Source organism: Elaeis guineensis, chromosome 10, assembly GCF_000442705.2.
Source record: "Elaeis guineensis isolate ETL-2024a chromosome 10, EG11, whole genome shotgun sequence".
Taxonomy (NCBI): domain Eukaryota; kingdom Viridiplantae; phylum Streptophyta; class Magnoliopsida; order Arecales; family Arecaceae; genus Elaeis; species Elaeis guineensis.
In genome coordinates this window covers 323,627-395,715 of record NC_026002.2, presented here as the reverse complement: position 1 = coordinate 395,715, position 72,089 = coordinate 323,627, and the positions used below count along the sequence as shown (strand labels likewise).

The 72,089-nt window shown below is 36.2% G+C and overlaps 4 protein-coding genes and 2 non-coding genes across 11 annotated transcripts; all 6 read right to left on the bottom strand.

The window, feature by feature from the left end:
• Positions 1–3,727: 3,727 nt before the first annotated feature.
• On the bottom strand, positions 3,728–5,537 carry LOC105036752 (GATA transcription factor 7). The gene is made up of 2 exons (XM_010912486.3): positions 5,301–5,537; positions 3,728–4,542 (listed from the first exon to the last, which is right to left on the bottom strand). Exons 1-2 carry the CDS (start codon positions 5,487–5,489, stop codon positions 3,880–3,882), a joined length of 852 nt encoding a protein of 283 aa, XP_010910788.1. The 5' UTR covers positions 5,490–5,537; the 3' UTR covers positions 3,728–3,879.
• Positions 5,538–19,228: 13,691 nt separating this feature from the next.
• On the bottom strand, positions 19,229–30,771 carry LOC140851946 (TATA-box-binding protein-like). Its single transcript, XM_073244325.1, has 9 exons — positions 30,053–30,771; positions 28,446–28,533; positions 27,903–27,974; positions 20,584–20,634; positions 20,392–20,436; positions 20,221–20,313; positions 19,732–19,833; positions 19,580–19,653; positions 19,229–19,464 (listed from the first exon to the last, which is right to left on the bottom strand). Coding segments are annotated over exons 1-9 (603 nt in total). The 5' UTR covers positions 30,130–30,771; the 3' UTR covers positions 19,229–19,463.
• An 8,717-nt stretch (positions 30,772–39,488) lies between these two features.
• Positions 39,489–39,572, bottom strand: TRNAL-CAA (transfer RNA leucine (anticodon CAA)). The gene has a single exon. It is a non-coding gene; the product is annotated as a tRNA-Leu (tRNA).
• A 7,106-nt stretch (positions 39,573–46,678) lies between these two features.
• Positions 46,679–48,361, bottom strand: LOC140852121 (uncharacterized). Of its 3 annotated transcripts, none has more exons than XM_073245031.1 (5): positions 48,162–48,361; positions 47,650–47,960; positions 47,367–47,525; positions 47,010–47,228; positions 46,679–46,848 (listed from the first exon to the last, which is right to left on the bottom strand). In XM_073245031.1, exons 1-4 carry the CDS (start codon positions 48,175–48,177, stop codon positions 47,055–47,057), a joined length of 660 nt encoding a protein of 219 aa, XP_073101132.1. In that variant the 5' UTR covers positions 48,178–48,361; the 3' UTR covers positions 46,679–46,848; positions 47,010–47,054. The 3 variants fall into 3 exon arrangements, with proteins under 3 accessions (XP_073101132.1, XP_073101133.1, XP_073101134.1); XM_073245032.1 differs by having other exon boundaries at positions 47,010–47,207; XM_073245033.1 differs by lacking the exon at positions 46,679–46,848 and having other exon boundaries at positions 47,077–47,214.
• Positions 48,362–63,294: 14,933 nt separating this feature from the next.
• TRNAL-CAA (transfer RNA leucine (anticodon CAA)) lies at positions 63,295–63,378 on the bottom strand. Its single transcript has one exon. It is a non-coding gene; the product is annotated as a tRNA-Leu (tRNA).
• Positions 63,379–70,308: 6,930 nt separating this feature from the next.
• On the bottom strand, positions 70,309–72,040 carry LOC105037653 (uncharacterized). 4 transcript variants are annotated; one of them, XR_012135028.1, is made up of 5 exons: positions 71,832–72,040; positions 71,316–71,626; positions 71,032–71,190; positions 70,644–70,792; positions 70,309–70,482 (listed from the first exon to the last, which is right to left on the bottom strand). XR_012135028.1 is itself a non-coding variant. In XM_010913294.3 (5 exons), exons 1-4 carry the CDS (start codon positions 71,845–71,847, stop codon positions 70,689–70,691), a joined length of 660 nt encoding a protein of 219 aa, XP_010911596.2. In that variant the 5' UTR covers positions 71,848–72,040; the 3' UTR covers positions 70,309–70,482; positions 70,644–70,688. The 4 variants fall into 4 exon arrangements, 3 of the variants coding, with proteins under 3 accessions (XP_010911596.2, XP_010911597.2, XP_073101051.1); XM_010913294.3 differs by having other exon boundaries at positions 70,644–70,862; XM_010913295.4 differs by having other exon boundaries at positions 70,644–70,841.
• Positions 72,041–72,089: the final 49 nt, after the last annotated feature.

Genomic DNA, 72,089 nt, shown 5'->3' with positions numbered 1-72,089 from the left:
CTCCCTTCTTTTCCGTACATGTGGGCACGACTGCCGGCAATAGGAGTCGTCGGATTTCATCGGAGAAGAAAGCTCTGTTCGGCCTCTCCCTTTTTTCTGATTTTTATGGCACCGACGGTCACCGCCGACCGCCGGCTTTGGCCTCTCCGAGCTCGGGAGGGTCGCCCCTTGCCGCCGGCCACCGTCGGGTGAGGTACGGTCGTGATCGGCCGGTCAAAGGCAAGGGGACCTCTAGGTCCCCTGTTTCGGCCAAAGAAGGCCACGGGAAAAAGAAAAGAAAAAGAAAAAAAAAAAAGAAAAGAAAAGAAAAAGAAAGAAAGAAAAAAAATTTATGAAAGAAAGTTTCTCTCATCTCTCTTTCTCTCTCAAGTCTAAATCATTTTTTCTCTCTCTAAAATTGAACTTTCTCTCTCTAAAAAATTTCTCTCTCTAAGAAGCCCTATGGATCTCCTATTAGGCCATCTTCTCCACTCCTAGGGACCTATGATCTTAAATCGATTTAGAGCCGAAGGGGGGGATTTATTAGACTGATCATCAAGTCGGTCATCTTCTTATATTATGTAATTTTATTAAATATATGAAATAAAATTTAATGATGATTTAATATTTTAAATAGGACTATCTGATTCATTTAAGGAAGATTAAAAAGTCTAGGACGATCGAAGTATGTAGATCTTACGCTCCTTATTTATTTTTAAATCTTCATGATTTTCATGCATCAGATCTCTTATTGATGAAGTCATATTTTTCGTAAAATAAGCATCAGCATATGTGATATGAAAAAGCATGTTTTATTATGAGCATTGATTGCATGAATGTATTTTATAAAAAATTGCATGATTATGAACCATGAGATTTTATTATTTTTTATTTATGTATATGTATGTTTTAAGAAAAAAAATACAAAGATTTCAAAGACTCTCAGATAGCTATGAATGAATCTCTTCGGGAAGGTCAATATCCGGAGCTAGCATCCACACGAAACATGGCCCTGCCAGTGGGTATAAAGTGGGCACATGAATTAAGAACTCTGTCGATTAAGAAACATGGTCCTATCACGGATATAATAGTGATCTTAGCACGAACATTTGTGAGCAATTTTTTTTTTGAAACATGACACGAATACATGACAAAAATGATTTATGATTCATGATTATGAAATATACATGATTTATACATGCATGATGAGCTTATAACTTGTTTTATTACATGCTCTATGAAATGTTTATTTTCACAATAATTGTTATTTGCGAAATGATGCATTATCATAAGAAATTTTATGCTTGATCCAGTAAGGAAGCGGAAGTCTACTTACTGAGCTAGTGAAGCTCATATTCTTTTTGTTTTCTTTTTCATGTACAGAGAAATAAGGCTAGGACTGGTAAAAAAAAAATCCAGGCTTGGGGATCGGCAAAGCAAGCTTGAAAATTTTATACTAAAAATTCAGTTTATGTTTATATTGTAACTATTATGAATTTTGAGACTTGTATTATTTTATCTTTGGATTTAGATGCTCTGAACCAGTTTTGGTTTAATTAAATATTTGAATTGAACTTTATTATTACATTTATTTATGATGCACCTCTTATTATATTTAAAAAGATGAATTTTGACTTCGTATTATCGTGGACCATCTCTCGGTAGCATGACCGTGTTATGGGGCGTGACAAATTGAATGGGCACTCGAATTCCATTACAGTCAAAAAAAAAAAAGAAAAAAAGACAGGACAATGGCCCATGTTTCTTAAATACTAGCTTGGCCCGACATTATATCAACCTCTTATGAACAAAATGATTGGCTTATGCATGAAATTTGTTTGCGAATACTCTGAACTTCTCGCATAACATCAGGATTCGCCCAATGTCCCGTGCAAATGATGCAAGACTTTCTCATGCAAACCAATGGTTCCTGACTTTGCATTACCATCTCGTTTTGGAGCTTTGGAAGGCAGAAAATTGGATGATAGTTTGCTTTTATTGCAGAGAAATGCTCCATAGACTTAGAACAGCTCTCCGAGCAAGGACCACAAATCCACAATCAAACAGAAGGTGACTCGAAAGATTGTGGTTTGCTTTCTATGCCCCTTAACAGTGTATAAGTTATGCAGTTAGATTAGGAGAATTTAACAGAAGAATCCACGCAAAGATACAGACCCAATATTTAAAAAGTTCACTCAGGAAGTTGTATAGAACTAAACTGTCCTAAAACGCTAGCAGCTATGACATGAGTGAAAAATTTCATCAGCAAGAGTCTTCTAGTGAAGTAACATAACTAAGAACTAGGTCGATCCTTCAAAAGGATCATAAATCCCTTTTTGATGGAATCAAAAGGATCATAATCTCACGATGGCAAAACATAGGCATAGTTAAATCCTAATACCATGTCTTCCGTTGTGACTAATTCTTGAGCATGTCAATCTTAATACCATGTCGCAAGCTTAAGTAGTTTTAGCACTCTTAAAGAAAGTTTCATCACATATATGATTAACATGTACAATGTTATTTTTTATTCAAGCAAAACAGCTGCCATCCCATTGGAAACATAAAAATTATTGCATTTTACATGGATCAATATTAATATGACAAGACAAGATGTGGGGACGTATTGTTTGTTCCACCAAAAGAATGGCCAGAGAGGATTGTCCAAATTGGTTGAGTGATCCCCACAAACAGACTGCAAGTGAATATTTACAGAGGTTAAAACAGGCAAGGAAAACCCAGTGGATAACATTTTGCAGCTTGCCCAAATGTACAGAGTTAAGAAGAACAAGATGATTTCCAAGGGAAGAAAAGTCATCACCACACCTCATGCATGTACAAATTTGAGGTAGAGATGAATACTTCATTTTGGAGGCATATTCAGACATGCTCATAAATGCACCACCTGGTCCCAGAGAGACCAGCTGTTTGAGATGATGGATTAGTAGTACCCTGTAAATGTGGTTTCTCTAGAAGGAATTACAAGATGAAGGAACATCAACAACATATTCACCCTTTTAACACTGGATCAAAGTAGATATAGCACCATGTACATGTACAGAGAGGAAATTTATGGAACAATGGCATTCATTCTCCACCATATATATATTTTTTGTGATTGGGATAAGCGGAAGATATTCAATCATAACATGAACATCTTCTAATTCATAACATGAACTTGGATCCATAAATTTTTCATGTTTTGACCCTGAATTTGTACTTTAAGATTTTGCATACATTGCATGAACAAACTCACAAAGAGGACAATATAGAAGAAAACGAGAAGCTAATCACTTTTTTTGCCTCTCTAGCATGAAATTAAGTAATCCAGGTGACAGATATCACTAAAATCTGAAAAGAAGAATAGCTCTTTACCTGAATAAATCTCACCGATAAACCCATATTTTCATCTCTTTAAGACAGAAAAACCTCAAGAAAATCCATTAGACATGAAAAGAACTTCCTTCCATGTTAGAATGTTTAATGTTTGGAAATTATTACGAATCCTCTTAGATTGTACTCCCAAAGAAGGGTAATGATATTGTCCTTATTTAGCCATGAAATCAAAAGCCTATGATTCTCCAAGGAAAAAGGTTTTTCTCATCCAGCCAAACCATTTCCATACCCAAGTTCTTGCCCTTCATGAAAAAATGATCATAAGTAACATGATCATATAAAGCCAGATTTTTGAGGGAACAATCAAAGAATTCTTCAAAAAAAAAAGAAAAAAAAAAAAAAGAAATGCAGATGGTAAATGAAAATTATATATCATCAATCAACCATAACAAAGAGTGAAAGGAAATACGACAAGATAACTCGAAGCTGCTCTCTAACTAAATTTTCTGCTGTCCATTCAAAAAAAAAAAACTAAACTTTCTACACAAGTCTAGCTAAGTCTACTCAGCTGGAATGGGAAGAAAGGATGGCCATCCTCATCTCCATGACCTTCTTGTGTGAATTGGAGTGCTTGTAGCTCACAAAAGTAGGGCTTTTTGCTGGCCTATATTCAGGGAGCAGCCTCCCTGACTTGAACCTCACCCCACATGCATTGCAGAGTGTTTTGGGGCCCAGAGGCCCTGCCCTCCATTGTGGGGTCTTCTGGGACAGGCAGTGGGTGCACCTCCTGGGCTGCACCATGGCCCCATCCTTGCCCATCTTCTCCTCCTCTCCCTCCACTCCTCCTACCAAGGCTGGTTCTGATGGCTTGTCCTCTTGCTCCTTTTTGGGAAAGATGAGCTCACTATCTGCAAGCCAGTGGGTCTGGTGAAGGAGGGGTGGGTCTGAGGGGATCACATGGAGGGTGTAGTTCTGGTCATGTGGGCGGGACCTTGGGGTGGTCTTTCTTCTCTTGCTTCTATACCTGGATGGGCCCTCAAGGACATGGAAGGAGGGTTTTGGAGTTTGGGGTGGTGGGGGTTTCGAGTAGGCTGTTGGGGTTTGGAGTTGAGGGCTATTAGTGATGGTGGTGGGAGGTGGGAGGTGTTGAGAGTTGTAGTTTGTGGTGCTAGAGAGGCAGTCCTCTACAAAGATGGATAGCCATTCTAGGCTGACATCCTCACCTTCCTGCATGCAAAACATTCAACAAGTCGCCCAAAACAAAGGAAAAAGGGAAAAAAAAAAAAGGAAATTGAAGTTAGAGGAGTTAAAAAAAAAAAAAAAAGATCTAAAATGAAAATGTGCAACAAAAGAACAACTAGAACCTTTACAAAGATTTTCATATGCAAAGGTCATAATTTCAATGAAATTTCAATAAAAAAAAAAAAAGGAAATCACCGGATGGGAGAAAGAAAACCACTGAAAAGAGGGTAGAGAGAAGAGGTGATGATTGATGAAAAATGGTAGCCCAAAGAACTAGAACTAGAAGTATTAAGAATTCTCATTTCTATAAGTAGAAAGCAATCTATCTAGTGATTCCAATAAAAGTTCAGACAAAAAGAGAGAGAAAGAAAGAAAAAAAAAATAGAGCAAGAGGGATATGGAAGATTATATATTGACAAAATGTGAAAAATAACTCTTAGGATGCTACATAACTTTTTCCTTTTTGAGACAATGATTGCTCAATAACTTCCTTTTTTTTTTTTGTGATATAAAGTTACTAAATACCTTCATGTCTCCATAAAGAACAATCTAATTACTCTGAAAAATTCAGTAAAAAAAAGATTATGGAAAAAATCAGATAGAAGAAACACCTTTTAGGAAAAAAAAGATCAAACAAAACCAAAATTGACCCAATATTCAACCCAAAAAAAAAAGAAGAGAAGAACAGAAGACTTTTAAGTGTGTGGGGTGGGGGGGCGAGGACACTTATGTCTGTGGCTAACCGTTAACCCCCCGGGAAGGAAGTCTTCGAACGTGGAACTCGCCGCAGAAGAGCCCTTCGCCGGAAGCCCGCCGGAGGCTGGCAGATTCTGGTAGAGATCCATGTCCTGCTGATCCATGGTAGAGAGAGAGAGAGGGGTTTTCTTCTCGTGGGGTTCAGTGAGTTGGAGAGAGAGAGAGAGAACTGCCATCCTTGAGTGCTTTTTTATTTCCGCGTTCTTCTGTCGGCAGAGAGCCCACGCTCCCCACCCCCCCCCCCCCCCCCTTCTCTCTCTCTAATTACTTGTGGAGTACGTAGATACGTATATTATGGGGACAAATGCTTCTTCTGAAAGAATCGGAATATTACATGTACATATACGTCCATCTTCTTAAGTGCACTGTGCACTATCCTTTTTATTATTCTAGTAAAGTGAGAGGTGAGAGAAAAAAATAAAATTAAATTTAAAATAAAAAATGATAGTGAATATAAAAGAATTTGGGGATTTCAAGTGGAATCTTTTCTCTAATACAGATTTCCACCTTTGGAGTATAAATAGGCATGATCATGGTGTCTTTCTCTCACCTTTGCATTTGCACGAATATTTTTAATTAATTATCCTCTTCCTTCTTCTTCCTCTCTTCTTTTAATTAATACATTATATTTTTTATTTACTTATTAATCTAAAATCTAAATATATTATATTTTTATTAAAAATCATATATTTCAAATATTTATTATTAAAAATTTAAAATATGTATGAGCCTATTATAATAATTATGCAAAAGTGTTTTTGTGTCTCTCGGCTTCTCTACTCATTCCTTACTATCTCTCATTTATATATAATTAAAAAATTAGTTAGACATTACTTAATCAATAATTTTTTTAAAAAAAATATTATAAAAATTTCATCATTGGACTTGAATCTAACTTCTAAGCATGAAATTTTTACTTAAAATATTTAAATATACATTCAAATCTAATTTTTTTACTGAATTAAGCTTGTTTACTAGACAGCATGTAATCTATTATTAGACTGTTGATATATTGATGAATATCTTTTTCATTGTCTCCTTTTAATCTTATAATTCATTATCTTAATGAAGTATATAAACTTTCATATTCTTTTTAAAAATTAGAAAAAAATTTAGTTTTCTTTTTTTTCCCTGCTGGAAGTAGAAATTTTAGTCTTAATAAGAGATTCATTATTCACAATTTCATATTCCATAAATAATACACATCTATTGGACCAAAAAATTATATATAACATGATAACACAACTATTATCGCTAGCTAAATAGCATCCAATGTATTATGCATGAATATTGATTTGCATATGAGCTAGTTGTAGCTCTAATATTCTCTTAATTATGGTAGATGTATGACATGGCATAGACAATTTTGATCCTGATGATGCTGAAATACTATATTATATTATATTTTATTTTATCCATTATATTATATATATAGTCTTGTTTTTCATATCTCGGAGAGGGAGATAAAGGGTGCTAGTTTTCTAAAGTGGGATAATGTTTGCATTATTTCTCAATAAATAAGCCCAGTCTTGCTCATTGAATCACTGAATTGCTGCCTTCCTTTCATTATAAAGAGCTATTTACTTTATTTAATGAAGGAAAGTTGTGGACCCTACCTGAATTTAATTTGGCATTCACTAGTCTCCCTTTCTTTTTGCCTTAAAATATGTCTCGGGGTGACCGTTTCCTTCTCCCAAAACCAGAGTTCAAAAACACTACAGTGGTACATACTCTACTTTTCAAATTTGCTTGCCGGTGACGACTCTTCGACATGATCGCATCATGAAGGCGGACAGACTTCATGTCAAGCCTGTAGCAAAAGGACTCCCCAAGGTTACGGAGTTACCAAGTGCAAAGGATTTTTGGTGAAAGGTTGTAATTAATCAACGTAAAATAAAAAAAAAATCAATAAAAATATTTAATAAAATTTAAATTTAAAAATAATTTTTTATTAAATTTTAAATATTTTTTAATTTAAAATATAATTTAAAAATAATTATTTAAATAGAATGAAATGATTCAATTATCTTTACGTTATAAAGCAATGCTACACTATCATAAAATAATACTATACTGTTACAAAATAATATTATATTATTATAAAATTATATTATATTATTATAAAATAATACTATATTATTATAAAATAATAATATTATAATAAAAGATACTGTACTATGATAATGTAATACTACTTTATTGTAAAGAAATATTATATTAATATAATATAATAAAGTAACACTATATTATTATAAAAGAATAGTACACTAATATAATGTAATACTACTTTATTGTAAAAAATATTATACTAATATAATAATATAAAGCAATACTGTATTATTATAAAAAAATAATATACTAATATAATGTAATACTACCTTATTATAAAAGAATACTGCAATATGGTAATGTAAAATACTGTAGTGTTTTAAAGGGTATAAAAGTAATTTCGGTCAAAAATGACTAGTTGCTTTTAACTCATGCTTGGAATGTGTAGCTACTTTTACATAAAATTCATTTGAAAAGTTGCTTTTAAATCGAATGTAAAGTTGAAGATTTATCTCTAGTTCTTTATAAAATAAATATATCTAATAAAACTATATATGTAATTTTTCTCTCCTGTGAGTATTGTTTGTATGGTAATCAACACAAATAAAATCTTCTCCGCAGCATTAGGATTGTTGTGATAAGGGAGGAAGGGCATCTTTAGTTCCAAACTGATTATGAATCAAAGGACAATTCTGATTTATATGAGATGAGATTTTTTTTTTATAAAATATTTTTTAAAAAATAAAATCATGAGGTTCTATCTTATAGTGGTCAAAAATTAAAATGAATAATATTTTATATATGTAGGAGCAGAGATCGATGTATTTAAATTCTGAGTTTTTAATTATAATATTAATATTTTTTATAGAATCGATGTATTTTCGGTGGATTACGATGCACCGTCTATAATCTCGTCCAACATCTCTCTAATTTGATTAGAAAGTTATATCATGGTGCAAGGAAGGGACACTTTTGATCCCATATTAATTGTGAGTCGAGGATGGTTCTGACGGTAAAATTATGAGGTTCCGTGCGACATAACATCTTAACAGGGTTAAGAAGCCCTTCAACAAAGTTTTCTGGTGATCTCTGGCAATTTAAATATAAATTATAAAATAGATATAAGTTGGATACAAGTGTACTTTTTAGTATCTTATTTCTCCCCCCGTCTCTCTCTCTCTCTCTGAAAAAGTATCCTCGGGTACCTTTGGCAGCAAGAAAAGGAGCCTTTGATCCGCGATCGTTTGAATGAAATGGTGGGCACAACATCGTTCATGTGATTGCATGCTGTTCGCTCACGCAGTCGGTAGTACCGTCACACCTCACCTATTTTGTCTCCCTATACCCAACCCAATCGGTGCCTCGGTAGAAGAGTGTACAGCACATTAGACCAACGCTTGCTTGCCCTAAACGTCAATTCTTTCACGTTAGGCTTCCGTAGAGTGATCATGAATGACAGCATTGTCGCACTCGTAGAACTGCCAGTTTGATGGATCCGGATGTTTTTTTGAGACGATAAAGGTTCGCAGTTTTGTCATTTGCTACTTCCATGCGGTTCTTTGGCTTATCCCTTCCTCCATCCTTTTCAATTCTTGTCGGATTTCGGCTATTGGATCCAAACTGAGACATTTATGACCGACTAATCAATACGATCCTATAAAGAATAGTCACCATCTACTGGCTTGAAGGAGGATGGAGTCCTATATTACTTCTATCACCGAAAATGATAGAGTTTGACTCTAACGCAGTTGCTAATCTCACCTCTATCAGTGAAGAGTTACATCTTGTCCTACCAAAATTTATTATTAAAAAAAAAAAAAGGGTTATACCCTGAGCATTGAGAATATCAAAGACCACAGGGAGCTAAGCCAAGTAAGCAGCCAACAGATTTTCCATCGCCCTTCTTCTTCTTCTTCGTCTTCTTCTTATTCTTTTTTTTCTTTTCTTTTTTTTTTTCTTTTCACGACAAACTCTGGATGTTACACCCAGAGGATTACAAATAGCCATGCAACCTCGAGACCCTTACATCCAAATTATTATTATCAGCGAGTCATCCTCCACAACTCACAACTGATCGATCCCAAGAATCATCCTCACATAGACAATACTTTCTTAAGTCGCTCTCAACTCTACAACGAGCACCACCGTAGTATCCACAAACCGAACACCCTTAGCCATAATGAATCGAGAGTCAGAGCCACATGCGTCACCTCTCATGTCAGCCACACAACCATCTAAATTGACCTTCAAAAATGTCGGGGATGGGGGCTCCAAGGAGAGGAAGATCCTCCTTCATGCTTTAGGAATAACAAGGGAGACCCAAGTGTCCCAAATCCTCAAGGTTGAATTAAAAGGTCCAACATCTACAATCTCCATAGCCTGAGTCATGGCCCTCTCAAATATCACCCTTGCCGGCTGCCAGGTCCCCTTAAAGATATCGGCATTGCAGGCAACACTACAAAAAAAAAATATTTTTGCGATGGAATTATTTACTACGAAAATATTTTCATCGCAAATACAGGTATTTGTGATAAAAAAATATTTTCATTGTGAATAATATATTATTTATGAAGAAAAATATTTTTTATCATAAATAACAGAGTATTTATGATAAAAAAATATTTTCATCATAAATATAAATTATTTATGATTAAAAATTTTTATTATAAATAATCGATGAAAAATCAAAAATTTTAAAAAAATAAATGGTAGACTATTTGTGATGGAAATTTTTAGTCACAAATAAGCTATATTTGCAACGAAAATTTATTTTTCATTCGTAAATACTGAATTATTTTTAATAAATTTTTTTATCATAAATAATTGATAAAAAATTAAATTTTTTTTTTAAAAAAATAACAGATTATTTACTGTAAAAATATTTCATTATAAATAATTTTATTTGTGATGTAAAATTTATTTTCATTACAAATACTAATTTATTTACGATGAAAATTTTTCATCACAAATAATCAATAAAAAATTAAAAATTTTAAAAAAAATAAAGGACAGATTATTTGCAATGAAAATTTTTGCTGTCAACTTTTGCCCTGCTCTTCTTTCTTTGTCAATTTTTGTCCTTCTATTGTACTAACATTATCTTTAACCAACCGCAAAGTCCAAACTTACAACTCTCCAAACTTTTTCTTCCACGCATCCCATTTATCATCTATCCTTCTCTTTTTATACTAACTCCCAAATTTTAAGGATTTTTAGACTGTCAGGCTTATTCGAAAAAAAAAAATATCGATTCGAATGCGGCAAAAGTCAAAGGGGATAAATCATGGATGGATGATATATTTTCATCACTAATGTCCAATTATTTATGATAAAAAATTTTGGATCAGTCTAATTGAATTGATTCGGATTGGGTTACAGGTCAATCTAACTCATTTGCACTTTGAAGATCATGAACATCGAATAGCGTGTATTTCACATTGCATCAAACGACGTGCATGCTGCTTCGCATCAAACGATCCAAAAATTATGAAAATTTTTGTACTCTTTGCATCACATCAAAGTTCTTATCATTTTCATTTGCAATCATAATATAGGTGGCATGAATCTGTGCTAATCTATCATGTGCCATGCGAGCCCACGCGCATGCGGTGCATTGAATGGCATGCACATGCTTCGTACATCGAATAAAAATTTATTTACGATAAAAAAAAATTTTTAGATAAAATTTATTTTATTAAAAAATAATTTTTAGATAATTTTTTTTTGCAGAAAGTATTTGCGACATAAAAATATTTTCTGTCACTAATTTTTTGGTTAAATTTTTTTAGGAAAAAAAATTTATGGAGAAAATTTTTTTATCAAAAATTATTAGTGATGGAAATATATTTTCGTCGATAATAATGATTGTTAGCGATAGAAAATACTGTTTCATCATAAATTAATTTTTTATAAAATTTTTTTGGTTAAATTTTTTTAGACAAAAAGAATTTTTAAAGAAAATTTTTTTTCTTTGACGGGAATTATTAGTGATGAAAAAATATTTTGTATCACTAATAATGCTTATTAGCGATAAAAATTTATTTTTTATTGTAAATTAATTTTTTTATGAAATTTTTTTAGAGAAAAAAATTTTTAGAGAAAAAAAATTTGACGAAAATTATGAGTGATAGAAATAGAATATTTGTCGCTAATAATAGTTTTTAGCGATGGAAACAACTTTGCATCGCTAAAAGTTCAATAAAAATCAAGTTTTTTTTAGTCACTTCTGTCTGCCTCTCCTGGTTCCTTTGAAACCCTCCTCTCTTCCTGCGAAACCCCTGACCCCTTCCCACCGCCTATGCTTTCCCTCTCTCCCACCAAAATCCCTCTCCCTCAGCTCTCTCCCTCTCTCGCCGTACGTCAATCCTCACCACAGAAACCATCTCCCGCGCACCGTACGTCTCCACGCCGCCATTGCTGATAAAGATAAGATCGATTCCCTTTTATTTATTTTCATTTCATCTAACTAGAGGGGAGGGATCAGGGCGGGGAGGAGGGAGGGGGAGGGGTGGTAGGCACTGTCGGGCGACGGTGGGGTGCGGGCACAGCAGCCGGGGGAGGGGTGGGTCGGGAGGGGTGTTGGGTGTAAGCACGGGGGCTAGGGTTGCAGCTATGCTCTTGTGATGCTCTTCGATTGATGTCATGTTACACCGACTCAGAGGGAGATCTTCTATAGCCACTTACAGATAAAATAATATTTAATAAAATATTTAATTAGTACTATATTCTTATAATATTTATTATTGATAGGTTATATTTGATATTGTTGATTTCAAGCATGATTATGTACGGCGAGCTATAGATGATCATCTATACTCATGTTTCAAGAATTACCAGCATCGCATTCATCACCACTGGTATGCTGTAGTGCAGGATCAGGGGGTGGAGGTAGCGTGGCAGCGCCATATGATAGCATCAGTATTGAGGATTGGGCTATCATATGCCGCAGATATGAGGATCTGGCATATCAGGTTAAGCATCTAATTTTTTTTTTTTTAGAGTTTAATAGTTGAATCATTTATTCTTAAATTTAGTTAGTTACTTACAAATTTGACAATTAACTGTACAGTATCGATATGCTCGAAATATCGTGAATCAGGAGAGACAAACCATCTCGCACTGTAGGGGTTCGAGGTCATTCACTCGCCATATAGAGTAGATGGTAAGTAATTTCTATTTAACATATTTTAATTTTTTAACTATTAAAATTTTTTTATTAATTATTTTTAAATTATAGAGAGATATAGAGAGTGACAAGTTTCATGGTAGGATCGAGATCTACCAGCGGACCCACCAGCGATGGTCAGAGGAGTGGACGGTGGGGAGCCAGGAGCTTTATATAAGTTTTTTCAACTATTTTTCATTGATATTTTGATTTTTAGTACAAACTTAGAATAGCTATAACTTTAACTTTCAGAATCGTATGATAGAGATTAAATCCCAACCTATCTCTGAGGGCTCGACCGAGCCCACAGATGATGAGATTTATGATTAGATACTTGGTACGAGACTCTATTATATTAGGGGCTACGGCATAGGATCAGAGCTCTACCATCCTCACGCTCGTTCAGGGCTGACATCTATACTACCTGCGATGTCTGGCAGATGGAGATACAAAAACAGACTGTTGAGGATCGACAGTGAGCTGATGAGTTAGCTATATGCATCGACTCGTACCAGCTATTTCAGATGTAAATGATAGAACGGATGGTGTAGATGGAGCTGATGATAGAGTTGATGAGGCAGCAGCAGGCCAGTCCATCATACTCCACCAATTCTCCTTCTCCAGATATTGATGCTTGACGGCCAGTGGCTTATTTTTATATTTTATATTTTTATTTTGGACCTCTTGTAATTACTAAATTTATTTTTCTATAAGTATATTTTAATATAATAAAATAATCAAATTTATTTATAAATTTATTATGTAAATTTTTTATTTTTATTTTATAGATTATAAATATAAAATATTAAAAATATAAATAAAAATTTATATATTTATAAATTATTTTTTTAAAAAAATTATATTTTAATTAGCAATGGAATTATTTGCGACGGAATAGCCATCGTAAATAAAACTATTTACGATGGAAGATTTCCATCGTAATTTTTTTTAAAAAAATTTAATTTTTTTTGAATTAATTGTGACTGAATATTTTGATTGTAAATAATATTTCTTTATTTATGACATAAATTTTTTATCACAAATAATTTATTTTATTTTTTAAAAAAAAATAAAATATATTTTTAAATTATTTATGATGAAATATTTTGGTCATAAATAATCTTATTAGAGATGAAAATAAATTGGTCACTAATATTTTTATTTACGACATAAATTTACATCATAAATAATTTATTCAAATAATTTAAAAAATAAAAAAAATTCGACAAAAGTATTTTATCGTAAAAAAATATTATTAATGATGAAATTTTTTATTCCATCATAAAATACTATCTGAAATCTCATTTTTAGTAAGTAATTACTAGCGACGAAATTTTTATCGAAAATAATTATTTATGATAAAAATTTAGTATTTGCAATGTTTTTTTTATGTCGCAAATATTCTTTTTTGTTGTAGTAGCTAGACATGAAAAGCAGTATAAGCTACTCTAGTGCCAGTAAGTCTGGTGGTCTCGTACTCCATGCTCCACCTCAGGATCTCTAAGAAGAACTAGCAGGATGCTCTAAAGAAACAACTAGAATGGGGTAAGGGGGTAGCCAGCCGCCACACTTGCCATGCTTCGGGGCATAGGAAGAGCGTATACTCCCGGGTCTCATCCTCTAGCCTGCAGCAAGGGCAAGCAGTCGGAATATTTATCTCTCTGACTCTCAGCAAGGCTTTGGTAGATAGTCGATGCCAAACAACCTTCCAAAAAAGAAGGCACATCCTGGGATGAATTCGAAGCCCCAGATCCATGCACCATCCATTATCCTCGTGGACTCACCTCTGTAAATCTCATAGAGCTCTCTTAAAATAGTCCTAGAAGTGCATGATGACCATCAAATCTAGACGTCTGGACCCTCCAGGATGGGAATCACATGAGACAGCATCCTCTTCGCCAACAAATCTTCAAAGAGCTTGGTAACCAACTGCGAGTTCCAGCTCCTCCCCTACAAATGGAAAAGGTCAAACGCTCGAGCCCTATCACCAATTTCAGTGCTGATGAAGGTCAGCCATCGACTTAGAGGAAGCTCGGACAGCCATGGATCCTACAAAAAGTCAATCGATCGCCCATCTCCCAAAAGCCACATCATGTAGGCCAGAACATCAGTAACATGATGACATATCTCCTTCCAAATGTAGGAGTTGCTCTGACTAGCATGGATCTTACCCTTATGGCCCCAACTGCCATGCCCGACATGCATCATCACACTCCATGGACTATTAGGTTGCAACAAAAATCTCGCAACATTATGGACAATTAGAGCCTCATGTTGGATCTACGGAGACTGCACACCTAGTCCCCCCCTCATAGATCAGGAGCTTCACTCCTTTAGGAAGTTGAGGATGCTGTATGATTATACTACTAACTTTGGGATTAAGCAATCGATCTAATTCGAGATCTGGATCTACTGTGTTCATGCTTCTGCAAGATATGATCATCCAAATTTATTAATATTTTTTTTAATTTATATTAATATAAATATTAAAATATTTGTAACATATTAATATTATTTTAATATTTATACTAATATAATATTTTTTTATTAATATTAATATAGTATTTATATTAATATACTAATATTTACATTAATATAAAGTTATATTTATATCCATATTAATAAATTTATTATATTAAAATAATAAATTATTGCTATAATATTATTATATTATAATAATATTAATATCATATTTATATTTATATAAATATAATATTATTTTTTAAATAAAGTTTGAGAGCAAAAATATATGATTTTATACCTATTAAGGGTATAATGAGTATTTTGCATTAATTTTTTATAAAAATAGATACATAACCAAATATAAGTCATTCTGAAATAAATTATTTTTTCATGGTCAACCAAACGTACCAAAATCATATTCTCATACATAGCCGGTGTAGTCTCCTTCTTTCTCTTCTCCATCTCCTCGGCCCAATGGCCCACGCCACACCCTCATCATCCCAGTTGCCAAGGATGCTGCCACCCTCTAGTACGTGACATGCGTTGACCGGAGAACCCTCTTATTCTCATCAAGCTCATCATTGACCTTGGCGATCGCTTCCTCTAGGTGGACTACAAATATACCTACAAGTCATCTCGATGCGCTCGACCTAATGCTCCCTTGCCATGGTCAATGGCTACGATGACTACTCTGCCCCTTGACCTGAGTGCAACAACAACACTTGTGGCATCTCCCCTAAGAACCCACTTCATCCGCTTAAGCACCGACAGAAAGCTCACCAAGGACATCTTTTCCTTCCCATCCACCAATGGGTCTGACCTTAGCGCTCTTACCACCAATCCCTCCTTGAAGTTCTTGTGAGTGGTGCCATTAGCATAGCAGGCCTTCCATCGAATGAACTGTCAGTTGAATTGCCAGATGAAAGTCTTTGGCTGGAGCTTGACCATGAGCTTCAGCCCTCATCACCACCCTCCACCCCTACTCCACCACCCGCCCCTATGGCTAGGCTCAAAGGCCCCCATCATTGGCGACGGAAGAACAAGAGGATAAGAAGAAAAACCCTAATCATTTCTCTTCAAATTAAAAAAAAAAAAGATAATTAGCATATAACCCCCTACATTTTACATCGGTTTGTAAATACTTCCTACATAGAAAAATTGATCAATGTCAACCTTATATTTGATAAAATGTTGCAATGTGACCCATAGGCCTCTCAATTGGAGTTTGAGGCTCCCGCCGGCAATTATGTGGTATTATTTTTATCACGTTGATACTTTTTAATCCCACTTCAACTGTGATGTAGATAATGGAGTCCACAGCATCCCCATCATGTCTCACTATCCATCCTCATTCTTCTTTCTTTCTTTCCTCCTACGCTGCCCTCTTTTGCAGGATATACAACGCCATTCCCTCACCCCTCTCCCTCTATCCCTCCCCCATTCCCGATGCCTTCTCTCCTCCTTTCCTCCCCCTCGGAGCTTGATGAGCTCAAGAAGTTGAAGCACTAGAAGTCCAAAAAGTTGGAATCCATGGCTGCCGAGCTCCACATGAACAGCTCCATAGAAGAGGAGAATAAAAGCAAGAAGAAAAAGAAGCACAAGAATCTCGAGTCTGAAAATGAAAAGATTAACAACAGCGACAGCGAAGGCTCGGAGAAGAAGATTAGCAAGAAGAAAAGAAAGGCTAATAAGGAGAGGAGTGACACCATTTTTGATGCGGTGACGAGGGCGAACAATTCTGCTTTGAAGAAGCCAAAACTAAGAAAGAATGATGAGGATGAGGATATGATCGCAAGCGGAGAGGATGAGGGTACTGAGAAGTTGAAGTCCAAGAGAATTGAGTCATTGTTTCCTATTCAGGATAAAACCTTAGCCTTTGTGCTTCCAATTTTGAAATCTTTGACAAATGGGTAGTACAAGGAAGCTAGGAAAACTAGTTGTGGAAGGCCTCCGAGTGTATTGGTACTTCTACCAACTACCAAGCTTGCAAATCAAGTGTATGCAGACTTTCGGGCTTATGGTGGTGCAGTGGGGTTGTCTTTATGCTGTTTATATGGACGATCTCTTTACCGTGCTCAAGAGCTTACTCTGAAACGAGGGATTGATATAGTTGTCAGAATACCTGGCGGATAAAGGATCATATAGAGAGGGGAACTCCTGATCTAAAATTTTTGAAATTTCGCATCCTTGATGAAGCGGATGAAATGTTGAATATGGACTTTGTTGATGATGTTGAACTAATTCTTGGTAAGGTTGCGGATGTGAGTAAAGTCCAAACACTTCTCTTTAGTGCTATCCTGCTTGATTGGGTGAAGAAGATCTCTGCAAGATTTCTGAAACCTGATAAAAAAATTGCTGATCTTGTTGGCCATCGAAAAAAAGAAGCAAAAAATAGAGACACGGATCTGAAGCATCGGACCAGGAGAGTCTCTCAAGCTGCGGCTCCGCTGCCTCCTCCTCGACAACCCACCATTCACCACTGCCCCGATTCCTCTTCTCACCTCCTGATTCTTCTCCATCTCCCTTCGATCTCTTTCATCCAATGGATTCACCTCTTTCTGCTTTTTCTCATCTTTCAATCCTTCACTCATCACCAGTAATAGGTAAGCACCGTCGGGATGGCGTTGAACATGAGAACTATGTGCCAGACATAATTGGCCTAAGGGACGGTGGGGACTACGGCATCGATGGCATAGGAGGGGGTAGGGAAGTAGTGCTTGAAGGTAGTGAAGACGATGATGGCGATTGTGTCACTGATGAGGATGTCGATGCCCTACATGGCAAAGATGGTGGCAATGAAGGCCCCATGGGTCTTCTTGTTAGCGTACTCGAAGAGTTTGTGGGAGAGAAAAGGGGATGAGAAGGAGAGTAAGGGAGATCGGATTAGGGATGGGGAGCGGGCCATTAATGACGGAAAATTTGGTGCTTATTGAGGTTTAGGTCCAAGTCATCTCCCCTGTCGTCATTCGATTGCTATGTCGGATCAAAATCCCAATTATATTGCCACATAGACGTCGACGACGAGCACGAACCCCAATTGGGAGGCTTATGGGTCGCATTGCAATATTTTATCAAATATAAGATTGACATTGATCGATTTTTTTATGTAAGAAGGTATTTGTAAATTGATGTAAAATGTAAGAGGTTATATGCTAATTACCCAAAAAAAAAAATCATAACCACAATGGTGGTGGGTAAGACCATGGAATCAAGAAAAAGGGCAAGCTAATGGTTTTGACTTTTAATTGTGAGCTCAAGATGGGATTCACCATCAACCCATCACTTAGCGGCTAAGTTCACTTAAATAGGCTCATTTTAAATAATATACTATCCAACTTAACCCAATCCAAATATTAAATAGGCTAAATAGATAGGACTTCTAAAATCTGAATTCGAACACAATATTAAATAGGTTAAATGGATTGACTTATTTATAACTTGAACCTATTTAGTACAAATCCAAATCTACTTATAGTGGATCGAACACAAGTTCAGTGATAACATACTCTCCACACATGCATTTTTAAGACACAAGCAAGTTAAATAAATATTTGCAAATACAAATACACCATTTCTACTTGCAGCTGCATCTAGAAATCCAAGCATCCAAATAGCTCCCAAGGGACCTGCGGCTGGTAATTGTGGCAAGGGCTGATTGTTCGATCTGCGTCCAAGGAAATAGATAAAAAGCAATTGTAATTGGATTTTTTTCCTTCAAGGTGTACATTGGTATTTCATTACCTCTCTGTTGGTCAGCATTTCATTATCTCCATTATTTTTGTGGTTCTCTGATCTCCACAATTGCACTGTGTTCGTAGCGGCATCGAAGCAAAAGCAATCTAACAGCAGCAATGTCATCAGGCACCACTCGTTAAACTTTTGAGATGGTGACCATGCTTTTTGTAGCTTGATGAAGTTGAGCTGTGGAGTCGAATCCGAATCCTAGAGTATAGTCATGAAGAGACCCATAGCAACAAACCTACGGTAGCTAACAAGTGCACTCTCGATTTTGCTTCATCTCTCATTACTCTTAAACAGATAGAGATGAAAGAACCGTCTAAACCAACAATTGGATCCATTGAAATGTCAAGACCAAGCTCAAAACAGCCTAGCAGATCCATTCTTTTGTGCCCCGATCCCTTGTTTCCCTCCCCCTGGTCATTGCGGCCTTGTTTAGAACTCTAACATGAAAGCATCAATAGGGGATTTCATTGTTGCCAAGACCAAAACACACATGGATGCAAGAGGCAAATGAATTCCTTTGAAACATTAAAAACAAGCGGTTAACACTCTTTTGGTCTCTAATCTCTATAACCCTTAAACATGACCATCAAGATAATCATACACCAGCTCAAAATCTTGATACAACGGTTATTTATAACTGTCAAATCTCGCAACCAAACTGGTCTCCGCGGTTTCTTCAAAGTCTATACAATTGAGAGCTCAAAACATTAGCATCTGTCTCTTGAGAGAATCTGCTCACAGGAAGATTACGATCATAAAACCGTTAGACATCGATATAGGTCTGTGACAAACAGTTACAATCTCAAATTATAGGCTGAGAGAGTTTGAACTGGTGTACAGCCATACCATTGCTGGCTTTTCCTGAATTCTGTGAGGACTGGATATATGTTCTCAAAGGCAGCATATGTCTCATCTCTCACCTATGGCAGAATCCAAAAGCTATTAGCTATTGTGCAAATAGTTCAAAGCATCTGAAGAAAGTCAGAAATAACTACCACCTTGGCTCCTGTAAGAACGATTTTGCCCGAGACAAAGATGAGGAGCACAATTTTTGGCTGTTTCATCCGATAGATCAGACCAGGAAAGAGCTCTGGTTCGTACTGTTAGAAGTAACCACCAAGCAACTAGATTCATAGAAAGACAGCTTGGAAAGAAAGAGCAAAAAGATGCACAAAATAAAATAACATCAGGGAAAGAGTTTAACATAAGTATATCAATTCAGGCCATCTCCTTGACTTCAGATAAAGAAGGGCAATGGAACTATTCTGAAGGAGAACTCAACCTTGTGGACATGTTCAATGAAGAATATCTCATATACTGTCTATTGTGCACTATTGCCATAAGGCTGGGGGCAGGTGAACCAACCAACCAACCTTGTGACATGGATGAGGAGACAAGTTACTACAGCAGTAATATCAACATAGAACCACCAATGGCAACAGAAATTTGTAAAAAGTAAAGAATAAGCTTGTCAAATATTTACTTACACTGCAGAAAGCACCATGCGAATACGCAAGGCCCTCTAGTCTTATCGGAAATTTGACATCACATGAGCCGACAATGTTTTGAATCTTGAAGTCCTAGTTATCACATCACAAGATTGGATAATGACAGAAAGAGGTAGCAAAGGATAACAATATATAACCTTTAATGAATACCTTGAATTTAGCAGGAAAGCCAAGCTTCTGAATGATCCGGGCATACTGAAAACCAGAGGTAGAACATCAAATTACAAATTAATCCCAACAAAACCTGGAGCATGAAAATTGCAGTTCAAAGGAAAACCATAGAAATACTGAAAGCATTAGTTATAAGCATTTAAGCTCTGACATTGTCACAGTCTTGAATACCTTCCTTGCTGCAAGTTTGGACTGTTGTTCACTCTTTGCTCCTGTACACACCTGGCCAAACAGAAATCAAGTCAGCATATCACCATAATTCAAATGCCAGTGTGCAAATATTTGCATAAGAAACACAATTGCAAGCTTGATTTCCTGATTCAACAATGATGACCCACATCAGGAGCTGCACCTATTTGTCAGAATGTAAGCATAAAATGCTAGTCCCATGGACATGTCACATAACAAACCTAAGCCGCTAACTAGAGATCACCTGTTTAATTATTTATTTTACTTAAAAGTAACAAAGATGCAGCACCATTATGCAACTTCCAGAGACACTAGAACTAGTTAATAGTTACTATGGGTTTACAATGACGAAGAGAGAAATTAACAATTTACCTGCATTACAAAATGTAAAGAATCAGAAATTTCTAATCTCTTTAAGAAATGTTAGAAAAAAAAAGCTTATAAGATGTATAGGTAGGAAGATACTAAAATGCTTTAATTTTTTCTTTCTCGGCTGCAAAGTGCTGAAAAGCAAAAACCTAAGCATAGCAGGCCAGCCCAGCACTAGCACTGTACCATGGTGTGCTTGGCCTGGCACACGGCCAGCACCATGCCAGTGGCCTGTTGGTAAGGGCACTGCATAGTAGATATCATAATGTGTCATGTTGTGTCATTCCAACCAGAACTATAATCCAAGCCAAAAAAATATGGACGACCACCAAAGTAATATTTCCAAGCCTCCCAACCACACCCCTGAACCCAAGGGAGCCTATCAGGTATTTGGCTAGGGGTGGCAATTTAGTCTGATCTGTCAGATACCCGATCTGATCCGATCTGAATGGGATGGATTTTACCCGACCCAATTAAAATCCAGGACGCGTATGGGTTTTAGAAAAAAAAAAATCCGAAGTGGGTATGGATCGGATATGGATAATAGCATGTCTTGCCCCGAACCCGACCGGATATATATATATATACACACCCAAATATCCAACACAAAATCCTAGCCGTTTAAGCTTCTCGTATTCGGCTACTCCGCATCTCCTAAGCTTCCATATTCAGTCACTCCAAGCCTCCCACCCCATTGGGACTTTTTGAGGATGGAAAAAGAAGAGGAAAAACTAAGAGAAAATGAAGGGAAAATCAAGAAAAACAAAGGAAAAGCGGAAAAAAATCAGAGGTAAGTCCTTTTCCAACATAAATTATTATTATTTTTCTTTTTACTTCTTTTTCTTTTCTTTTCATTATCTTTTTCAGAGATCTGTGGGAAAGGAGAGCAGGACTTGAGAGAGATTAGAGGGATTTCTGAGGAGGTTCCGATTGGGTTTTTTTCCTCAAGTATATGGGATTCTAACCTAGTTGTGGCGGTGTGAGTTGGTTCCTTGAGGTTTTGAGAGCTTAATCTTGGTAGAAGCATGATATTTTGTAGGGTTGGGGATTTTTGATTGAAAAGATTCTTCTTTGGCTATGAAAATTTTAATTTATGGGACTCTGTTCTGTTGTATAATTTATTTTTTAAATTATATAGGGATTTCGGATATATCCGGCCCGATCCGACCCATTTTTGGAGCTCGGCCCAACCCGACCCGACCCAAGATGGGTACAAGGCGGATATGAGTATGGGTTTTTTGTTGGCGGGGCGGGTATGGGTATCGATTGACTCGACCCATATCCGACCCATTGCCACCCCTATATTTGGCAACCTTTACAGGTGTGAATGCTGCATATGCAGGAAAACAATCAAGGAGATAACCTTCCCATGAAAAGGATCAATGGAAGGATCTCAAACAAATACAAGCTTTAACTTCTAAAACCAAGGCCTCACATACAGCGTAATCCCAATCTGAGCTCCGATTTCTTGAGTTTGGTCTTCAGGCTAAGCAGGGCAGCCCAAAACGTTAACACCCCTACTTGATATTTCTGCTAATCTGCAAAACTCAACTAAGAGATGAGCACACAAGAATGTAAATTAGCACCCCTCCTAAAAGTTCAATGAGTCCTTCCTGAATAAAAACAGGCTAATCAACTGGTGCTTGTTCACCACCATGATCTCTTTCCTGATCACATAAACTATTCTTGTTTCTTTCTTCTTCATAAGAGGCTAAAGAGGGGGGATTTCATGTCGCCCTTACTTCGTAGTTGGTAGGGCAAGAACATCTGAGAATTTCAAAACCAAATTTCCTGCAGCACCCACCCACTCCCCCTCCTCTCCTCACCTCCTCTTCTGCTAAATTCCCTTCAACATTAAGTCTGTCTCTAATTTTCACGTCGATGGAGGTACTGGATGTGTTGACCATAGCATGAAAGAACTACAACATGCACAAATCTACAAAGATCTTATTTCATGGGAGAAATCATAGCGAAGTCCACAAGGATAGAGGTAGTAAGATTGTCTAATAACTGATGAGCACAATTTGATTAATCAGTAGACTACAGGATGTGTTCTTGCTACAGGAGTAAGGAGTTCAAGGGACCCAAGATAGGTTATTTGTGATTGTTATTCCCATCCCCTGAACAGCAAATCAAGAAGGAAGGAGATTAGAAATACCATCTCACTAGCTGTTTGAAAATAATTTTTTCAAGAGTAAAATATGGACATTATTGCCCTTAATTTTTTTGGTCTAGTGTGCTTATGGGATTATAACATCATGAAGGCAAACCCTAAGCTTTGCTGGACTAATGATCCTGTGAGGTTAAAACTGGGAGCCCTTGAAAACCATGTTCTTTTGCCATGGCAGTGTGTTGTTATCAGCAGGTCTTTCATTACTATCTGTAAGTTTGCAATAAACAGCAGGTGGTGAATCCTATTTCTATTTAACAAAAGAAAAAACAAACTAAAGGAAAACTTGCAGCAAGTGGAATTGCTTAATGTTCCCAAGTGCCACCTGTAAGTCCTCCATGTGATGAAGGAAAAATTGCAGTCTTGTAAAATATCCTTTTTCTATGGCTGCTAAAAGAATGAACAAAGAAAGAAAATGTAAAAGTAATGTTAAACTTGGTACGAGTCTTTATGCTGTGTTTGTGTACTTCATGTTTCCGACCCCCTTCCCCCTTCTCTCTTCCTTTCTTTTCCCAAGAATTTCCTTTTGCAGAAGACCCACACACATAAGCATGTTTAAATGTCAGGACTTGGTACTTTCAGCATCAATAGGAAAATTAGGGGATACTAAAAGAATGAGCAAGGCAACATGTGAGCTATGTTAGATTCGGGTTACTGCTGGATGTGGGCATGCTCCCCCACCCCACCGCAGCTGCATAAGCATGTTAAACTTGGCTATGAGTTTTTGGTCGCCATGTGCGTGTAAGTTTCATTTTCAAACCCTTCTTTCTTTTTCTGAGAATTTCCTGTTGCAGACCCATATGCATAAGCACGTTTAAATGTCAGGACTTGGTACTTTCAGCACAAATAGAAAAAACTGATGATGGGTTACCAAATGAATGAGTAAGACAAAAGAAAAGAAAAGAAAAGAAAATTGGGTGTTTGATAGATCGTCAGCATTCAGATTTGCATGGAATTGGTAGATCATCATCATTCAATTTGCAGTCTTGCAGATTCTCATCTTGCAGCTACCTGCTTGGCAAAGTAAAGGACCCGGATTGGACCCTAAATAAACCAAGATACAAATGCCTGCTATTCGAGTTTATAGTAGAACAAAATCATTCACCAGCAAAGCTCATTTATCCTTTCCTTTCCAGCTAGACATGTTCAAATGCCGAACGGTCCAGCTCGCTCAAGCTTGAAAGTTTCGGACGGGTCTGGCCCTGGATTTTAAGCCCAGCAAGCCAGACCATGCCTGAAATTTGAGCTCACCCATTAAATAGGCTGGACTCAAGTTTACAACGGCCCAGCCAAAGCCCAGAACTTATAATATATATAATATACTATAAAATACCTCCATCCTCATCTTATTTGCCAATGGATGCTCTCCACCCGTCTCCTCCCTCCTACTCCACCCACTCATGCTCTCATTGCCTCCACAATCCCTCTCCCACCACAACCTTCAACACCCCCCCCCCACCCCAAATCCCTTTCCTTACCCTGTTGATGTCAATCTCCTTCACTAGACTTCTTGGTTCATTCCAGTCCTCAATCCCCACCACATCTAACAACAGGTTCAGCTTTTCTACCCCCACAACAGCCACACTCTCCCCCACTACAGCCTTTGCATTCATTTTGCAGCATTGCCCAATGTCGTTCACCGCAATGGAGGTGATCATAAGGATGTGGCTGTCCACCAGGATGGGCTGGAGGATGGTGGGGTCCATGGGGGCCACCTCGGCAACAAATCCAAGGGTCATGGCATTGGGGACAAGGCAAGTAATGAGGAATGAAGTGTCCTTGCCGTAGCGGCCAATGGTAGTTGCATTGGTGAAGATGAGGGAGACAAGGGACTTCTTCACCTTGTCGATGAGCGCCACCTCGACCACCTCCATGGTGAGGCCATCCGTAATGTGGAGGCCGTCGTGGAACTAGGGTTGGTGGCCAAGGTAGAGGAGCTACGAGTTGATCTTCTGGTCCTCAAATCCTAACATCTCGACAAATAGGAAGAGGAAGGGGAGCCTCTTCAACATGGTGGACAAGATTAGGTGTTCCGTGTTTGACGCCGAAGATCGAATCAAAATCAAGGAATTGGCCATCATGAAGCCTGAGGCCCAACCTAAAGCCTAAGTACCAAGCTCGGGGCTGGATAGTCAGCCTGAAAGTCGGGCTGTGCTGGGCCTAGGCCTAAGTAATTTTAGTTATTGCTTAGGCTAAGCTCAGCTCGAACCTAGCCCAGCCTGCCTTTTGAGCAAATCTATTTCCAACATAGATAGGAATTTACAATATATCTATCTCCTTGCTTAATTTCTTCTCCTCTTTCTTTTGTTTAGCCTAAGAACCTTAAGTGAAGTCAAATAAGTAAACTAACCTTAGTTAAATTATTTAAATGAGGGAAAGCTGCTTGCGTGAACCTGTTATAGAGCTGAATCTAGATTGATTACAAATCCATCCAGATTCTCGCTAAACAATTTTAAGCTCCATATACTATATTGCATTTAGCCTATATAAAAACAGCCTCTATATCTTATGTTTTTAACCCAAAAGAAATTTTTTCCCTTAAAAAAAAGACAGCCTCCGTTCCAATATAGCCTCACCACTTTGACCTTAATTTCTGCCAATATTTCAGCACTATCATATTTGAGCCCAAACAAATCCACAGGTATAATCTGAGTTGAAATTATATCCTCCAAAACAGCATCAAAATACCCATTCATTCTGTAACCCTACCTAAGCTTATTCTATGATATTCATGACGTCAAAGCACTCTAAAAAAATCATCAAGAGACTTAAGTTCTCTTTACCATTGGGTCTGCTAGCTGTAGGCAACAGAACAGCACATATTAGTTTCTTTAATTCCTACAATCACACAATAGACTTTGTTATTGGCTTTCTGCATGAACCTGTAATGAAGTCACAGTATGGCAAACGAAAAGTTGGAGTCACCTTATTTCTGATCTGTGCATAAACTTAGGGATATACAACACACCAATAAAAGTTATATCCCTGCTTCTAGCAATATCTTTCAAGGAATAGATGATAAAAAAGACTCTAGCAACTTAACTTTATCAAGGCACAGAAACTATCGGAAGAGAGCATACCAGTTAATGGTGCATTTTCATTTAACTGAAATGGTAAGAACAACAAAATCACACATTCATAATGAAAAACATTTTCCAAAGATATGTGCAAGGTAGCGGAAATGGAAGTCTATGTTCAGTTAATCATCCAGTGATGATGGAAACAATGTTTGAAGTTTTGTCTGAAACTTCGATAATAAAATCGATGCTTTTAGCCTAAACCAAACTGAATCTGGGGTCCGCATTGATGTTTTGACAGAAAATAACTTACGGAAGCAAATTTTGAACAAAAGGCCACTTTAATTTGTTCTTTTTTCATACAGGTACTTTTGGATGATAAAGAGTAAGCCCCTAGAATGCAATATTTGTAAGTCTGAACTTGAACCTTGCAGTTCTGAATAGACTTGTAAGCAGATAGGTGTTTAGTTGCAAGATATTTGATGTAAACATGCATTTTTCTAAAACATATACGCTATTGATTTAAATTTGATTAAAACAAGACAGAATTTTTTAAATCTTATCTACATCTTGTCAAGCATCTTAAGAAAACAAAAAATTCACAAATATGGTTATGTTTTTATAAAAGTTTTAAAAACTTATAAATTGACACACACACACATTTTGGTATAAGAATCTATGGTAGCATGTTCTAACTTTAAAATCGTATCTGATTTAATTTTGTAACTTTGTGCTCCAACTTTAAGTTTTTAAACATTTGCATTTTTATTTTTGATAAATCTTACAGTTTACAAGACATCATCCATTGAGACTATATATAATACAGAGAGATTCCAGACTATACAATACAATGAAAAATGCTAAGTGAATACTTGCTCTACTTTTCTTTATTTTTTTTTTCCAGACTATACAATAAAATAAAAAATTCTAAGTGAATACTTGCTTTATTTTTCTTTATTTTTTCTAGTTTTACCGATTTTCTATAAGCTTTTTGGCTTAAGCTTCAAAACTCAACCCAAAACTGCTGGACTGTACAATTTGCTTGCTATTCAATATGAAATATGATTCCATTCAAGATTGCAAAATTTTAACCTTGCCCAACAATTGGTATCAATACCCAGAGCATTCCATGGCTGCAAATTTCAACATGAAAAACAAGATGAACTTGAGCTTCATGGCATCCTTTGATCCATAGCTTCTTTATATTATTTCAATGATGACCATTTCTTTTCAAAACATGCTTAGAGGATGACCTGGGGCTGGGATAAACCTTTTGGTCCCTAGAACCTTCATTCACAGTTCCAGGTTATTTAATTAAATGTCTAAAAGTAATGAAATTCAATATGAAATGAACCAAACTTTCTTTATGCCTCCATTCTATTTTACATGTTTCTTCACTTTTTTTTCTATTTCTCATTTCATTCTCAATCACAAATATATATTGACTTTGTAGTTTGTACTGATGATCCAATAAAAACAAGAACAAAAGAATAAGCCATTTAATAAGGATATAGATAAAGCAACTCAAATAACAGTATCCAACTACCAAAGAAGATACTATAATGAAACCTAATGGCATTTGTCTTTTTCTAAAACAAACACAAGATCCAAGGAAAATGATTTGTCTAGGAATACACAAAAAACTAGCAATAGATTTTTTGACTGCTGAAGAGAATTGTGAATTCTTTACAAATTTCTATGACTTCCATAAGATACCATACAATGTATATATAGGATCTACTCACCATTTTTCCTGATGCAAATATCAATGCAGTGGTTTTCGGTTCTCTTATTCTCATGATTACTGCAGCAAAACGCTGTCAAAGAAAAAAGTCTCTATTTATGGTAAATACAATAAGGCATATGAAAAAAAAATGCAAATAAATGCACTAAACAGATACACAAATAGAACTAGCAACTCTTAGTTAAACCTTTGCAATAATTTTCAGACATATTGAAAGGCCAAGTTGTAAAAAAAAAAAATCTCTGAGTAATTTTACAATTTTCTCAATGTTTCATCAGATATTTTAAGTCTATGCAGTTACAAATTAAAAATGCTGATATATGCAATTCGTATATATGCAATTTATGTAATTACAAGTTTATGTTTGTAAGTCTCACATATTATGCATGCTTACTGCAGAAAATATGTATGCATAATTGGATACCAATTTCATAATTAAAGCCATGACACAAAGTTCAGATTAATATGCCTCCAGGAACTGAAGTGAAGAGGTTGGAACCATGACATTATATGGAAAATCTGAACATCTAATTCTGTCTCATACCTTGGGATTGTATTCAGCATTACGGGCTTGCAGAGCTATTGCTTTAAGATCCAACTTGCAGTCTAGATTAACAGTTGAAACAATATTCCTGTGGAAAACAAACAGGAACCATAGAGCAATGATTATTAAAATGAAGATGACTATGTACATGGCACCAACAGAAAGCATTATATCAGCATAATTGAGGACATGAAGTTGACTCAGCAAACAGCTAAATGAAAGTTTTGGCTAAATACATATAAGGAAAATAGCAAAAGCAGTACTACTCCTAAAGCTTCAGCTAGCATAAGAGCACACCAGTAGCCTCTTCAACTAGCATCAAGTCAACCAGTTGCTAGCATCACATCCATTCTGAGCAATCTTTACTCATGATATAGACTACATAGACAAATGATAGTAGAGATCACTGGAAACTTTTAGTCTTTTGATATGCCTTTCAAATGGTTCCACAGTATAATAAAAGCTCTGACCCAATTTAACATACTGAAGATTCCAATGATAAGTAAACTTTCTTTTTTACCCATTCTCACCAATATTCATATCAAAAGAAACAAAAAAGACATGATTCAGATAAAAGCAACCTTAGTCAGCTATCTCCAAGTGCACACATATGGTCATGCATTCAGGCAAGCAGAACATGCTACTGACGAAGCAATTTGACAGAGCAACTGGATACCGGTGGCAACTTGAACTTTCTGAATACAACATTCCCAATGAAATTGTGGCGAATGAACCACTTGAATGTAATATTGGAAAGAAAAGCCACCAAAAATAGTCATACATTTTATGGAACAATACATATAGATGAAACTTTTCAGCTCCAAGAGAAGAAAATGGAAATTGAAAATCAATATACAGTAAGCATTGACTAGGACAAAAGTTCCATCTGTCTCTCCAAGTTGGCTATTTTATCTCACTTCTTAATCTTGTATAAAATTTTTGATTTCAATGATTGCAGAAAGAAAGGCAACCTGCAGGCACTCCAATTCAGACAAGTAGTAATCCCATGCACAATGTTTACACAGTCAGACAGATAGATAGGATCAGCTTCAGCCCAATCCACCTTCTTTACTGCCTCGCTAACTATGAAAGCAAGATAATAGCTTACTTCATGGAAACGCAGAGCTTCCCTGAATACAGTAAAACAGCCTGCACAACCTCTTAAGCAGAGAATCTTACAACCATAGAGTGAAACAGCCAATTTGTTACGATATTCAAATACAGAGTTCCACACTAGAAAGAAATTTTCCGCAACCAAGTTCCCTGACAGGGTTACCCTGTGCGTTCTGGATCTCTGTGATGGAGAATAGAGGCAAGGGTCTACCTCGACAGGCAAGTCTCGTGGGAATTACAGAGGGTTATGTCTCACGGGGATCTAAGGGAGCTGGTCGGCCATGGAGCACGAGCGTATCTTGACCGAAATAACTTTCAGCTATATTAATATTAGTCAAGGATCTGAGGAAAGGGCTGAAATATAGATGTCCAAGGCTGATGTAGGCTGCCTTTTTTCGTGTTGTATAAACTTTTTTGAGCTTTATTTTCCTAGATTCTTTAATGGGACATAAAAAAAGCAAGCTTTTTGAGAAAAAAAGGGAGGAGGAACTTACTGGAGCGTGGGAACGATACCAGAAGGGTGCTTGGAGAGATCAACCGGCTGGCTCCCCTCTCCGACCTGATCGCTCATGCTCCGCCTCTCGAATCCCTCCTCTTAAATATCAATTCCAACTTTCTCAGATTTCAGCTCACTTATCTCTAAAATCTATCAAAAGCCTTCAGATCTATAGCTTTTCGATCTGATTCCCTCCCTATTAACTTAATAAGATCAATAAAGTTTCCTTTTTTCTTTTTTCTTTTTTTGTTGTTTTCAGTTGAAACCCACAAAGATTGGAAGAAAAAAGGCCGATTTTCAACTAAAATATCCGATTATTTCAGCAAAAAGAATTTTTCGAATAATCTGATCCAGGGAAGCACATTGTCGCAATATCGGACATCCTCTTCGATTCTTGGGGTTTCTGAGACGATGGGAAGAAGGGAACAATATAGATCTCGAGCAGGAACAAGGAAGGAGACGAATCTAACGATCTCGCCCAATTCCACACCAAACCCGCAGGTGTCTCTCCGGATTGGAGGATTCCACGGACGATCGGGGTGAGAAATCGATGAAATTTGAGCGGGAAATGACGGAAAAAGTGGATTTATAGGGGGGGATTTCAAAAAGAAGGGTCTTTTATAGGGAGAGGGTTGAGATCTGGAGGCAACAACAAGAGGAGAGAGGCTTTTAGGGTTTCGTTTTGAGAGAGAGAGAGAGAGGGGAAGTCGTCGCGCTCAGAGGGGTCTTTCCATCCGCACGATTCCATTTATACTAGTTCACCGATTACCGTGCGTGGGATCCGGTTGCGTCCCGATGGAACCGGTTATTGCCGGTCCTTTTAAATTCACGTGATGGTAGGTGGAGTTGGACATCCCGTGGACCAGCTTAGAGTTACAATTTTAGGGGATTAAGGATTTCGGCATGTTGTCGGATTGAAAGTGTTAAATATTGAGAAATTAAGAAGCTTTTCATACAGCATTTTATGTATCACCATAATTCAAAACTTTGGCACATCTATTAGCAGGGATTTCATCTCCAACACCCCAATTCCGCGTATGCTTTTTTTCTCTTTATCAATTCTGATTGTTATTGGTCCCATTTTTCTTCGTAAAATAGAGTTGGATCATTATTTGATAAAAATATTATTATGATAAAAAATAATCAATAAAAAAATAATATTATTATTTTATAAAATACTATCGACTCATCAAAAAAAAAATTTAATGATTGAGTAGAAAATTATTTTTCCTAACTAATATGAAAATTAGTTCCAGAAAAGAAACTACAAAGAGCCATTCTAAATTGATCTACTCTAAATTTAGGCACATGATAAGTTGCTGACATCTTGTATTTGGGTGGGAGATTTTCTAACTTTGGCAATGATCACCCAGATACATTAGATTCATCAATTTTGGACTTTGGTGCATGAGGCATTAATAATGTTTAATAGTTGGTTGGCTAAGAGAAGCTGCTAGGTTACAAAATTGGTATGGTCGATGGATGGTTGCATTAGAGACCTTGGTTAAAATCCAATTTTCTCTAAGGTTTCAAGGGTTAGTAAATTAGTTCAACACAATTTAGGTCTACCTAAATAGCATAGGTCTTAACATGCATTGTGCTATGAACCACGATGTGTCTTCTAGCCGAAGCCAGTCCTGTTCTTTAATGCAATTATCATCCTCTTCATTACAAGATCTTTTATGCAGAGTACTAACTTGTATGTAGAATCAGTAATAAAGTAATCATCACAAGTGATGAGTCAATAGGTTTGAGGATGCACCTTGCTCTATGAATTGATGTTGACGTATTCATCCTCATCCCATGCATACCGAAGTAAAGATAAATGCACGGTCTACTCGAGATTGTCGGATGATTTGGTCCTCAATTTACTGAGCCTTTTTTCTAAGTAACATAAAAAAAAAATTAATCATCAAAATAATTTAAATTTAAATTTATTTATCGATTTGATGCAGAAATGATAAAATATCATTTTGAATGGCATTTTATCATGCCACATCACCCCCCATTCTCTCCATTTTCCATGTAGAGTAGACGAGGAAAGAAAAATAGAATGACATTTCTAAAAACGTCATTCCAAACGGCATTTTTAAAAACGCCATATCACCTCACGCTTTTAATTATTCCAAAAAAAAATGATAAAAAAATTAAAATTAAAATTTTAAATTTATAAAAAAATAAAAATTATAATTTTGATAAAAATAAAAATTATCATTTCAAATTAGTATCCCCATTTCAAATTATCTTTTAAAAAAAATTATAAAAAAAAATTATAAAAAAATTAAAAATATCATAAAAAAATATTGAAAAGAAATAAAAATTATAATTCAAAATGTTAAGAAAATAAAAATTTTAATTTTAATTCAAATAAAAATCATCATTTCAAATTACAATCTCTTTTTGAAATTAATTTTTTTAAAAAAATATCATAAAAAAATTAAAAAAATATTTAAAAAATAAGAAAAAAAATAAAAATTATAATTTTGAATAAAATTTTAAAAATAAAAATTTTAATTTTAACTAAAATAAAAAATAAATTTAAATTTTTTTCTTCATTTAAAATTAATTTTTTTAAAAAAATATGTAAAAAAAAATATTTAAAAAAATCTAAAACTTTTAAAAAATAAAGAATACCATAAAAAAAATGAGAAAGAAATCAAAAAAAATAAAAATTATAATTTTGAATATAAAGAAATAAAAATTTTAATTTTAATTCAAATAAAAACTATCATTTCAAATTACTTTCTCCATTTCAAAATATCTTTTTAAAAAAATATCTAAAAAAATTTGTTGAAAAAAAATAAAAATACCATAAAAAAAGAATTTTAAAGAAATATAAATTATAATTCTAAAATTTAGAATTATATTTCTTTTATTTTCTTAAAATTTAGAATTATAATTTATATTTCTTTTAAATTTTTTTATGATATTTTTATTTTTTTTTCAACAAAATTTTTCAGATATTTTTTTAAAAAGATATTTTGAAATGGGAAAAGTAATTTGAAATGATAATTTTTATTTGAATTAAAATTAAAATTTTTATTTCTTTATATTCAAAATTATAATTTTTATTTTTTTTCTATTTTTTTCTCATTTTTTTATGGTATTCTTTATTTTTTAAAATTTTTAAGATTTTTTAGATATTTTTTTACATATTTTTTTAAAAAAATTAATTTTAAATGAAAAAATAATTTAAATTTATTTTTTATTTTAATTAAAATTAAAATTTTTATTTTTAAAAATTTATTCAAAATTATAATTTTTATTTTTTTCTTATTTTTTTAATAATTTTTAAATTTTTTTATGATATTTTTTTAAAAAAATTAATTTCAAAAGGAGATTGTAATTTGAAATGATGATTTTTATTTGAATTAAAATTAAAATTTTTATTTTCTTAACATTTTGAATTATAATTTCTATTTCTTTTCAATACTTTTTTATGATATTTTTAATTTTTTTATAATTATTTTTTTTAACTTTTTTAAAAGATAATTTGAAATGAGGATACTAATTTGAAATGATAATTTTTTTTATCAAAATTATAATTTTTATTTTTTTATAAATTTAAAATTTTAATTTTAATTTTTTTACTATTTTTTTTTTTTTTTTTTTGGGGGGGAATAATTAAAAGTGCCAAATGATATGATGTTTTTAAAAGCGCCATTTGGAATGGCATTTTTAAAAACGCCATTCCAAATGGCGTTTTTATTTTTTTTTTTCCCGTCTAGTCCACGTGGAAAATGGGGGGGAATGGGAGGGTGACGTGGCACGATAAAACACCATTCAAAATGACGTTTTATCATTTCTGCATCAAATCGGTAAATAAATTCAAACTTAAATTATTTTAATAATTAAATTTTTTTTATATTACTTAGGAAAAGGGCTCTCAATTTACTCCCCCGACTGTCCTCATGGGATTATGGCCGTAGGACTAAAATGGATGCGGATTTGATACCATTGTATCTATATTTATATTTATTTTATTTGATAAATATAAATATAAATATTATTTAAATATAAAAATTTATATTCATATTTATTTTAAATAGATATATGGATACAATTCGGATATCAAAAGTATGAATATAATAAAAAATATTATTTAGATAATTAAATTTTATGACCACATATAAAAAATATTATTAAATAAATAATAAATCAAATTAATAATATATTTATATAGTTGTATATTTTTCTTAAAAATTAATAAGTACTATATAAAATTATATAGGATTACATGTATATTCGAATGTTTGGATACAGGTGGGATAGTTGTCTATCCATATTTATATTTATTTTTCTTTGACGGATATGAATATAGATATTAGTCAGATTCTTAAATTTTTATCTATATCCGAATTGATTTGGATACAAAAATGGATCCAGATGAATAATATCCATCCCACTTTCATCCCTAATTATGGGGAATCATCTTTTAGGGCTACTTTTTGGCGAGGGGAAAGAGAAATCTAGGTCTTATATTTATAGTTGTTATCAATATTTTAATCATATAGGACTATCTATTCTCGAAAAAATTTTGCACCATGGGATATGGATAAGGTTTGATCATTTCTTATCAAGCTCTATAAGGCATGCCACAGAAATTAAATAGTTAGAAAGAAGTTGAGGTTAAAACAATAGCATAGATCATTTTGACCTTCAAAAATTTTGGCCACTATAATATTATCTATCCAAAGGAGGAGGTCGAGTGTAGTGGGAGCTATGAGCCAACGCTACATCTATAGATAACCAAGAGTTGAACTAGTAACTAGATGTTGAAAATTCAAAAAAAAAAAAACAATAAATTGAAAATAAAGATAAGATAACAATGGATTGTTTGATTGGCAGGAGGGTTCTTCTCTTGAGATTACAATTTGATATTTATAAATAGTTTTCATTAACTACTAGGATAGATGCCATAACCTAATTTTTGATGTTTATTCACCACATAGGCCATTATTATCATGCACAGTAGTTATCTTACCTCTTCTATTCCATTTTGAGTAGTTATACCACTCCTACATTCTAAGTAGTGATAAAATAGATTTAATTACTCAATCTTGATGCTTGTTGGTTTACACCATGCCACTATGCATGATAATCACCTTCCTTCAATTACTTTCATATTCTAAATGGAACTACCATTCATCCACATACTAAGTTACTACTGGTTAGCTACTCCTTGGCTTCCACTTTATAAAAAGCCATATCTTAGGTCAATGACTCTCGTCCTCCTCAACGTAAACTACAATCACTTGCCCGTACCTTCCTTGTTGTATCGGCATTTGGATCCTATTTATCGATTTGGATGTGATGTAAATACCGAAAATAGTATCCTAACTTGATTAGGAATCCTTTAAGTTGGTATATGATTTATTTAAATTAAAGTTCAAAGGAGTTTCTTAATAGGTGATGATTTGGACCACATAGAGGAAATATTCTAATAATAAATACCTACGTAGCCTATGTCGTTGGGGTCTCTTGATGGTCCTTCTTGGCCCATTATTTATTTTCCCCCTTGCTACTGAACTCACAAGAAAAACTATAGAAATAAAAAAAAAAAATATATATATTTCGATCAATTTAAAGGAATGAAACATTGAGTCTACTAATCATATAGTAAACATTAATAATTTTTACTAATCATTCTTGCTTTTTGAATAGGCAAGCCTATCAAACCGATAGACGAACCATATCATCACAATGTAGGAAATGGGCTGAACGGCCTAGGACAACACTAGGGGATCAGGCAATGGGTCGTGCCCAGCAGGATTTGGGTCAACAACCCTCAGCCCATACTAGACTCATTTATAATTAGGTTGGAAAATGTAAATCCATAACTGATCTATTTAGTTTACATAATCCCATACCCATCTACCATTCCATTCAAGCTTTTACTTGCATATAATTAAGAGATAAAACAAAACATGGTACACAGATATCATCAACAATAAAATTTAATTTCATCTCAAATATATCATTGTAATCACAACAAACTTACAAAATTTAGGATATTTAAATGTTTTCTCAACATATCCTAATCTGTAATGGTGGCCTAAAGGCTAGTTAGTTAGTAGACACATTGTGGTGCCAAAAGCTAAGTTTAATGAGCTCTAATCTTAATAATGAAATGTTTACTGAGTGTATAATTTAATTTTACAGGATGATTGTGGAGGTTACTGACAGGATATATTAGATAAGATAGCTCACACCGTGATAGAGATCGACTTAAACTATATTATATGATCAAGTCCAAGGGCAGCAAAAATAGTTGGAGGAGGAAATAGGGATAAACTAGATAGGTTGATCGAGTTACCACATAGCGTTGATCAAGATGGAAGAAGCAATATCTATGGGAGTGGGTTGAACTAGGCCGAGTTCCAGAGAGGTCACAAGTATATGCTGAATTTGAATCTGACTTAATTGAGAGACTAAATATTGACTTAAATGCCGGTCATGACTTATGCTAGACATCAGCCTAATATAGGATGAAATCTTGAAAGCAACATATGAGAAGTGGAAATAGTTGTTGAAAGATCAGGAAGTAAAAAGTGGAGTAGAATCGGCTGCTGCAGCCATCAAAAGAAAGTAGATAAAGTAATGGTAACACTAAAAAGATGTGCCAATATCGGAAGAAGATAGATATTTAGCAGTAAAAAATGAGATGCATAAGTATTAAGTCTTAGTTATGAAAGTGACCTTTCACAAATTAAATCGCCAGCACTATATTTTTTCTTCCACCTGTATGTTTGTCTTTAGGTATCCTTCAGCTCGTAGTCATTACTATAGTTTCCTAGTTACTACTCCCTTTCCCAAGAAGGTACCATTCCAAAGGCGAAGTTTTTTAATGGTCAAGGCAGTAAAAACCTACTACAACTGATCTTTTTTTGGTCAGGTGCCGATAACACACTGGCGCATCATCTTAGATCCGTCCTCTTTCACCATCCCATCTCAGGGGGGGAAGAGAGGAGCAGCAATAACAATAAAAAAACTAATTAAAAATAAGATTAATCAAAATGCTAAGCCCCATACTCCAAAATCCCATATTCCCAATGCCTCCCTATCCATCCCGCTATATAATCTCTTTGTTTGGTAAATCGGAAAAACTAGAGAATTATCAAGAACATAAGATATGGGAGCCGATTGATTACCATTTAGCTCATACTGGGTGACCAATCAAGTCTTTGGGCTGAGTCCAAACCTACTCATTTATAATCAAGTTGATTTTGGGTTGACCTAGACTTTTTTGTTAGACTTACAAAATGCCCCCCTCGAACCCGTTTATTTCAAGCGGGTTTCACACGGCTTGGCCAGTGTAGGTTAGACTTTGCCACCCCTAGATAGTTCCCACCTGGAAAGAAGTCCAACACCTGCTAACGTTACCTGCACCTCCTAAGCAAACACCCAGTGCTATGTAGGATCAAAAATTCATAATCTTTAACAGGTTGAAACTATTTATTATATTTTACTTGACTCATGTTATTTTCATGCAAAATTTATCGTTATATTCCAACGTGAATCCTTCGGAGCCCCCAGATGGAGTTTTATGTGACTAGTGATGTGACTATCGATCCTTAGAGGGTAGATCCTTATGGGAAGTCGGCTCGTCCCCCGGTTGATGAATTAAATAGAGATTAACCACTCAACTTGCCACCGAGGCTTGATTTTACTTGAAGTAGATCAGGCTCGATGCAAAGCTCCTCAGGCCAACCTATAGTATATATAGATACGGAGTTCTGTGTCTTATGGATAAAGGCTAATAAATCTCATCTTCTATCAGATAATTATCTTTTAGAAAGATGGTTAGGGACTAAGATTCTAACATTACTAAAACTAATAAGAAGTTGCTTATAAATTGACAAATAAAAAATAGTGACTAGAATTTTAATTTCTAATCAAAGAAACAATTTAAAAACCACTCAAAATTATCTCACTCATTCTGCATTTTTTGATAGATTTTCAAAGAAATGATTTATTTTTCAAGAAAAGTTAAGAAGTGGGATTTTGTTTAAATAGACATGAAAATGTGTGTGATTGTAAACAATAAAACAACAAATAAAATTCAAATGTCTTAAAAAATAGCGAATAAAATTTGTAAAATTTTGAACTAATAAAAGAAAACAAGGACTAAAATTTTAATTTTTAATTGATTAAAAATCCAAAAATATTCTTCGTACCAGGACTTTGTTTAAGAAGACATGAAAGCACTGTAGCGTTAAAAAAGAAAAATTGATGAATAAAATTAAAACTTTTTAAAAATAGTGAATAAAATTTGCAAATTTTTAAATTAAATGAAAGAAGATAATGAACTAAATTTCAAATTTTGGTTTTAGAATTATTTAGAAAACCCAGAAGTGATACTCAACCCATTCCCTTCTTTTTAAGTAAAAAAACCCTTTCAGATATAGGATTTCAAAATCAATTATGAATAGAATTCTGCATAGAATTTAAATTTTTGATCATATAAAAAATTTTAAAACCTAAATATATTATTTCACTCATAATACATTGCTTTGATAGAATTTTAAAGAAATGATTTAATCTTTAAGAAAAAGAAAGAAGTGGAACTTTATTTAAATATATATAAAAGAGTATATAATTTTAAAGGAAAAATGTTAAATAAAAATTAGAAATTTTCTAAAAATAAAGTATGAATAAAATTGGTAAAATTTTTAATTTAATAAAGTAGATCAACAAATAAAATTGCAGTTTTAGTTATACATTGATTTAGTGAAAAACTCAAAAGTATTATTTTTAGTGCTACTTTATATACAAGAAACCTTATATAATTTTAAAATAGAAAAACAATGAACAAAACTTTTAATTTTAAAAATAAAAATAGTGAATAAAATTTGTAAAATAATAAACAAAATATTGAGTAAAATTTCAAATATTAGGTATGAAATTAAAAACAAAACTTAGAAATATATTTAGTTAATTCCCTTTTTCCTAAAAAATATTATTTATGATCATCTAGAATGGTTCAAAAACTCAGTGATATTATTTGGCTCATTATGCATTGTTCTAATAGAATTTCAAAAAAATAATTTACTTTTTAAGGAAAAGCAAGAAGGAGGCTTTTATTTACACACATGTAAAGGAGTATACAATTTTAAGGAAAGAAAATGGTGAATAAAAATAAAAATTTTAAGTAATAATAAATAAAAATTAAAAAATTTTAAATTTAATGAAAAAAATAATGAACAAAATTTAATATTTTAGTTATAAAATGCTTTAGAAAGCTCAAATGTATTATTCAAAGTCGGACTTTGTTTAAACAACCATGATCGAATATATAACTTAACAAATGAAAACAACAAATAAAGTTTCAAATTTTGGGCAATTTTTGACAAATGAAACCAACAAATAAAGTTTCAAATTTTAGTAACAGAATTATTTTGAGAAAACTCAAAAACATTTTTCTATACAATTTTTGTCAGAAGTGGGATTTGAACCCACGCCCTCTCAAGAGGACCAGAACTTGAGTCTGGCGCCTTAGACCACTCGGCCATCCTGACGTTCGCGAACTTTTTGAGTTATTTATACATATCTTCTAGAAGGGTGCATCAACAAAAGGCTCTTATACTGTAACAGGGATGAAAATGTAATAATGATGCATGATAGAAACTATCTGTAAATAAACATACCAGAGAAAGGTGAAGAGTAGCATCATAGATAAATTGATGGTAGGCAAATTTAGTATGGCCCGAAATTAAAAAAAAGGATTTTGACATTTATAATGGCCTGTTTGGATATTACTGTGGAAGTGGGCTAAAAATCCTGTAAGAGTAGGCCTGCTCCATCCAACACATATTTTCGAAATAATGTGCATATATTATCAAATATGAGGCCTGATCGAACCTATGTCAATTGGACCTCTTTAAATCCATTACTGCGGGGTGGAAGAAAAACATCTGATAAGATCATTTTTCTCTTCCGGTGGGATTCAGACCGGTCTACCTTAAAAAAATCTTGTGAATACTATGAAATGAGCCTTACTTGGCTTGTGTTATAATGAATCCTATTAGATTGCAAAGGATTATCCAAACAGGCTCTTAATATGCAAAAATAATTTCCTAACTCACAAAATGTTGGCACCTCAATATTCAATTACTGTTTCTATCTTGTATCAATTCCCACAAGTTGCTCTGATCGTCTAATAGGTTTGAAGTTTCTGGTGTAAAATTGAAGCGATTCTGAAGACGTGTTAACTGTTATCGAGCTAGGCCAAAGCTATTATCCAGCTAGTTTCTTATCTAGCTAGGCCAAAAGCTATTATCCAACTAGGCCAAAGCTGTTATACAGCTGGTTTGTTATATATGTTATCCAGCTGGTATTTTGTCAGATGTCTTCTCTTGTTTTTGAATTTAAGATCATTTTTTTTCCATCTGTATATATAAACCCTTTTATCAGTTTTTTCAATTCAGAGAAATGAGAAGATAATTTTTTTCTCTGTTTGCCCTATTTACATGGTATCAGAGCCACGATCATTGTGGCCTTTGTGATGATTAAGAAATCATAGAAGAGGAAACTCAATCTGACATTCAGATCGATGGAGTTCCTATCGGTGATTCTTACAATCTTCAGAATTCTGATCATCCAGACATGCTCCTGGTAAGCGCTCCATTAACTAGATTGAATTACTTGTCATGGAGTTAATCGATGAAGATTGCACTCAAGGCTAAGGATAAACTTGACTTTATTAACGAAAAATGTGTTATGCCTGATGCTGAATCTCTATTGTTTGAGAAATGGCAACGAGTCGATAGCATGGTGCTGGCATGGATTTTGAACTCCATCTCTAAAGATCTAGTAGAGGCATTTCTCTATGTAACTACTGCATGTGAACTCTGGAATGAACTTGAACAGAGATTTAGTGAAAGCAACGGCCCATTGCTTTATCAAATTAGACGAGAAATTAAATCGTTCTCTCAAAGAAATATGTCAGTGATGGTATATTTTACAAAGTAGAAAAAGCTTTGGGATGAGTTATCTTGCTTGAGAAATTTTCGATCTGTACGTGTGGGGCTGCAAAAACTATTGCAAGTATTGAGAATGAAGATAGGTTGATACAATTTCTTATGGATTTGAATGATAGCTATGATCATGTCTACAACCACATCTTACTACTTGATCCATTACCCGCTGTGAACAAGGCGTATTCTATGGTGCTTCGTGTTGAAAAGCAGTGTGAGGTTCTCTCAGCTTCAGATTCGATGGATCATGCTGGAGCAATGATGGTTAAAGAATTAAATTATAAAGTTGAAGGTATGAAAAAGATTAATATTCAAAAAAGTCAAAATTCTAACAGCAACAAGAATCAGACATACACAGCTCGAGTTCATGAAACTCCCATAGATGATGATTCACTCAATCCTTCATCTCAGCCAAGTGATTGGAGCACTAATCTGTCCACTGTAATTCAGCAAGAAATAACAAAATATATGAAAGAGAAGATGACTGTGGAACCAAACACTACCAATTATTCGAATTTTGCAGATAATGAACCTCATCGGTGTCTTCTTAGCAAAGGTGATGAGAATATTGGTACTTGGATAGTTGATACAGGTGCAACCAGCCACATATGCTCAAATATACAAATGTTTTCTCCAACATATAAACCACCTAACCCCTCACCCGTATATTTACCTAATGAGACTAAATAGAATGTCACATCTATAGGTACTATTTCTTTACACCCAAAAGTAACTCTCACAGATGTGTTGTATGTGCCTTCTTTCAAGTATAATCTTCTTTCAGTCAGTAAACTTTTACAATCTACTAACACCATGGTTTATTTCTCTCATTCTCATTGTACTTTGCAAGACCATTGGACTAAGGAGATAATTGCTATTGGAAAGGAACATGCTGATTTATACAAGCTTGATTCATCATCATTCACACACACTCCTTTACAATATGTTTTTCATAAAAATTGTAATAATGTTCAGTCTGTCACAACCTCTTGTACTCTGTGGCATGAACTTTTATGTCATGTATCCAAGTCTGCATTGCTCAAAATTCCAAATATCAATATTTCTATTATAGATTCTTTACTTTGTGAAGTTTGTCCTTTGTTAAAACAGCAGCATTTACCTTTTTCAATCAGTACAATTTCTAGTAAAACTATGTTTGAATTGATACATGTAGACTTATGGGGCCTATATCATATTCATACAATCACTAGACCAGGATTTATTTTAACCATTGTAGATGACTTTAGTAGAACAACTTGGGCTTACCTAATGAGAGATAAAATCCAAACTCTATCTCACCTCACTATGTTTTTGAATTTAATAGAAACACAATTCCAAAAATGAGTGCAATTTATTCGCACGGATAGTGGCTCGGAATTCATCAATGTCTCTTGTCGATCTATGTTCCAAGACCAAGGATCCTTCATCAAAAATCTTGTCCTTACACACCTCAACAAAATGGGGTAGTTGAGAGGAAGCACAAGCATATGTTGCAGGTAGCTCGAGCACTCTTATTTCACTCCCATCTCCCTAAACAATTTTAAGGTGAGGCCATACTTACAGCTATCTACTTAATAAATAGATTACTTACCACAGTTTTAAATTGAAAAACACCCTTCGAAGTTTTGTATCACAAATTATCAGATTATTGACACCTTAGAGTTTTTGATTGTTTATGTTTTGCCACCAACACTAAGCCACACAAAATAAAATTTGAACCACGAGCTACAAAATATCTGTTTCTTGGATATGCATCTGGACACAAAGCATATAAAGTCTATAATATCAATTCACACTCAGTGTTTGTGTCAAGAGATATAGTCTTTCACGAGTCTATTTTTCCTTATAAAAGTGAGACTTTAATTTCATCATCTAGTCAATCTTCTTCATCCACAATTTCTATACCCATCATACCTATCACTAGATAAAATAATTTTTCCACCCCTATTTCCAATATCCCAATTGAATATCCACCCCCATCACCTCATCAAGAGTCATGTCCTACACCACCTATCGCACCTCCTGTTGCACCTCTTCGTAGAAGTACTAGGACTGTCTAAAAACCAGCTTGGCTACAATATTTTATAGCACAAATTACACATGACAATTCTTTGCCAATAGCTTTACCTCCTAATCAAGATGGTTCTGCAGGTACATCTTTTTCTATAATCAATTCATTTATGCTCTTACCTTTAATCATGATTATCTTGCTTTTATTACTAATGTATCAAGTGTCAAAGAACCATCTTTTTATCATCAAGCTAAGGATGATATCCAGTGGGTTCAAGCCATGAATCAAGAATTGGATGCTCTCAAGCGCGATAATACATGGCAGTTGACTAAACTTCCAGCAGAAAAAAGATCCATAGCTTCGAAGTGGGTATATCGTATAAAGTACAAGTTGGACAGTATAGCGGATAGATTCAAAGCCCGACTGATAGCCAAGGACTATAACCAGATTGAAGGAATTGATTATGTGGATAGTTTTTCATCGGTTGTAAAAATAGTTACGGTGCGTATCTTTCTCGCCATTGCTTCAGCTAAACAATGGCCCATTCACCAGATTGATATCAATAATACGTACCTTCATGATTTCATTGACGAAGATCTTTATATGATACCACCAGAGGGTAATACAAAGACATACAATGGCCAAGTGTGTAAGCTTATTAAATCTCTTTATGGGTTGAAACAAGCAGGGCGTCAATGGAACAAACAGTTTATAAGCAAACTCAAGGAGTTTGATTTCACTCAGTCATCTTCTGATCATTGTTTATTCATCAAATCCTCTGGAGATGATTTTCAAGCTCTTTTTGTTTATGTTGACGACGTCCTCATCACTGGTACGAATGAGCATTCCATTCTCTCCACTAAGAAGTTTCTTGATGCGGAGTTCACCATTAAAGACATGGGATATGCTAAATACTTCCTGGGTATTGAGCTTGCTCGATCATCAGAAGGTTTATTTATCAGCCAACATAAGTACATACTTGGCATGCTGCAAGACGTTGGGCTTCCTAATGCTAAACCTGCCCCTTTTCCTATGGCAAAAGCTCTTCGTTTGTCACCGGATACGGGAGATTTAATGCCAGACCCAGAAAAATATCAAAAAATTGTTGAAAAATTATTATACTTAAGTCTGACCAGACCAGACATTACGTACTCTGTTCAACAACTCAGTCAATTCTTTCAATCACCAAGGATTCCTCACTGGCAAGCTGTTGTTCAAGTTCTCAAATACTTACGGGGATGTCTTTCCAAGGAGTTATTTTTTCCAGCAGCATCATCCTTCAAGCTTCAAGCTTATTGCGATGCTGACTGGACAGCATGTCCAACAAGCTGCAGATCAATCACGAGATTTTGTATTTTTTTGGGCTCTACTCTTATCTCGTGAAAATTAAAGAAACAAACGACCGTAAGTCATTCTTCAGTTGAGGCAGAATACAGAAGCATGGCCGGCACAACTTGTGAGATCAAGTGGATTTCATTTTTTCTTCAAAATTTTCAGATTTTCCTCCACACTCATATTCCATTACATTGCAACAATTAAGCTGCCATTCACATCAGTAACAACCCAACGTTCTATGAATGTACAAAACATATTGACATAGATTGTCATATTGTTCGGGATCATATAAACAGTGGGTTTCTTAAAACTATTTACACTCCATCTCATCTTCAATTGGCAAAAGTATTCACTAAGCCTTTGTCTGCTACTGTCTTTATATTCATCTTGTCCAAGCTGGGTCTGGTTGATCTTCACCGATCTCCAGCTTGAGGGGGGGGATGAAGATGTGTTAGCTGTTATCCAGCTGGGGCCACAGCTATTATCCAGCTGGTTTCTTATCCAACTGGATCAAAAGCTGTTATCCAGCTGTTTGTTAGCTGTTATCCAGCTGGGCCACAGCTATTATCCAGCTAGTTTCTTATCCAACTGGATCAAAAGCTGTTATCCAGCTATTTGTTATATATGTTATTCAGCTGGCATTTTGTCAGATGTTTTCTCTTATCTTTGAATTTAAGATCATTTTTTTCCTATCTTTACATATAAATCCTTTTATCAGTTTTTTCAATTTAGTGAAATGAGAAGATAATTTTTTTCTCTGTTTGCCCTGTTTACAGATTCAATCTTTAAGAATGAACGAACGAATGAATGGACGAACAAATGAATGAACAAATGAGTGGATAAAATAATAATTGAGTTACAGATCATAAGACATACTGAATTCTGACTGCAGGAATCCTGAGATTACCTTCTCTTTTGTGGATGAGAACTGCAGTCAAGAATAAAAAAAAAAAAAGGCTTTGAAATCATGGGCAAATGAAAACTACTCACAGGCTGATAGCATATTAGCATGTCCATCCTACTCTTAGGCTCTGCATGCTGAATTGGCTTGGACTGAGATCTCAAATTATTCAAAAAAGGACAGTACAATCAAATGCTATATTGGAATTACAATTATTCTTTTATTGTCCGAGAAAAGTGTAGAATACGCGCCTCAAGCCTTGATTATTTTTTTATATTAATTTATTAACAGCCTCATGTTGGAAACGTAGAGCATTAGAGTCCATGGACCCGTCTCTTGCTGAGTCTGCTCAACTAGACCAACTCCAGGATCTTCTTTCCTTAGTCCGTCCTTCCACCAATCCTAATGTGCCAGTATGGAAGCCTTGTAGTGATGGTACTTTCAGTGTGGGCTCCTACTACTGATTTATCAACTGGGGAGGGACTTTCTACAGAATCATCTGGATGGCTCTTGTGCCTGATAAGGTTAAGACTTTTATATGGTTGGCACTGAAGAATAAGCTCCATACAAGGGAGAACTTGGCAAAGAGAGGATGGAGGATTAGCTCTGGTTGCCTGTTGTGTGGTTGTCGCTTGGAGTTTGTTTCCTACCTCTTCATCGGATGCCCTTTAGTTAGAGCAGTGTGGGGTCCCATCCTATCTTGTCTCAGTGCTAGGAGCTTGCCTCTTAATCTTTTGAGCTTTTGGACCTCATGGAGGAAAAAGCATGTGAGAACTCATATATATATATATATATATATATATATATATATATATATATTTGTAACCCCAAAAAAAAAAAAAGAAGATGTGATCAGCTTTTTATGGCTCGCACATTTGGCATGAAAGGAGCGGTCGGATTTTTTCTCAAAGGAAGACCTCTGCCTCCTCTGTGCAGTTCAGGGCACTCCATTCCTTCTCAATGTGGGGTGATCTTTGCTCAGACAGCTCCTTTGATAGCCATAAGGTGGGCTCCGACTTGTTGTCTTCACTCCTCATGTAATTTCGGTCCATGTAATCATCCCTGATTTTCTTCCACCTACTATCCTCTCCTCTCCTCTGTATCTTGTTGTTTGCAAATCTAATTTAATAAATTACGAGGAAGAATCATTCTTCCCCATGCTTCTTCCAAAAAAAAAAAAAAAAAGTTAATAGACTTAGTGAACCTTCCGGTACGCAAAATTGATTTCCCTCGAAAAGATAGCCATTCATGAGCATATAATCACCATTTTTCCCATCATTCAACTCTTTCAAAACTTCAGAGAAGGAAGGATGAGCTGCATGGTGTTCCAGTAAGAGATTAAAGCCAATAAACTCATAAGAAAGAGTGGTACTTAACAAGCTGTATTTATGGCTCAAAGCATCAGCTAACTTGTCAGAAGAACTTTATTTATGATTCAAGACAAAATAAACAGGAGGCACATTCTACATTTCGAAGATACAACTTACTAAGAAAGTCTAACCAACACATTAAATGACTCCAAAGACTCTTAATTAACCTTCCCTTGACTTCAGTGGTTGGTTCATATGACCCTGCATCAAGAGGCAAACAGTCACAGAGGTTAGCACCAAAAATGAAGCAGGGGACCATCTCTTGCCCCCCCAGGAAAAAATCGCCACTACTAGTTCCATGAAACATGTCATCATTAGCTAGAAAAACTTATGAGAACAAGGGTTAAGAGCCTTGATCATACCTGGCCTTAAAAGCCTTAAGGTTATCGAAAGGTTTATTCGTTCAGTCATATACCGTCTCGTGGCAAATGCACAGACCTTGGCATGGACCGCTGAGGGCTTGAATTCTTATCCACATCCATGCGATTCCCATCTAAATCACCTTTTGTGCCTGCATTCTTTGAGAGTTGGAGTTGCTTATCTGATTGGCTGGCCTGAATCTTGGTGCTTGACATAAAAACCTTCCAAAATTAAAAAAAAAAAAAATAATAAAATAAAAAAAATATGATTTGTTTTCTGTTTTTTTAGATCAAGGAATGCAGAATGTCTTATAAACCATGCAACAAATCACAGTAATTTTTCTTTTTTTTTTTTGTCACCTGAGGACTTTCGTCGACTTTCAAATTCAGGATTTTCTCAATAATCTTTGACAAAGATGCAGCATTTGACATGGGAGACTGATGGCTTGAACACTTGTCTGAACTGTTCTTGGATGCTTGGCATGCGTTACTCTTTTTGCTCAGCGAAGCAACATATGACTGCAAGTGAGTCGCACAAATTAAAATAAATAAATAAAAAATGAATTCCTAAAAAAGTACAAAGGAAAGGAGGAATGGGAAATGTCTTACGGACTGAACGTGTAAACAATCAATTCTGTATCACCTGAAGACGTTTTACTATATCATCCTTCGTCTTCTCATCAGAGGCAGACTTGTAGCTTCTGAGTAGATCGATTACTGTCTTGTCTTGAATTATCCATCGACTTCCATCTGACTCGTCGACAATATGAAGCTCCTCTGTTTCAGTGGAGCTTCCATCTAACTTGGGCGCCTTATGCGCTCCAGATTTCACTCCAGGTTTCACTTCAGGAACGGGCAAGGGTGTTGCTGGACGCTTAACAGTGGCTTCCTCATCAGGTCCCGTGAGAATTCTGTTGCCAGGACTAACGGGATCTCCTCGAAGGTTGGGTTTTTCTGATATATAGAAGCAATACATTTCTTAATATGAATTTAATGGTGTAGGAGTATGAAATGATAAAATGAACGAGAATACTTGATATATATATTGTGCAATATTGATTCTTGGAATTATAACGTTAGAAGGAATTCATAAGAAGTTTAAACTTGGAGAGCTCATTTGGCCTGATCAACAGGCATCAACTCCACTCCACTAACCTTTCCGGTGTGCCATGCCGAGCTCGATCTCCCACCACTATCGATGGTGGACTGCCAATACATATATCAGTCTCTATCCACTCTCCCGTCCCTCTCCCCTGGGGAGAGGGAGAATCCTCTTCCCCGGGGGAGAGACAGGCGTTCCCCTCCCCCCTCCCTGAGGGGAGGGAAGAATTTTTGGTCACGAGTAGGACAAAGTATCTGCCAACCTCAACTTAAAAAAAAAAAAAAAAAATGATACAACAAAAGTATATAAAGTCAAAGAGGATGGTCCCACTATCGTGAAATGGATCGCTCGCTGTCGTCAGATGGATCAAAATAGGTTTTATGGCCCAATGGTTCAGATTTCTTCTGAATTATATCAAGATTAGCCATTCATACGGAGAAACCCATCAACCAACCGATCTTAGGATATCCGTGCTTCGACTGAAGGTGGTGAACCAAGATATCTGCTCTTTGGCCTGCGGTGGTAAATCAAGATATCTGTGTTTTAGCCTGTAATGACGAACTAGAGTGTCATCATTTGGTCCATGACTGCAATCCAAGATATTACGATTCAGTCCATGACCAGCAGTCCACATCATGTATATCTAAACTTCTTCTTTTTTTTATGATCTCACGTCGAATTATTGCAATTAATTGTTCAGTAACATAGGTCTGCGTGCTTGATTTATGATGATGATACGATCATACAGTTAATTAACAGAAATATACAATAAATCAGATCTCATATAATCACAAATTTTTCTATTTATTTATTTGAAACCAGGATAACAACTTATATAATTAACTCAGATCATATTATAAGTCATAAATGTTACTTACCATGCACATATCAACCAAATTTGTGCTAGATCATTTTATTAGGATTCTTTGAGACCTAATTAACCCAAAATAAGTAAATAACAAACAAATCCAATTAAAGCTATGATCATAATTCCAAAATAATTCTAAAGTTTTCTATAAATTTCAAATTTCAAATTTTCTTATTCATAGTTTCTACAATAGAACTGGCTATCACTACAATATCACTCCTCTTTTCTTTCTTTCTTCCTATATTATTTACTTTCTTTTGATTCCATCATAGGAAATCCCTATAACCCTATAACTCCATTACATAGGATTTCGACACGTTTATTAGTCTCTACAATAGTTACTTTTTTTTTCAATTTCAGAAAAGGAAGAAATAGGATAGACTAGTGGTGGGAAGAAACTATTAGGAAGTTGGAAGAAAAACTAAAAATTTTCCTTCCCTCTAAGATTTTTTAAAAGTTTTGTTATGATTTAATCCCACATTGGAAAGAAACAACCTCTTCTTGATGCTTATCTACCTTCTTCCTTGTCCACCTCTGCTTGGTCAAGGAGGAAAGTAGATTTTACACTACACACATGTATGCTATCTCGCTCAGCTCACACATGCACACCATGCCGCACATGATGATATGATGATTTTATTTTTTTTATTATTCCAATTTTTTATCACTTTATTTCAAAAAACATCACTAATTATTTTAAATCATCGCTGTCATAACGGTCAAAGCGATGTTTATTTTGATTAGATGAATGTATCTCTCTTTGATCGAACATATTCCATCATGGTCAACTGGTCAAAGCATCTTTGTGTTCATGTCTTTTCCTAATCTGTATAAGATTTCAAGTTCGGATAGCATGGGACATTGGAAAAAACAGCAATCGTATCCCTTTTCTGAAGTCATCTCTCTTTCCTCCTTTATCTCTTTAGTATTTAAACACTCTTTCACTTTTGTTTAATTTGCTAAATTTTGAAAATTTGTCAATTCTTTTCATAATCGTGCTCCAAGAGGATATTTTAATCACATCTTAGGATAGAATTTCTGATAAATATTAAGACAAGAATTGAAAATTTATCTTAAGATAATGATCACATGCTTTTAGATTTTCTCCTTCATCTGCATCGTAATTTAACAAGCTAATCCAACCAGATTCTTAGTAAGTCAAATTTTTTTATCTTATCTTTATCATATTATTTAAATAAATCTGAAGTTTATCAAAACTATAATTTAAACACTTCTCTATTTGATAAAACTCTCGAAAAATTCCTCTAACAGAAATAAGGTAAGGGCCATGCTTTGTTTCAATAGATTATGCCCTCCCAGTCTTCCTTCATCTTCATCTTTATTTTTTTTTTCTTTACTTTTCTACTCTTATTCCATATAAACACGTGGAAAATAGGAGTCGGCCCTCCACCTGGCCATCACTTGTGGCACAGCCGCCGGCTGCTAGCCGACTTGGGAAAGGAGATGACAACACCCTAAGCCAAACTCCTTTGTAAAGTTCTTTCAAGAAAAAGAAATCAAAGAGAAGGGGACAAAAGGCTTTCCTAGTGTGAGGAGGAAAAGGAGACTATTGAAAAGCCTCAAATGTGATGGAAGGAGAGGGACTAAATGCGTAGGAGGAGAGGGATCTGATCATGGGAGGGAGAAGAGGCAAAAGAGGGAGATAGAGAGCATAGGATTGACAGAGCGAGAAAATATAAGTGAGAGAAAGAGAGAGAAAGAACGAGATAGAGAGTGAGGGAGCACCGGTTGCGATGTGGGAGAAATAGCGGAGCATGATGGAGACCGGTGGGTCAAGATGGGGAAGAATGAAGAATGGGTTCTTCTTCTTCTTCTTTCTCATTTAATTTTTTCTTCCTTTCGCACGAGAACGTTGCTTCTCTTGCCTTCCGAAGCGAGACACATGGTGCCTCCGCAATTTCTCTCCCCATGTGATGGCTCCGCTTTAAAGCATGCCTCGTGGGGCTTTGGGCCAATCATTGGTGCGGGTTTCACATCCATCGATCCTCCTTAAATCTTATCCAATGAAATAAGGCTTGATACAGAAGTTGCAATAAGTATAATTTGTACTTTTCAATTTTCTACCCTAACGAGAGAAGTGGTAGTAGAATCAACCATGATCATCCACCTATCGAATCACAAAAATAAAAATCCATTTTCTTGTATTAGCGCACAATAAATTTTTACATACGGACCTACGAATTATCGATCTCAAAATTTATGGCTATGATATCATGCAGAATGATATAATTTTAGATGTCGATGAAATACATTATTGAGAATCTACAACATGCACTTATTAGTTTAAACAATAATAGTAAAAAACTAAAAAAAAATTAAAAAATAAAAATCTAAATAATGAGTTTGGCACCTTCTCATATATTTACCGAAAAAAATGTCCCCTCCTCTCTCCAACTAAAAGGTGTAACGTCACCATCGCAAACTCTAATACATAGAGCCTGAGGCTCAAGTTAACCGACATAGACCTATATATTTATCAAAAAAAAAAAAAAAAAAACAACATAGACCAGAACTATAAGAGAGAGAACTATTTTAAAGATCAAAAACCTATGTCATTGTGGAGTTGGAGTTTGTGATGACTGGAACAACAGATGCTAGGGGGTTGTAGAGTGCTGTCGTATGTGATTGATATATTAAAAAGCTATTTGTTAGTACCTCTAAATTCCATTACGATTGGATGCTAGGAATGCAAGCGCCTCCGTCAAGGGATGCCAATAAAGCAATTACAGTCTTTTTTTGCCCCTTTTTTTTTTGTGTGAAAGATAAACTGAACCAGTAAGCTACAAAGTCAGAAAATGTTTTGGGTTAGTACAAGGATGATGTTCTCTCGAGGCAGGTTGCTTTTAACTTTATAACATTGCGTGATCAGAGAAATATTCAATTTAATAATCATTAATTTGATAGTTTAAAAATTTTGTGATCTAATTGAGGAGGAGGAACTTTTACAACCGACTCAACTCGAACCTTTCAAAAAAAAATTAAAAAAATAAAAAAATTATGAAAGTAGAACTTAAGTCTTATTTTTTTCATCGATTCTTTACACATCATAAAGTGAGATATATAGTTTCTATTTATAATAGTATGATTTGTCTATATAAAATTCAGATTGAATTTCTATTTTTAGTTTCTAGAAGGCATATGTTTGCATAATTTGGGTTAAAATTTTTTTCTTAATTCTATTTGGACTAGATCAAAAAAAATTGATTTATAAATAATCATTAACAATACTGTTGCGGTCAATCCCCTCATCTCTTGGTCGTCGGGAACGAGCGCCTGCAAAAGAAGTCCGCACTGACCGGAGGTAGCTCCGGCGGGGACCCTCCGCTTCTGCCCTCGCAATATCTGCGTCGGCCTGAGCGGTGGACAGACTTTCTTCGGCCTTAGCGAGGTTCCTGAGGCTTACTCGGAGCTGCTCGAGTTCGGTCCTGAGCTCCTTATCGAAGCTGTCCCTCTCGTGACGTAGCCGACGGATGGTTCGGGACTTCTTCTTGGCGTCGTCACGGGCCAACTGCAGCTCGGACTCCGAAGTCGCCAAGGCGCCTGTGAGTCAGGAGACCTCATCAGTGAGACGAGAGATCTCCCCCTCAAGTCGGGCCTCCCGGTCGACCGACTGCTGCAGCTGGTCGACCAATATGACCTTGTCGGCTTCGGCAGCCGCGGCCTTGTCTTTCCAAGCCGCGCGAATGTCGCCGAATTTTCGATATCCGACCTCCAGCTCGGATATATTATAAACCAGCTGCACAAAACAAAGCCGACCGTCAGAAGACCAAACTTACAGCAAACGGTAGTGAGAACAGAGAGAAAGAAGACTTACCCGGATCATAGTCGGGTAGAATGAAGACAGCATGTCGGAGACACGCTGATTCTTCATCGCCTCGACGTCGGCTGGGAGAAGGAGCGCCTGGCATAGACTCCTGGCCAAGTCGTGGTTGGCCAGGGCCGACGCTCCGTCGGGCATTGGAGAGTCGGTCGACAACCCACCATCGGCCGACCTTCCTTCGTCGTCGGGTGCCATCGGGGCCTTCCCTCGGGCGGACATCCAGGCCCTGATGTTGGAGAAGGATGGCATGCTTAAGCCCGACCGAGTATCCCCCGAAGGCGCGGCAGTGGTAGACGCGGGTTGCTCGGGCTCGCATGCCTCCTCCTCTCGATCCTCCTCTGTCGGCTGAGAAGCCGGCACGTCATCGATCGATCCCTCGGCCGCCCTTCCTTCGGGCGAGGCTGCCCCCTCGGCCGATGGTCCCTTGGACGGGACTTCGACGAACACCGTCGGCGCCGACAGCGTGACAACGGGCTCCGCCTCTGCCCCAGCCGGCTCGCTCGGTGGAGCCACTTGAGGCCTCTTGGGAGGCCGCGATGGTCCGACCCCTTGCACCGGCCTCTTCCGCACGGCGTACTGCCGAACATCGACCGCTGTCAGTCTCCCCTTCGACGGCATATCTGCAGACGACGATAGATGGTCAGCACCCAAAAAGAAAGGAAGAAAGAAAGGAGGGGGAAAATAGAAAGCGAACCTAAGCGAGGGACCGGGCTGAGACTGACGTCGTACAGGGCCTGCTCGGTGACGAGCTCCCTCTGCTTCGGCACCGAAATGTTTTTTAGGTGGTGAAAGTCTTTCCGGTCCCCAACTTCCACCCGACTGTTCTCGTTCGGTTGGGTTCGGGGGTTCCTCCAATGGGCAGGAAACCCCCAAGGAATGAAAGAAGAGACAAAAAAGAATTGGTTCTTCCATCCATGAATGGACGACGGAAGACCGGTGATGAAAGAAAGTCCCTTCCGAGGGTTAAAGTACCACCACCCTCGGGTTTTAGGGTGGGGTCGGAGGACAAAAAATACTTGAAAGAGCGAGATCCGAGGGACGGTCGGCAAAAGCCGACACAGCAGGGCAAAACTGACTATTAGCCGAACCGAGTTCGGCGCAAGTTGTGCCGGACATAGTCCGTAATAGTCAAGGACGTTCCGAACGAACTCCGGGACCGAAAAGCGAAGACCGACCCAGAGGTCCTCGACGTAGAAGGCCACCTGGTCCTCGGGTGGGCTGTTGACCTGACCGTTGGCACCAGGGGCGAACAGCCGAAATTACTCCGGGATGCAATATTGCTCCCGGAGTCGATCGACGTTCGATCCCGAAAATGAAGAGACCTCTACCTCCGGGATCGATCGAGGATCGTCAGTCGGGTCCCCTGACCGACCTCCTCTTGGAGATGTTCTAGCCATGGACCAGAACAGAGAGCAGAAAGTGGGAAGAAGACGGGCAACGACGGCAGGCCCCTGGGAAAAGAAAAGGGACCTCCAAAGGGGGGAGAAACAGAGACGGTTACCTGGAGCTGGGGACCGCACGGGCAGAGTCTCGACAGTAAATGGGGAAAGTGAAAATCTGGATGCAGGCGACCTTGTATATATAGTGTCCCTTGACGGCAGAGATGGAAGCACGACCAACGAGAAACTCCCAGATCGTGCCATGTGGCGACATCCGAACCATCTTCCAGCCCGACGGTTCGACGCACCCGTCCTCAGATCGAGCCACGTCACCTCCATCCACTCGAATGGATCTGGCCCAATGGCCACCTGCCATGTGGTGAGGAGGCCGTGATGTTTCGCATCCCCGAAGGGGCGGCGGGAACGATGATTTTCATTCCCAACGTGGCAAGACGTCTGACACCGACAGGACGTCTGACACCGACGAGACATCTGATGTCGATGGGACATCTGACATCGATGGGACGTCTGACACCGACGAATCACCTAGCACTCATGAGATGCCTGACACCGGATCAGCCAGCGGTGCGGTCGTCAGATTCGGGACTTAATGCGATGGGAATCCACTCTTTTCGCCCGACACTGCCGCCCATACAAAGACATTGGCCAGCGCACCATCCGACTCAGGAGTGGAGGGGGGCAACTGTTGGGGTATACCGACCGACCCCACTCACGCTGACTCACCGTCGGGCCTACATGACCGGCGCCCGACTCTGCCGATCGACGATAGCCATCGTCGACCGACTGAATATGCGCCGGTCGGGCAGACCCTCTTTGCTCTCGATCGATCGAACTATGAAGCCCGATGCCCGACTCCCACAACGCGTTCGACGGACTGTCGGAAGGTTCCTAGACTTTCGCTCGATGCCCCTCAACCAGCCACCGACCTATAGTCGGTCGGCTCCTCCAAACGTCGTACGACTGCTGGAGGCTGCCAGTCCTGACACCGGCATGCGGCACAGCTGTCTTGGGGCATTATCCCACCTAAGGCATGGGTCAACCCTAGTGATTTGACAGCCCCACGGTGATTTGGCAACCTCACGGTGGCTCTGACAGTCCTCGGCGATTTGACAATTCTTCCATTATCTGCGTCATTAATGACGGCGCTATACTGCGCTCCACTATATATATCGGGGAAGGCAACAGTGCTGGGAGGTCCTTTCGAAACCCTTGAATCTCTCCTCCTCCTCTCTCTCTCACACTCTCTCGTTGAGTCCCTTAATTCTTGTCTACTGTAGCCTAGTTTTCTCTCTGACTTGACCGTCGGAGGGTCCCCGCCGGAGCCACCTCCGGTCAGTGCGGACTTCTTTTGCAGGTGCTCGTTCCCGACGATCAGGCGACGAGGGGATTGGCCATAACAAATACTAAAATTTTATAATAGGTAGATTTTGATTTGTACATCAACTCTGTCTTCTTTCAGTCTATCTAATTCTCATAAGATTGAAAAATAATTTTTAATCAAAATCTTTTTTGAAAAGAACCATACCCCAATTCTAAGGATAATTCTGCCCCTACCAACACTCAACACGTCCTCTATTGTCCCTTGCATGTCCTCTATACCGACTTAGATTAAATCATCTTTGTAGTAGATAGGTTGATAAGGGTGCCTTGATACAACTATAAGTTTGCTCATTATGACTCCAGTATCATGTGTTGGAAATATAAAAATAGGAGTGGCAAAACTCAATCCGATCTGTCAATCCAATCTACATTCGACTCACCTTAAAAAGATTTGAATTTGGATTAAACGGATTCAGATTATAAATGGATCGACCTGTTTAATTTATTTAATAATCAGATCGGATTAAGGTTTCAAACAGTTGATCCATTTAACCCGTTTAATAAATGAGTTAGGTCGGATCAGATCAGATTGTAACCCGTAAACCTGCTGCCCACTAAATATAAAAGCTAAAATCCTTGAGGAAAATTGAAACTCTTCGGCATTCGCTCGTTCGCTCTGCGGCTCTGCCTCTCTGGTATCTGCTCTTTTATTTTTCCTTCCATCCCCAACTTCTAGATCTAAAGTTTCCTCCTTCGCTCCTCCACTTCTCTTTCGATCGATGCTTCCTCCCAATGGTGGTTGGGGCTCCTCTATTCTTCCTTTGATGGTCGGTGCTTGCAGTTTCCTTTCCAATGATGGTCGGATAAACTGTGAAGCCCCTCCCCTCCGTGGTTTCCTCTGGTTTCCTCCTTCAATGACGGTCCTTCTTCGTCGCCGGTCCTTGAGGGCTTGTGCTGCTTGGCATCTTAGCGGCTTGGCCTCTCGAGATTTGGCCATCTAGAAGTTTTTCCCTTTTTCTCTTTTGGTGGTTGTTTGGTTGCTACTTTCTTTCCCAATGACCGTCGCTGAGGGATATTGGCGTTTAAGATCTAGATTTTTTTCCCTTTTGACCTTTTTTTCCTTTCATACATCCTTAATCTTCCTCAAGGTATACTTTTCTTAATCCTTAATCTAGGGTTTTTAAATTTTTAAATTTATTTTTTTTGTGATTATCAGCATGTGCAGTGATTATGCTTTGAAAATTCGATCGGCTTGCTTTATATGTGAAGGTTAGTTGTATGTATACCGTGCTTCAGTTACTAGGATGTGGGAAAGAGTTAATACTTTGACAGATCTGTGGTGTGATTAATGTTTTGGTATTATTGTTTATTCTGTCACTTTCTGTGTATCATAAAAAGCAGGTTCAATCTATCATGATAGTGCTCATTTTAGCTTGTAGCTGCTTTCTAATGTTTTGTCCATTTTCCTTCGTTGTTTTTATTGTTGTGGTTGTTGTTTGTTTATGTTGATATGAGAATTGGATTTTCATCTATAATTTGATGTTTAAATATTCAGCAGTGTAGATTAGAGATAAAATGGTTACTATTTTTATATTTTATATTTTTTTGTATTCTCAAATTTTTATCATGCTTGTAGGTTACTATTTTATATTTTTTTGATTTTTATTTTTTATATTGATTGTCAAAATGTGCACAATGGCCTATGTGCACTATGGAGGTTTGCTTTAAGGTTTGTATTGTTGGAAATAGTGTCCTAAAGCCAATCGTCAGTCTGTTGACGGTTGTGCTTCTTTTTGTATTAGTACATGAATTATAAATAAATAAAAGTTATTTTGATATTTTTTCATCACAAATGTTTCATCTTTTAATGAACTCCTGTGTTGTGGTGAAGTCCTTAGGACTATTTAGACTCGACAAAGGAGGATTTGTCGCTTAGTCCTTAAACATGTTCGCGACCAAATGATACGTTGTTACCAAGGACGACAACGTTTATCGAGCATAGGTCGTTGTGTGCCATATGGGTTGGTTGTCCTTATAATCAAAGAGTGTGGAGACACTGATATGGCATACAGGTAAGATGTAATGGTACATCTGCACTGAACGTGACCAACTCCGGAGCTATTTCTGCTGTCAAGATTTGCTCCGATGGGATATGGGTATAAATGTCCCTCCGATCTGAGATCGCCACGGTGACTTACAAGCAACTCACTGCACTTAGGCACTGGACTACCTGAATTTCTAATTTAGTGACGGAAGGTTGCTGGGTGTAGTCAAGTACTTGACTTGTCGGTGCGTGTGTCAAGATGGGATTGACCACTCCAGTTTAGGAGCTGTGTACAGTCGTATTTCAATTTAGCAAAACCTTGACCAGGGTAGTCCTAGTGAGGAGTCACAGGACTAATTGAGTTGAGCATGATTCAGATGATATCATCAGGGTTGACAGTTTAACCCTGAGTCGTCCTAAACACAGGGGTCAAAAGGGATGAATTATACGGTAACCATATTCACGTAGGTTCTGAATGTTGTGATTGTGATTATTCGACCTATCTGGTCGTCGGGTACCATTGCTAGATGGTCACTTCGATTAGTACAGGAATTGGTTCCTGTGCTACCGGCTTAGGTTCGAACCTGCGGGGTCACACACATTAGAGGTTCCTTTCTGATCTGATGGCTGATTATGAGTCTTATCTATCTGGGACTTTATGATTGAGAATTAGGATTCTCTAATCATGAGTTCCACACATTTTGGGTACCGAGGTCAAAATTTTGAATTTCAAATTTTGAATTTGAAATTTGAACTCTTTGATCAGGGTTTCATATCGATGGTCTCTGATGCCTGATTGCCCATCGGATTTGGACTCAATATTTATGAGAGATTTAATTAGTGATTTAATCAATAATTAACTCAATTTGATTGAGTAATTATTTTTGGATCAAGTCCAATTGAATTGGATTCAGTTTGGATTGACCCGATTAGGTTAAATGTTGACCTAATCGCTAAGGTGGTTTAGTCCCTGATTTGATCAGGGGTTAGGTTTAGTTAATTCCTGATTTGATTAGAATTTTATTGAGCCTAATTAAGCCTAATTATGTTGGGTTTAATCTGGTCTAATTGTGCTTAACCTATTTTAAACTAGGTTGGCTCAATTTGAATCAAACCACCTAGTTTTAAATTCTCTGCGACACCCAACTTCCTTGCACCCATTTGAATTCACGAGAAGAAACTTCTCGTGAAACTTTTCTCACGCAAAATCCTTCCCCACGCCCTCATTTGTGCGCCATATGGATGGATAAAATAATTAGTTAGCCATTCAAATTCAAAGCATGTTTGAATTTGAATGGATAACTTATCACTTGCCCTTTCATTCTTATCCATTTTGTGCGCCACATACCACTCCTACATTCTAAGTAGTGATAAAATAGATTTAATTACTCAATCTTGATGCTTGTTGGTTTACACCATGCCACTATGCATAATAATCACCTTCCTTCAATTACTTTCATATTCTAAACGGAACTACCATTCATCCACATACTAAGTTACTACTGGTTAGCTACTCCTTGGCTTCCACTTTATAAAAAGCCATATCTTAGGTCAATGACTCTCGTCCTCCTCAACGTAAACTACAATCACTTGCCCGTACCTTCCTTGTTGTATCGGCATTTGGATCCTATTTATCGATTTGGATGTGATGTAAATACCGAAAATAGTATCCTAACTTGATTAGGAATCCTTTAAGTTGGTATATGATTTATTTAAATTAAAGTTCAAAGGAGTTTCTTAATAAGTGATGATTTGGACCACATAGAGGAAATATTCTAATAATAAATACCTACGTAGCATATGTCATTGGGGTCTCTTGATGGTCCTTCTTGGCCCATTATTTATTTTCCCCCTTGCTACTGAACTCACAAGAAAAACTATAGAAATAAAAAAAAAAAAAAAAAAAAAAAAAATATATATATATATATATATATATATATATATATATATATATATATATATATATATATATATATATATATATTTCGATCAATTTAAAGGAATGAAACATCGAGTCTACTAATCATATAGTAAACATTAATAATTTTTGCTAATCATTCTTGCTTTTTGAATAGGCAAGCCTATCAAACCGATAGACGAACCATATCATCACAATGTAAGAAATGGGCTGAACGGCCTAGGACAACGCTAGGGGATCAGGCAATGGGTCGTGCCCAGCAGGATTTGGGTCAACAACCCTCAGCCCATACTAGACTCATTTATAATTAGGTTGGAAAATGTAAATCCATAACTGATCTATTTAGTTTACATAATCCCATACCCATCTACCATTCCATTCAAGCTTTTACTTGCATATAATTAAGAGATAAAACAAAACATGGTACACAGATATCATCAACAATAAAATTTAATTTCATCTCAAATATATCATTGTAATCACAACAAACTTACAAAATTTAGGATATTTAAATGTTTTCTCAACATATCCTAATCTGTAATGGTGGCCTAAAGGCTAGTTAGTTAGTAGACACATTGTGGTGCCAAAAGCTAAGTTTAATGAGCTCTAATCTTAATAATGAAATGTTTACTGAGTGTATAATTTAATTTTACAGGATGATTGTGGAGGTTACTGACAGGATATATTAGATAAGATAGCTCACACCGTGATAGAGATCGACTTAAACTATATTATATGATCAAGTCCAAGGGCAGCAAAAATAGTTGGAGGAGGAAATAGGGATAAACTAGATAGGTTGATCGAGTTACCACATAGCGTTGATCAAGATGGAAGAAGCAATATCTATGGGAGTGGGTTGAACTAGGCCGAGTTCCAGAGAGGTCACAAGTATATGCTGAATTTGAATCTGACTTAATTGAGAGACTAAATATTGACTTAAATGCCGGTCATGACTTATGCTAGACATCAGCCTAATATAGGATGAAATCTTGAAAGCAACATATGAGAAGTGGAAATAGTTGTTGAAAGATCAGGAAGTAAAAAGTGGAGTAGAATCGGCTGCTGCAGCCATCAAAAGAAAGTAGATAAAGTAATGGTAACACTAAAAAGATGTGCCAATATCGGAAGAAGATAGATATTTAGCAGTAAAAAATGAGATGCATAAGTATTAAGTCTTAGTTATGAAAGTGACCTTTCACAAATTAAATCGCCAGCACTATATTTTTTCTTCCACCTGTATGTTTGTCTTTAGGTATCCTTCAGCTCGTAGTCATTACTATAGTTTCCTAGTTACTACTCCCTTTCCCAAGAAGGTACCATTCCAAAGGCGAAGTTTTTTAATGGTCAAGGCAGTAAAAACCTACTACAACTGATCTTTTTTTGGTCAGGTGCCGATAACACACTGGCGCATCATCTTAGATCCGTCCTCTTTCACCATCCCATCTCAGGGGGGGAAGAGAGGAGCAGCAATAACAATAAAAAAACTAATTAAAAATAAGATTAATCAAAATGCTAAGCCCCATACTCCAAAATCCCATATTCCCAATGCCTCCCTATCCATCCCGCTATATAATCTCTTTGTTTGGTAAATCGGAAAAACTAGAGAATTATCAAGAACATAAGATATGGGAGCCGATTGATTACCATTTAGCTCATACTGTTCCCACCTGGAAAGAAGTCCAACACCTGCTAACGTTACCTGCACCTCCTAATCAAACATCTAGTGCTATATATGTAGGATCAAAAATTCATAATCTTTAACAGGTTGAAACTATTTATTATATTTTACTTGACTCATGTTATTTTCATGCAAAATTTGTCGTTATATTCCAACGTGAACCCTTCGGAGCCTCCAGATGGGGTTTTATGTAGCTGGTGATGTGACTATCGATCCTTAGAGGATAGATCCTTATGGAAAGTCAGCTCGTCCTCCGGTTGATGAATTAAATAGAGATTAACCACTCAGCTTGCCATCGAGATTTGATTTTGCTTGAAGCAGGTCAGACTCGATGCAAAGCCCCTCAAGCCAACCTATAGTATATATAGATACAGAGTTTTGTGTCTTATGGATAAAGGCTAATAAATCCCTCCTTCTATCAGATAATTATCTTTTAGGAAGATAGTTAGGGACTAAGATCCTAACATTACTAAAACTAATAAGAAGTTGCTTATAAATTGACAAATAAAAAATAGTGACTAGAATTTTAATTTCTAATCAAAGAAACAATTTAAAAACCACTCAAAATTATCTCACTCATTCTGCATTTTTTGATAGATTTTCAAAGAAATGATTTATTTTTCAAGAAAAGTTAAGAAGTGGGATTTTGTTTAAATAGACATGAAAATGTGTGTGATTGTAAACAATAAAACAACAAATAAAATTCAAATGTCTTAAAAAATAGCGAATAAAATTTGTAAAATTTTGAACTAATAAAAGAAAACAAGGACTAAACTTTTAATTTTTAATTGATTAAAAATCCAAAAATATTCTTCGTACCAGGACTTTGTTTAAAAAGACATGAAAGCACTATAACGTTAAAAAAGAAAAATTGATGAATAAAATTAAAACCTTTTAAAAATAGTGAATAAAATTTGCAAATTTTTGAATTAAATGAAAGAAGATAATAAACTAAATTTCAAATTTTGGGTTTAGAATTATTTAGAAAACTCAGAAGTGATACTCAACCCATTCCCTTCTTTTTAAGTAAAAAAAACCTTTCAGATATAGGATTTCAAAATCAATTATGAATAGAATTCTGCATAGAATTTAAATTTTTGATCATATAAAAAATTTTAAAACCTAAATATATTATTTCACTCATAATACATTGCTTTGATAGAATTTCAAAGAAATGATTTAATCTTTAAGAAAAAGAAAGAAGTCGAACTTTATTTAAATATATATAAAAGAGTATATAGTTTTAAAGGAAAAATGTTAAATAAAAATTAGAAATTTTCTAAAAATAAAGGATGAATAAAATTGGTAAATTTTTTAACTTAATAAAGTAGATCAACAAATAAAATTGCAGTTTTAGTTATACATTGATTTAGTGAAAAACTCAAAAGTATTATTTTTAGTGCTACTTTATATACAAGAAACCTTATATAATTTTAAAATAGAAAAACAATGAACAAAACTTTTAATTTTAAAAATAAAAATAGTGAATAAAATTTGTAAAATAATAAACAAAATATTGAGTAAAATTTCAAATATTAGGTATGAAATTAAGAACAAAACTTAGAAATATATTTAGTTAATTCCCTTTTTCTTAAAAAATATTATTTATGATCATCTAGAATGGTTCAAAAACTCAGTGATATTATTTGGCTCATTATGCATTGTTCTAATAGAATTTCAAAAAAATAATTTACTTTTTAAGGAAAAGCAAGAAGGAGGCTTTTATTTACACACATGTAAAGGAGTATACAATTTTAAGGAAAGAAAATGGTGAATAAAAATAAAAATTTTAAGTAATAATAAATAAAATTTAAAAAATTTTAAATTTAATGAAAAAAATAATGAACAAAATTTAATATTTTAGTTATAAAATGCTTTAGAAAGCTCAAATGTATTATTCAAAGTCGGACTTTGTTTAAACAATCATGATCGAATATATAACTTAACAAATGAAAACAACAAATAAAGTTTCAAATTTTGGTTACAGAATTATTTTGAGAAAACAAAAAAATATTATTCTTTGCAATTTTTGACAAATGAAACCAACAAATAAAGTTTCAAATTTTAGTAACAGAATTATTTTGAGAAAACTCAAAAACATTTTTCTGTACAATTTTTGTCAGAAGTGGGATTTGAACCCACGCCCTCTCACGAGGACCAGAACTTGAGTCTGGCGCCTTAGACCACTCGGCCATCCTGACGTCCGTTAACTTTTTGAGCGGTAAAATTTATTTGTACGCATCTTCTAGAAGAGTGCATCAACAAAAGGCTCTTATACTGTAACAGGAACGAAAATGTAATAATGATGCATGATAGAAACTATCTGAAAATAAACATACCATGGCCCGAAATTAAAAAAAAGGATTTTGACATTTATAATGGCCTGTTTGGATATTACTGTGGAAGTGGGCTAAAAATCCTGCAAGAGGCCTGCTCCATCCAACACATATTTTCGAAATAATGTGCATATATTATCAAATATGAGGTCTGATCGAACCTATGTCAATTGGACCTCTTTAAATCCATTACTGTGGGGTGGAAGAAAAACATCTGATAAGATCATTTTTCTCTTCCGATGGGATTCAGACCGGTCTACCTTAAAAAAATCTTGTGAATATGAAATAAGCCTTACTTGGCTTGTGTTATAATGAATCCTATTAGATTGCAAAGGATTATCCAAACAGGCTCTTAATATGCAAAAATAATTTCCTAACTCACAAAATGTTGGCACCTCAATATTCAATTACTGTTTCTATCTTGTATCAATTCCCACAAGTTGCTCTGATCGTCTAATAAGTTTGAAGTTTCTGGTGTAAAATTGAAGCGATTCTGAAGACGTGTTAGCTGTTATGCCAAAGCTATTATTCAGCTGGTTTCTTATCTAGCTAGGCCAAAAGCTGTTATCCAGCAAGGCTAAAGTTGTTATCCAGCTGGTTTGTTATATATGTTATCCAGCTGGCATTTTGTCAGATGTCTTCTCTTGTTTTTGAATTTAAGATCGTTTTTTTTTCCATCTGTATATATAAACCCTTTTATCAGTTTTTTCAATTCAGAGAAATGAGAAGATAGTTTTTTTCTCTGTTTGCCCTATTTACATGGTATCAGAGCCACGATCATTGTGGCCTTTGTGATGATTAAGAAATCATGGAAGAGGAAACTCAATCTGACATTCAGATCGATGGAGTTCCTACCGGCGATTCTTACAATCTTCAGAATTCTGATCATCCAGGCATGCTCCTAATAAGCGCTCCCTTAACTGGATTGAATTACTTGTCATGGAGTTGATCGATGAAGATTGCACTCAAGGCTAAGGATAAACTTGGCTTTATTAACAGAAAATGTGTTATGCCTGATGCTGAATCTCTATTGTTTGAGAAATGGCAACGAGTCGATAGCATGGTGCTGGCATGGATTTTGAACTCCATCTCTAAAGATCTAGTAGAGGCGTTTCTCTATGTAACTACTGCATGTGAACTCTGGAATGAATTTGAACAGAGATTTAGTGAAAGCAATGGCCCATTGCTTTATCAAATTAGATGAGAAATTAACTCGTTCTCTCAAGGAAATATGTCGGTGATGGTATATTTTACAAAGTTGAAAAAGCTTTGGGATGAGTTATCTTGCTTAAGAAATTTTTCGATCTGCACATGTGGGGCTGCAAAAACTGTTGCAAGTATTGAGAATGAAGATAGGTTGATACAATTTCTTATGGGTTTGAATGATAGCTATGATCATGTCCACAACTAGATCTTACTACTCGATCCATTATCCGCTGTGAACAAGGCGTATTCTATGGTGCTTCGTGTTGAAAAGCGACGTGAGGTTCTCTCAGCTTCAGATTCGATGGATCATGCTAGAGCAATGATGGTTAAAGTTGAAAGTATGAAAAAGATTAATATTTAAAAAAGTCAGAATTCTAACAGCAACAAGAATCAAGCATACACAGCTCGAGTTCATGAAACCCCCATGGATGATGATCCACTCAATCCTCCATCTCAGCCAAGTGATTGGAGCGCTAATCTGTCCACTGTAATTCAGCAAGAAATAATAAAATATATGAAAGAGAAGGTGACTGTGGAACCAAACACTACCAATTATTTGAATTTTGCAAGTAATGAACCTCATTAGTGTCTTCTTAGCAAAGATGACGAGAATATTGGTATTCGGATAGTTGATACAGGTGCAACTAGCCACATATGCTCAAATATACAAATATTTTCTCAAACACATAAACCACCTAACCCCTCACCCATATATTTACCTGATGGGACTAAACAGAATGTCACATCTGTAGGCACTATTTCTTTACACCCAAAAGTAACTCTCACAGATGTGTTGAATGTGCCCTCTTTCAAGTACAATCTTCTTTCAGTCAGTAAACTTTACAATCTACTAACACCATGGTTCATTTCTCTCCTTCTCGTTGTACTTTGTAGGACCATTCTCCTTTGGACTAAGGAGATAATTGCTGTTGGAAACGAACATGCTGGTTTATACAAGCTTGATTCATCATCATTCACACACACTCCTTTACGGTATGTTTTTCATAAAAGTTGTAATAATGTTCAGTCTGTCACAACCTCTTGTACTCTATGGCATGAACGTTTAGGTCATGTATCCAAGTCTACATTGCTCAAAATTCTAAATATCAATATCTCTATTATAGATTCTTTACCTTGTGAAGTTTATCCTTTGTCAAAACAGCAGCATTTACCTTTTTCAATTAGTATAATTTTTAGTAAAACTGTGTTTGAATTGATACATGTAGGCTTATGGGGCCCATATCATATTCATACAATCACTGGAGCAAGATTTGTTTTAACCATTGTAGATGACTTTAGTAGAACAACTTGGGCTTACCTAATGAGAGATAAAACCCAAACTCTATCTCGCCTCACTATGTTTTCGAATTTAACAGAAACACAATTCCAAAAATGAGTGCAATTCATTCGCATGGATAATGGCTCGAAATTCATTAATGCCTCTTGCCAATCTATGTTCCAAGATCGAGGGATCCTTCACCAAAAATCTTATCCTCATACACCTCAACAAAATGGGGTAGTTGAGAGAAAGCACAAGCATATGTTGCAGGTAGCTTGAGCACTCTTATTTCACTCCCATCTTCCTAAACAATTTTGGGGTGAGACTATACTTACAACTGTCTACTTAATAAATGGATTACCTATCATAGTTTTAAATTGAAAAATACCTTTCGAAGTTTTGTATCACAAATTATCAGATTATCGACACTTTAGAGTTTTTGGTTGTTTATATTTTGCCACTAATACTAAGCCACACAAAAAAAAAATTGAACCACAAGCTACAAAATGTCTATTTCTTGGATATGCATATGCACACAAAGCATATAAAGTCTATAATATCAATTCACACTCAGTGTTTGTGTCAAGAGATGTAGTCTTTCACGAGTCCATTTTTTCTTATAAAAGTGAGACTTTCATTTCATCATCTAGTCAATCTCCTTCATCCACAATTCTTATACCCATCATACCTATCACTGGACAAAATGATTTTTCTATCCCTATTTTCAATATCCCAGTTGAGTATCCACCCCCATCATCTCATCAAGAGGCATGTCCTACACCACCTATTGCACCTCCTGTTGCACCTCTTCGTAGAAGTACTAGGACTATCTCAAAACCAGCTTGGCTACAAGATTTTGTAGCACAAATTACACATGACAATTCTTTGCCAATAGCTTTACCTCCTAATCAAGATGGTTCTGCAGGTACATCTTTTTCCTATAACTAATTCATTTCTGCTCCTACCTTTAATCATGATTATCTTGCTTTTATTACTAATGTATCTAGTGTCAAGGAACCATCTTCTTATCATCAAGCTAAGGATGATATCCAGTGGGTTCAAGCCATGAATCAAGAATTGGATGCTCTCGAGCGCAATAATACATGGCAGTTGATAGAACTTCCAGCAGAAAAAAGACCCATAGCTTCGAAGTGGGTATATCGTATAAAGTACAAGCTGGCGGCATAGTGGATAGATTCAAAGCTTGACTGGTAGCCAAGGACTATAATCAGATTGAAGGAATTGATTATGTGGACAGTTTTTCACCAGTTGCAAAAATAGTTACGGTGCGTATCTTTCTCGCCATTGCTTCAGCTAAACAATGGTCCATTCATCAGATTGATATCAACAATGCATACCTTTATGATTTCATTGACGAAGATCTTTATATGATACCACCAGAGGGTAATACAAAGACATGCAATGGCCAAGTGTGTAAGCTTATTAAATCTCTTTATGGGTTGAAACAAACAAGACGTCAATAGAACAAACAGTTTACAAGCAAACTCAAAGAGTTTGATTTCACTCAGTCATCTTCTGATCATTGTCTATTCATCAAATCCTCTGGAGATGATTTTCAAGCTCTTCTTATTTATGTTGATGACGTCCTCATCACTGGTACGAATGAGCATTGCATTCTCTCCACTAAGAAGTTTCTTGATGTGGAGTTCACCATTAAAGACATGGGATATGCTAAATACTTCATGGGTATTGAGCTTGCTCGATTATCAGAAGATTTATTTATCAGCCAACATAAGTACATACTTGACATGCTGCAAGACGTTGGGCTTTCTAATGCTAAACCTGTCCCTTTTTCTATGGCAAAAGCTCTTCGTTTGTCACCGGATATGGGAGATTTAATGCTGGACTCAAAAAAGTATCGAAAAGTTGTTGAAAAAATGTTATACTTAAGTCTGACTAGACCAGATATTACGTACTCTGTTCAACAACTCAGTCAATTCCTTCAATCACCAAGGATTCCTCATTGGCAAGCTGTTGTTCAAGTTCTCAAATATTTACGAGGATGTCCTTCCAAGGGGTTGTTTTGTCCAGCAGCATCATCCTTCGAGCTCCAAGCTTATTGCGATGCTGACTGGACAGCATGTCCAACAAGCCGCAGATCAATCATGAGATTTTGCATTTTTTTGGGCTCTACTCTTATCTCGTGGAAATCAAAGAAACAAATGATCATAAGTCATTCTTCAACCGAGGCAGAATACAGAAGAATGGTTGGCACAACTTGTGAGATCAAGTGGATTTCATTTCTTCTTCAAGATTTTTAGATTTTCCTCCACACTCACATTCCATTACATTACGACAATCAAGCTGCCATTCACATCAGTAACAACCCAACATTCCATGAACGTACAAAACATATTGACATAGATTGTCATATTGTTCGGGATCATATAAACAGTGGGTTTCTTCAAACTATTCACACTCCATCTCATCTTCAATTGGCAGATGTATTCACTAAGTCTTTATCTGCTGCTGCCTTTACATTCATTTTGTCCAAGCTGGGTCTGGTTGATCTTCACCAGTCTCCAGCTTGAGGGAGGGATGAAGATGTGTTAGCTGTTATCCAGTTGGGCCAAAGCTATTATCCAGCTGGGCCAAAAGTTGTTATCCAATTGGGCCAAAGCTGTTATCCAGCTGGTTTGTTATATATGTTTTCCAGCTGGCATTTTGTCAGGTGTCTTCTTTTGTTTTTGAATTTAAGATCATTTTTTCCCCATCTGTACATATGAACCCTTTTATCAGTTTTTTCAATTCAGAGAAATGAGAAGATAATTTTTTTCTCTGTTTGCCCTGTTTACAGATCCAATCTTTAAGAATAAACGAACAAATGAATGGACAAACAAATGAATGAACAAATGAGTGGATAAAATAAGAATTGAGTTAGAGATCATGAGACATACTGAATTCTGACTGCAGGAATCCTGAGATTACCTTCTCTTTTGTGGATGAGAACTGCAGTCAAGAATAATAAAAAAAAAAGGCTTTGAAATCATGGGCAAATGAAAACTACTCACAGGCTGATAGCATATTAGCATGTCCATCCTACTCTTAGGCTCTGCATGCTGAATTGGCTTGGACTGAGATCTCAAATTATTCAAAAAAGGACAGTACAATCAAATGCTATATTGGAATTACAATTATTCTTTTATTGTCCGAGAAAAGTGTAGAATACGCGCCTCAAGCCTTGATTATTTTTTATATTAATTTATTAACAGCCTCATGTTGGAAACGTAGAGCATTAGAGTCCATGGACCCGTCTCTTGCTGAGTCTGCTCAACTAGACCAACTCCAGGATCTTCTTTCCTTGGTCCGTCCTTCCACCAATCCTAATGTGCCAGTATGGAAGCCTTGTAGTGATGGTACTTTCAGTGTGGGCTCCTACTACTGATTTATCAACTGGGGTGGGACTTTCTACAGAATCATCTGGATGGCTCTTGTGCCTGATAAGGTTAAGACTTTTATATGGTTGGCCCTGAAGAATAAGCTCCATACAAGGGAGAACTTGGCAAAGAGAGGATGGAGGATTAGCTCTGGTTGCCTGTTGTGTGGTTGTCGCTTGGAGTTTGTTTCCTACCTCTTCATCGGATGCCCTTTAGTTAGAGCAGTGTGGGGTCCCATCCTATCTTGTCTCAGTGCTAGGAGCTTGCCTCTTAATCTTTTGAGCTTTTGGACCTCATGGAGGAAAATATATATATATATATATATATATATATATATTTGTAACCCCAAAAAAAAAAAAAGAAGATGTGATCAGCTTTTTATGGCTCGCACATTTGGCATGAAAGGAGCGGTCGGATTTTTTCTCAAAGGAAGACCTCTGCCTCCTCTGTGCAGTTCAGGGCACTCCATTCCTTCTCAATGTGGGGTAATCTTTGCTGAGACAGCTCCTTTGATAGCCATAAGGTGGGCTCCGACTTGTTGTCTTCACTCCCTATGTAATTTCGGTCCATGTAATCATCCCTGATTTTCTTCCACCTATTATCCTCTCCTCTGTATCTTGTTGTTTGTAAATCTAATTTAATAAATTACGAGAAAGAAACATTCTTCCCCAAGCTTCTTCCAAAAAAAAAAAAAAACTTAATAGACTTAGTGAACCTTCCGGTACGCAAAATTGATTTCCCACGAAAAGATAGCCATTCATGAGCATATAATCACCATTTTTCCCATCATTCAACTCTTTCAAAACTTCAGAGAAGGAAGGATGAGCTGCATGGTGTTCCAGTAAGAGATTAAAGCCAATAAACTCATAAGAAAGAGTGGTACTTAACAAGCTGTATTTATGGCTCAAAGCATCAGCTAACTTGTCAGAAGAACTTTATTTATGATTCAAGACAAAATAAACAGGAGGCACATTCTACATTTCGAAGATACAACTTACTAAGAAAGTCTAACCAACACATTAAATGACTCCAAAGACTCTTAATTAACCTTCCCTTGACTTCAGTCAGTGGTTGGTTCATATGACCCTGCATCAAGAGGCAAACAGTCACAGAGGTTAGCACCAAAAATGAAGCAGGGGACCATCTCTTGCCCCCCCAGGAAAAAATCGCCACTACTAGTTCCAGGAAACATGTCATCATTAGCTAGAAAAACATATGAGAACAAGGGTTAAGAGCCTTGATCATACCTGGCCTTAAAAGCCTTAAGGTTATCGAAAGGTTTATTCGTTCAGTCATATACCGTCTCGTGGCAAATGCACAGACCTTGGCATGGACCGCTGAGGGCTTGAATTCTTATCCACATCCATGCGATTCCCATCTAAATCACCTTTTGTGCCTGCATTCTTTGAGAGTTGGAGTTGCTTATCTGATTGGCTGGCCTGAATCTTGGTGCTCGACATAAAAACCTTCCAAAATTAAAAAAAAAAAAAAAAAAAATATATATATATATATATATATATATATAATAAAATAAAAAAAATATGATTTGTTTTCTGTTTTTTAAGATCAAGGAATGCAGAATGTCTTATAAACAATGCAACAAATCACAGTAATTTTTCTTTTTTTTTTTGTCACCTGAGGACATTCGTCGACTTTCAAATTCAGGATTTTCTCAATAATCTTTGACAAAGATGCAGCATTTGACATGGGAGACTGATGGCTTGAACCCTTGTCTGAACTGTTCTTGGATGCTTGGCATGCGTTACTCTTTTTGCTCAGCGAAGCAACATATGACTGCAAGTGAGTCGCACAAATTAAAATAAATAAATAGAAAAATGAATTTCTAAAAAAGTACAAAGAAAAGGAGGAATGGGAAATGTCTTACAGACTGAACATGTAAACAATCAATTCTGTCTCACCTGAAGACGTTTTACTATATCATCCTTCGTCTTCTCATCAGAGGCAGACTTGTAGCTTCTGAGTAGATCGATTACTGTCTTGTCTTGAATTATCCATCGACGTCCATCTGACTCGTCGACAATATGAAGCTCCTCTGTTTCAGTGGAGCTTCCATCTAACTTGGGCGCCTTATGCGCTCCAGATTTCACTCCAGGTTTCACTTCAGGAACGGGCAAGGGTGTTGCTGGACGCTTAACAGTGGTTTCCTCATCAGGTCCCCTGAGAATTCTGTTGCCAGGACTAACAGGATCTCCTCGAAGGTTGGGTTTTTCTGATATATAGAAGCAATACATTTCTTAATATGAATTTAATGGTGTAGGAGTATGAAATGATAAAATGAACGAGAATACTTGATATATATATATATTGTGCAATATTGATTCTTGGAATTATAACGTTAGAAGGAATTCATAAGAAGTTTAAACTTGGAGAGCTCATTTGGCCTGATCAACAGGCATCAACTCCACTCCACTAACCTTTCCGGTGTGCCATGCCGAGCTCGATCTCCCACCAATATCGATGGTGCACTGCCAATACATATATCGGTCTCTATCCACTCTCCCGTCCCTCTCCCCTCCCCTGGGGAGAGGGAGAATCCTCTTCCCCAGGGGAGAGACAGGCGTTCCCCTCCCCCCTCCCTGAGGGGAGGGAAGAATTTTTGGTCACGAGTAGGACAAAGTATCTGCCAACCTCAACTTAAAAAAAAAAAAAAAATGATACAACAAAAGGATATC

Coding starts and splice junctions, on each gene's coding strand:
- LOC105036752 (XM_010912486.3), bottom strand. CDS start 5,489: ATGGCAGTTCTCTCTCTCTCTCTCCAACTCACTGAACCCCACGAGAAG. Junction 4,543..5,300: donor TCCTTCCCGGGGGGTTAACG/GTTAGCCACAGA, acceptor TTTTGCATGCAG/GAAGGTGAGGATGTCAGCCT.
- LOC140851946 (XM_073244325.1), bottom strand. CDS start 30,129: ATGAGCGATCAGGTCGGAGAGGGGAGCCAGCCGGTTGATCTCTCCAAG. Junction 28,534..30,052: donor GGTATCGTTCCCACGCTCCA/GTAAGTTCCTCC, acceptor TGTTTTCCACAG/GAATATTGTTTCAACTGTTA. Junction 19,654..19,731: donor TCGTTCTTACAGGAGCCAAG/GTGGTAGTTATT, acceptor ATTCTGCCATAG/GTGAGAGATGAGACATATGC.
- LOC140852121 (XM_073245031.1), bottom strand. Junction 47,526..47,649: donor ATATAGTAAAACGTCTTCAG/GTGATACAGAAT, acceptor ACTCACTTGCAG/TCATATGTTGCTTCGCTGAG. Junction 47,229..47,366: donor AAGTCGACGAAAGTCCTCAG/GTGACAAAAAAA, acceptor TAATTTTGGAAG/GTTTTTATGTCAAGCACCAA.
- LOC105037653 (XM_010913294.3), bottom strand. Junction 71,191..71,315: donor ATATAGTAAAACGTCTTCAG/GTGAGACAGAAT, acceptor ACTCACTTGCAG/TCATATGTTGCTTCGCTGAG. Junction 70,863..71,031: donor AAGTCGACGAATGTCCTCAG/GTGACAAAAAAA, acceptor TAATTTTGGAAG/GTTTTTATGTCGAGCACCAA.